Below are 60,948 nucleotides of genomic sequence, written 5' to 3' on the forward strand. Positions count from 1 at the left end.
CAGATGGTTTTACGTTATAATAACGTCACACATTTTTTTTGTACCGACGTAACTGACTAAGGTGACCGATCAACGGCTTTGGTAGTATTAGCTATATTTAGAGAAAAACAGAAAAAAAGGTGGAATAGCTCATTGTGATGTTTTGGGGCAAGCTATATCGGCAACAACAGGTTTTCATTTCTGGTACAAAAGGTCTTGAACGGCGGAATACACTGCTACTGACAAACCGCGCACTGATCGTGAAGAGACGCTAACGAAAGTAAACACGTGCAGTGTGTTACGAAATTCTTTGACACTGGAAGAAGTTTTGGAGTAAAAGAAATTTGTATCAGGTCAATTGATATTAATCATTTCTAATGGCATATTTATTTCCGATGAAATTGAAATATAAACTACAAGGCTTGGAAGTGGTATATGTAACTGGTTAAATAAATACTGACAATATTTTTAGTATTCTGACGACTATCTTAATTAAATGAATGTGAAACATAAACAAGAAAAAGTGGAAATTCCACAGGTCGCTCAAAACGACAAAAATAAATATGTTGCAGGCTCGGTTTGATTGAGCCTTTCATGGACGGCAAAGGAAATGCATGCTACCGTCCATGCCCTCTAGCCCCGGGTTGAGCAGAACTCAAAATCTACTCTTATTACCAGTACCAAAACATCTACGTTCGCCAATAATATGTTTCTGGATAATTATTAATTAATCCTTCTATTACAGATTTTATCCTGTAATTATTTTCTAATGGAATTGCTAAGTCATACGCCTAAAGAAAAATATCAGGGAATAAAGGATGTAAATGCAAATTACATTTTAATGGAAGGAAAATATATTCCATAATTATTGTGGTATCTCCATATTCCATTACGATCTACCGTCTTCTTTAATTTGTGACAGGATTCTGATCTGATAAGTAGCTAGAAAACATAATCTGTACATCAGCTAAATCTGAATAAATACATGACGCATTAGTGTATAAATACGATAATGTTCTGAGAAATGATTGGCAAGGCACTTCTTTTCCTCAAAGTAATCGCTATGAATGAAAGGCTTATCTCTTACGACAATTACCACACAGTTGTTTTTTTTCGTCAATATAAGTAAACTTTTCTTGTGTTTAGACCGTCATCGCGTGTTTAGACTGTCATTGCTTTTTCAGTTTTAAATTACTACATACATATAACTGTACTTATGAATAATATGAAAAAGTATGAATTTGTAATGCCAGCAAAAAAACATTATGCACATACACAGATAGTAATCTAGGAACTTAAATGTATCTAATATGAGCTATATTGGAAGCAACAAGTAGTGTAGCACATGGCATCTGGATGATTTCACGTGACTTTTTACTGATATGCGACTGGCTTATCGCATTTATGGAACACCGTTTTTGCAATATTGCTGGCACTCTTTATGATATATAGAGAAATTTTGTGACCTGAATTCCTCTTTCATTATTTCATATACTTTTTATTAGTTTATTCAAACTTTTAGCAACGATCAATATTGATACCTAGTTGTGCATAAAGGATTGTTTTTTTTAATTGTTCTTTAATTTCCTGGATTATGCTCATGCGTTGGTATGCTCTATAATTATGTCAACGAAGTCCAGGTGAAGGCATGAATCACATTAATTTTGTGATAGCTCTTGTAATGTATTTCAAGAGTCAAGGAATGTGACCAGTTGAGCTAAAAGTTATGTTATACATGAACGGGAAATATAGTTATTTTCGCTCAAAACAATAACTTTCAGAATTAAGAAACGCATATTTCATAGGTCTACTTGTAAATCATGTAGAATGGAGTAATATTTCCTACATCAAAGCGTATTGGTATAATAAAAAAAATTAAGCACGGTATTCACACATAACTTACTTTTAAGGCTGAGTGATCTGTATAACTTCTGGCCGCAGGAAATCTTTCGACTTGTCTATAGTTTGTAATACGGTTGCATTACTTTATTTCGTTGAATTTCGTTAAACCAGTTTCTAATGTCATTAGCAGCTTGGTATGTGTGTTGTAACTCTTTCCTTTAATTTATTGTCAGATCTTAATGTTATAGAAGCCAAATTTTGCTGCCATATTGATATCATATTAGCTTTTCAGGCAGACAAATCTAAACTGGGATTTGTAACCGAACATGGTTTAGAGAAAAGTCCGATACGACATGGTAACCAGTATTGACACACTGTTTCTAAGGAAAATGCCGGTTGATATGACAATTCGTCAATTTCATGTTTTTAACCTGTGCCCTTTATGTTTGATCGTAAATAGGAACTGTTCTTAGGGGGAAATTTTACTAGCTTTTGCTTTAGAGTTTCCTAAATGCTAAGGTCGCTTGGGATACTTTCCCGATTCAACAATATTTTTTCTTATTATTTCTCTTATAAATTTCTTATATCAACTATTCTAAATAGAGACTTATTATGACTGTAGCTATACGTGATAACACATTCATGCATCTAACAGTTGATATTCTCATATTTCTAGATATTTTTCTCATACAATGTACTTTGACGCATTTTATGTAGCCTAAGGCAGTAGTTGCTTTTCTTTTCCCATCAGTCGCTCTATAAAGATATTTTCTATGGATTTTATCTTCCTTTAAAAAAAACAAGGTTCTGGTACAGTAAAAACATCATTTTTATCGTTATTAACCCACACAGCGCATATTTGGCCCACCAGCTATGCAGTTCGTCAATTAGGGGGATGGTCGGACGGTGGGGACCCCATGAAATAAGAAAATAAGGGGTGGGGACATTTTATTTTCGCAAAATGGTGCAGAATTGCCCTTATATCATTCCTAATGACAAAATACGTTACAAAACTTCTTTTGAATGCCAAATTTCACTTCAGGAAATGTCACAATTTCCCAAGGTCATTTTATGATTTGATCGCAAATCACTGATCATTTAAATCATTTTTAAATCATGAGTTGTAACTACTACCAAAGTGCCCCTCACAGCACTGTTTTAGACATTGGTGGGCAAAATTGTGTAGAGCCTTCTACCCTCCATAAGCTAGCTGAATGGCTTCCATACACACCGTGCGAGGTTTTAAACCCACGTCAGTGAAAGGCAGGGCAAATTCTATTAAGCTTTATTTGTCAGTTGGATTTCTTAGAAAAGGTAAATGCTTAGAAACTATCCAGTTAAAAAGAACATTTATTTGCCTTCTATTTTACCATATGCAGCACGAACGAAAGTTTAATCATTTACTGATAATTGTCAAGGCGATGAACAAAAAATAATTATGCAAATATACTTCAGAAACACGTAATACTATGATTTTAAGAAAAGTAGTATTTTCTTCACTTTATTCAAATAAAAAAGGAACAGTCATTCACTATATAGAATCCAGATTTTTAAAAAAGAACTTTTCAGTTCATAGATGACAGATTTTGGCATTTACACGTTTTCCGTATAAACTGTCATTTCAAGGATGGATCATGACAAAATAAAACAGACACAGGAAATGATAGTATTCTACATTGTATAAGATACGGCGATATAAATTTCAGTCAACAACAAGACGTATCGGAAATATGAAATCTGGCGGAAATGTTCTGTGTTTGTGGTTCACTAAGATTAGAAGAATTTTGTAAGCGGAAGAATTATGTTAACTTTTAAGTTTTGAGTTAAATGGGATGATAATGTGCTTTTGGTTTGGAGAAAATGGATGGACTGGGGTAATGTACGGGACTGAAGTAGAACAAATGTTTAGATCACAGACACTGTAACTAATAAAATGATGTAATACATTTTTTGCTAGAGATTTGCCATATTGGACAGGTCCAAACATAAGACTTCGGTGTAGTTACTATACAGTGTTCCTACAACAAGAACAGCTTAAAGCATTCATGATCCTCCATGGTACTTCTGTTCCATGATTTTTCACACTATTTGATATCTGAAAAACATGGTCGTTAATGGAATGGGCTTGTTTGTATCTGGCTTGGTTTATAGTGCAAAAGATAAAAAATACACATTTTTGCAACATATGACCAATCCATCATATTTTCATACCTGTTTCGTTTGCACTGATAAACACTTTATAATCAGATACTTGTAAGATATCTTCGGTGGTATGTATAGAACGTGCATTTATTGTTTTTAAAATTAAATTATCTCGAGCGCAAGACATCTTATCTCGAGCGCAAGACATCTTATCTCGAGAATACAACATCTTATCTCGTGCGCTCGACATCTTATCTCGTGCGAACGACATCTTATCTCGAGCGCTCGACGTCTTATCTCGAGAGCTTGACATCGTATCTCGTGCGCATGACATCTTATCTCAAGCAGTCGACATCTTATCTCGTGCGCATGAATCTTATCTCCAGCGCTCGACATCTTATCTCGTGCGCACGACATCTTATCTCGAGCAGTCGCAATCTTATCTTGAGCGCACGAATATTATGTAGAGCACATGACATCTTATCTCGAGCTCTCGACATCTTATCCCGTGCACACGACAGATTATCTCGAGCGCACGACATCTGATCTCGAGCGCACGACATCTTATCTATATATATTAGGGCCCTTTGTGGGTATTTAAGTCATCAATAAAAACATACGGACAAGTAGATGATTAGGGTCCCGCCTAATCAGTTGTTATTTAAACTTCCAACAAGTACAATTTTATCACTTCATTTGAAAAAGCAGTGTATATAATTGGTAGGGTTAGTGAAACGGTTATAAGTTTTAACGAAAGAAAAACAAAAAGCAGTGACAGTCGTATGTTTTTACTGATAATCTGAATACACCCAATGGGCCTTAATATATATACATAAGATGTCGTGCGCTCGAGATAAGATGTTGTGCGCTCGGAAAAAGATGTCGATCGCACGAGATAAGATGTCGTGCGCATGACATAAGATGTCGAGCGTTCGAAATAAACTGTCGTTCGCACGAAATGATTTTATCTTAAAAAAAAAAATGCATGTCCTAAACATACCATCGTAGATATCGCCATAAAAGAATGTTTGCTACTGGTGATCAATCCATGACCTTGTTTTCGTTCGAGATAATAAGACGTTTGTAATTACAGAGATGTGGACATACGCTGTACCTGATTAGTGGAATATTTTGATACAGATTGATGCGGACATAATGTTGTGCCCGATTACTGGAAAAATACCGGACGACGATTCCCCGTGACATTTTCTAATGAAGCGTATTATACTTGAGTATTACACCACGGGGTGTACCAGTAATTGCTTTACCTCATTAACCAAAAATTCTTTCTGAAAATTTTATACTTGTTAACATTTATCAAACTCTGACCCAGTCCAGAAAAGAAACTCAAAACAATGAAACTAGAAGTAATGAATGTAATATATAAAATGTCAAATGTAGCTATGTTTAATTGCTGAGAGCGTTTGATGTCCTGAAAAGAACTACATGTCAATCGAAACAAAGACAACGTAAATGAGAAATTGTAGAATTGAAGAAAAAAATGTCAAAAGCATCTTTTAGACAATATAATAAAATAGGGTTATTATAACAGTAACTTGATCTGGGATGCAGTATTCGTCTCGAGTGGATTTTGCCAGATCGGATCTCACGAGGCGCGCAAGCGCCGAGTGTGATCCGACCTTGCAAAATCCACGAGAGCCGAATACAAAGTCCCAGATCTAGCTACTGTTATAATGACCCTTTTATTATATACCTTTACCATTTTGATTCTTGTTTTGTTCTTAAACGAAATCTTTAATGTTTATCGATATTAAATGGAACTTTGTGAAGTTTTTATGTGCGCTATTTATAAAAAAAGTGTCTGGTCATGCATATTAATGAAAATAGTCCGGCAGCTCACAATACGGAAGGTACAATACGGAATTTAAAAGGTACAATACGGAATTTGTGTCTGTCTGTTCATATTTAATTGTGAAATACAAGCCGAATTTTTAAAGAATTTATATAGGTATATAATAAAATGGAAGAATGGTTCAAATTATTATACTTAAACTCGAAGTTCTTACCTTATATTATATACCTATATAAATTCTGTAAAAAAATACAGCTTGTTTTTCACGAGGAAATACGAACAGGCTAAAAACAAATCCCGGATCGTACCTCAAAACTCCGGATTATACCCCTCCGTATTGTATGTTGCCGGACTATTTTCATTAATATGCATAACCCGCCCACAAAATCAACTCGAGCCGAATACAACATCCCAGATCGCGCTTCTGTTATAATAACCCTATTATATTGATCATATCATTTTAATACAGCAAAATACTTTGAAGACGTCTTTTTTTTCTTTTTTTTTTGTACGGATCGTTTTAATGTAGTTATGAGATTACTTGTATTTACAGGTGCATGCCAATATTTCTAATCCGTTTTATTGCTTTTTAAATGAATTATACAATGAACATGGATACAAATGAGTTATTATAACAGTCATTTGAGCTCGAATGCTGTATTCGGCTCGTGCGAGGCCAGCCAGTACCGACTGTGATCTTGTCAAATCGACGAGAGTCGAATATATAATTTCAAATTCAGAGATAATAATAATTTTGTCATATGTATATTAAACTTTTTCTTATCTTAAACACAGAAATAAATGAAAACTACAAAGAAACTAAGAACTATTTATATACCGGTTTATGATAATTTATGAAAGTCATCCAAGAACATTCATCATATGGAATCAGCTTTGCACCAAGTGCAATACGGATTTTACTTTCCGTTAGCTTATATTGATTTGTGAAATGTATGCGTATTTTGACAGAATATCCACAGGTGCATAATAAATATGTATCTTTAACGAAATCAACTGAACACATGTTATGTTATAATACTGTACAAATTGTAATTCATTCGGATAATAGAAACTATAATAAATGTCCTTTTTCATTGTTTTCGACATATTTTCTGTATCTTGCAGTCAGTTAGAATATTATGTGTTAGTCTATGTCCACTAAGGACATAATCTCTGTGGTAAAGACTTTTTCAATATCTGTACAAAAGTTTTGATACGCATCTGTATATTTTATTAAAGATCTAATAAGAAGATACTAGCAAGTCTCTACGTCAGAAGTTGTTACGTCAGATGTCTAATACAATATAGCTTGAAAATACATTTCTTTGATTATCAACTAGACCATACTTCCAAAGCAAAATGGGAATAGATCTACAGTTACACTCCATACTGCAATTTTATGTTAAACGTCTCCCGTATGTTTGTGGAAATGTGTTATCAATTTATCATGCATGCCAATTTTAATTATAATCATAGTTTAATTTTGTATGTGTGTTTATTAAATGTGTACCTATAAATAGTAACAATTTTGTGTTGAAAATGCTCCTGTTATTATATCATATTGCTTCATGCATTATCACATTATCGTATAAACCGGCCCCGGGGCCATTATCGATAATGGCCCTTACGTTAATGTGGAAAATTAACGTCCGTAACAGAAATGACGTAATGACGTTTCATAGAGGCAATACAGCGATTAGTTCAGTTTTAGTTTTATTATCAGGAGCGTAACGTCGTAAATTTTTCATGATATAACTTATTTTCAATCCCAGATTTTACTGTAAGCAACTTGCAAGGTACAACTATAAAGGCATTTGATTTTATACAGTTCATTTAATTTAATAGATATAAAATAGAAACTGAAAAGCTGAAAATTATTTTGCCAGTAGATGCTAGTACCCATTAAATGGCACAATAAACTATTCTTACTATATTACAAGTACACATGTAATAAACAGGTAAATACATGGGATGTTGTTGCCTTTGGCTATTATCACCTTACCAGAGCCATTATCACTGAGTCTCACAGACACAACTCTCCCATTTATTAGCATATATATGTGTTAATAAATGGGAGAGTTGTGTCTTTGTGTGAGACACAGCTCTCCCATTTATTAGCATATATGTACGTGTTAATAAATGGGAGAGCTGTGTCTGCGAGGCAAGATGATAATAGCCAAATGTAACGATCTCCCATGTATATACATTATGTATTCGATACCTAGTTGCTTTTATTAATATAATAAAAATGTATTTGTTTTCATTATACCATACATTTAATGTGTCTTTCAGTATAAAAATACGAACTTTAATTCAAGATTCATATCAACGAAGTTTTTATTGTCTCGGGCGTTTTTGGCTTACTTTATTTTCTTTATCTTTCATTGGTGACTTGTTACAGTCTTGACATATATCAATATCCATGATTAGTATTTTACATTTTTGAAGTGTAATTATATTCGCATAAACAATATTTTACAAAAAGTATCCCCCCTCCCCCCACAAAAAAACAAAACAAAAAAAAAAACAAACAAACAAAACATATACTAGACAGAACGCGTTTGGCACACAAACTGCTAATTTAAAATGAATTATATTGAAAAACTATTTCCAGTTATTTGAAATGTCATCAATATGACTGAGCCGCGCCAAGAGAAAACCAACATAGTGCGTTTGCGACCAGCATGGATCCAGACCAGCCTGCGCATCCGCGCAGTCTGGTCAGGATCCATGCTGTTCGCTTTCAAAGCCTATTGCAATTAGAGAAACCGTTAGCGAACAGCATGGATCCTGACCAGACTGCGCGGATGCGCAGGCTGGTCTGGAACCATGCTGGTCGCAAAGCCACTATGTTGGTTTTCTCATGGCGCGGCTCATATTTTATTACTTAGCTCCTTGTGTAAATCACAAGTCAGTAGTTTACGCTATTGACCAACAGGTTTTCTGGGCTAAAGTAAAAGGTAGAGGTAAAAGCCTTTGAACTGATTATTGATTCTTACTTATAAATCAGACGACAAGATAAACAAGTGAATGAAGTATTGCCATGCAATGCAAAGTCCCCTACTGGAAGGCAACTAATTTTTTCTCTACCGCAGTATTATATGATAATCTTATATCTGTCAATGATGTATCAACAATATTGAACTATATATACAATATGTCATAACACAACATTTTGATCAAAATTTGCATTAACAAAAATCTACCTTTGTTGATTGCTTATATCATATATAAATATAAAAAATATTTAATTTCAATTAACATTTTAATTTGAAATTGGTGGGTAAATATATGAGAAAAAATGTAAGAAATCATCATATTAAAGGGAAGTAATTTAGAAGAAAATACACCAACATTTATTTCACTTTGATCCATATGACACATGAGCTTATATTAAAATATTTTACAGACTGGACAGGAAAAGATCAATGTTGACTTTGACCTTCAAATGTGACCTTGACCTTTCAGCTAAGGGTCCGATTATCACATATGACACACTGACTATGGGGAACATTGGTGTGTATTGGTGTTAAAATACCTTCATGGATGACAGCGTTATGGACTAGAAAGAAAAAAACTGACCTTCGACCACCGTCTGTGACCTTGACCTTTGAGTTAGGAATGAGGGTCTGCGTAAGGCACATAGTCTCGATATGGAAAACATTTGTTCCAAGTAATGTTAAATCCCCTTCAGTGATGACAGAGTTTTTGACCTTAGAGGAAAAAAATCACTATTGACCATTGACGTCCAAGTGTGACCTTTACCTTTGAGCTAGGAGTCTGGGTGTTGCGGATGACATGTTGTCTTATTACGGGGTATATTTACGTCAAGTAATATTAAAAGACCTTTAAGGATTGTTGAGTTAGAGATCGGGCAGGAAAAAGTCCTTTTGGCCTTTGACCTCCAAGTGTGACCTTGACCTTTCAGCTAGGGTACGGAATTCAAGCACGACATGTCATTTTATTATGAGGTACATTTGTGCCAAGTAATATTTAAATCCTATTATGCATAACCAAGTTATGGACCTGATTGCAAAAAACGCTTTTGATCTCCAAGTGTGGCCTTGACCTTGGAACTTGGGTTCTGGATGTTCCGCAAGTCTTAGACACGTTGCCTGATTATGGAAAGCGTTTGTGCTTAGTAATATTAAAATCCCTAAAAGGCTTGATGAATGGCAGAGTTATGGACCGGACACGAAACAGACCCTGTTCATGCAAATGAATATTAACTTTGAGATAGGGTCTTAAAGTTGTGCATGACACATCGACTTACTATTGGCTACATGTGTGCCAAGTGATATTAAAGTCCCTTGATGGATTGTTAAGTTACAGACTGGACAGGGAAAAAAGCCCTGTTGACTTTTGACCTCCAAGTGTGACATTGAGCTTTGAGCTAGGAGCCCGGGTGTTGCGCATGACAAGTTGACTTATAATTGGGAACATTTATGCAAATTGATATTAAAATCCCTTGATAAAAGACAGAGTAATGGACAGGACTCGAAATTGCATAAAAGCTTAAAAAAGTACAGATACCTATTGTTCATAAAGCCACCTAAGTATGCAAATGAGGGATCGGAATGACGGACGGATGGGAAAACGCAATCCTATAGTGCCCTAAACTGGTTTTCAACCAGTAGGGGACGAATATTGGATTAGTCTGTTGTTTTTGTTTTATAAAAAGTACATATTCTACAAATAATTCAATTAGAAAAATCGAATTCCTCAATAAAGAGACTGTGTGAGGCAGCCAAACACTCATGTTTATAAATACAGACATTAATTAGAATAATCTGCGTTGGTACTGTAATCAAATCTGTTTAATTGTTTAACTGTATTAAGTTTCTGCAGATGTAAGGCAGTTTATCAAATCTGACTAAAATACATATCCTATTACGCTACGCATAGGATCTGAGAACGACCTATTCATTGCCTCGTTCTGACGACCCTTTCGCTAGCCAATCAGAGCCTAACTTACAACATCCTGCAAATCTACCTGTAACCTTGACTTTTGATATTTACAATTTTTATGTCATAATGTATCAGATAGCTGGTTAGCTCAGTCGGTAGGCCACTTGCTTTGTAAGCGAGGGGTCCCCGGTTCGAGCCCTGGAATGACTGCACATTTTTCTTACTCTTTGACATTCGAACAAGTCGTCTGATTGGATAAAATAAAAATAGCAATACTGGAAATCCAAAATATACAGAAGACGAATGTGAATGGGTCGTTCTCAGATCTTCGTTTAGAAGATCAAGTACTTTAGTCAGATTGGCAGTTTATCATAATTGATTTTATACTTGTTATTCAGAATACCTTTCTCTGTTAAGGTGAAAACTGATAACAACCGTTGATAGCTCACCAGTGACAAAGATAACACCACAACGCACATAGGCAGTATTATTTACCTATCAGGCGCATATACAGTTTGATCATTACTATATAGTTACGTTACTATATATAGTAACAAAAACTCGATTGAAAACAGTAATAAAGGCTGCCGTTTAGGGACTGATAGTGGGTCTCACGCGCTATAATCTTATTGGCCCTGGGTGAGTGGAACGTCTTCTTTGTCTGACGTCAACGTGTGATAGCAACGTCAATTGGCCGATAAGAGGATGCACATCAACGTCACAGACCATCCACCTATATTTATAGCTCACTCTGAACAAAGCTCAGGTGAGCTAGAAGAGGGTCAAAAGACAACGTTGCTGTGCCTTCTACCCTTAGTAATATATGCTAACAGCTTAAATATTTTGACATACTTTCTAATTCGCATATTTGATTATAAATAAGGATAATCTGCCAGCTGAGCAAAAAAAAGCAGAATTATTATTTCATGGTAACGAACTGGCTCATCCGTATAAAAATGATAATTGTAGGAAATTTAATTTGATCTTCACAGGTAGCACTTTAATTAAAAAATTTATAAAGTCTTTCATATTAGACCTTTATAACGGACACGGACAATGTAATCATACTATGTACTATGGTCAATATCTGGGGAATTTCTCAAAACACAAAAATTGTAACCACAGGGATTCGGTTTTTTAAGATATTAATATAACAAAGGTTTTCGCGTAATTATAATTATCAAGGCACAACATATCTTTATAATTCTCCGCAGTGCTGTCCTTTGCTGCGAATGAATCTTGCCCTCAAGGAGAACACAGACGAATACTTTATATCTGCATATACATAAGGTGAAAAAATACCATGTTCAGTTTAATTAAACGTCACATACCTGTAATTTTATTTATTGTCTGCCATTTGATAAAATACCATTTTTTTACTTTTGAGAGTTATTTTGACAGTCTATCGGCAAGCAACGCAATTTATACAGCAAATTTCAGAGAATACATTTTGAACTAAATTCATTGGACGGTAACTGTTTTTGTATAGGAGAAACAATTCTGAACTCAACTCAAATAGACCATTGCTAGGTCTTTTCACCCAAATAAGTATAGTTTATGGCAGAATATTATCTATTTATTTAGATACAGCGACTTTGATCCAAACAGCTGTAATGCAATTGCAAGCTGATGTTTTTATAACTATGTTATTGCTCATGCTTGGTGATAATATGTCGTTCCAAACTCTTGACCGAAAACCTGTGTTTCTATTTTCAGTAACAAACAAACAGCTACCCCATATATATCCAAGCCGTTCTATATTGGAAAGCTACCTATAAATAACGTTTTGTCGTAACATCTCGTTGTTACTTACTGTAATTGAGCTCAATCAATTTAAGCGAATAAGGATCTCTATAATATGTACTCACACCGACTGTGTCCGTTTTGCTCTTTGCTCTCGTGTCAAAGTTGGCCACCTTCTAAATTTTTCTAGTAACTTCCCCTATAATCATTAAACCTAATATTTTGTAATAGTGTTGGTTTAATGTTTAAGTAAACCTTCTCAATGCCTTCTTACAACAATCACTATAATAAAAAAGCAACATTTCTTAAAGACTGATCTTGTTAAAGGGTAGATATCTCATATGCTCCAACTCTTAACGCCTGTACCACTGACAATGGCTTCATTTCGTGAAATTAAGCATATTCTTTATTTTGTAATAAAGTAAGCCTCTCAAATAAATAGGTACTATTTCTGTGAAATACTAATATTTTACTAACCGGAGCGGAATATATTGCAAAACTTAATTTTCGTTTTGAACAGGCGGTATATCACTACCCTCGATAGCGCTAACGTAAAACAGGTAATCTTTGAAAATCGATCTTCATAAATGTAAGTTATAGCCATTTGTGATTAGAACTATATTGCGCGTTTAACTGAAATAAGGTTCCAAACTGTTAAAGAAAGAAGTCTTTTTGCTACTTAGAGCCTCCTCGGAAGTATCATTAGAGATTTCCTCCACTTACTTTACTAGCCAACAAAAGTATGTGAATCAAGTGTTCACAGGCCGTATAGCTGATACTGTTTCTAAGTATCTATTTTCCTCCATCCCTCTGACTCTTACACCCTGACTACCAAAACATGAGACAACAAATAAATAAGTTTTATGTTCTTCTAATTTTTAAGTATCTCCCAAACACCCAGATCCTTAAACCATCCAATTACACTCCTACATCGATTGTCAGTTATCTTTGTAATTTCAATTCATATTCCTTGCTTTTTAAAATTCCATGTGTATCTTTTAATTGTTTAAGAACACCCGTTCCTTTCCCAAACAAATTCAATTACGTCAAAGATCAGTGTTTTTGCAAGCATGTACAGCATGCAACTTTACAGATTTGAACTTTACCTCTACACAATTTAAAAGACAATGCGCTGTAATTATAATTATACATATTCTCGATACACACTAAGTACAATAAGTTACCATTTTCCAATAATATGTTTGAGAAAACCCCTCAAATCTGACCGCTGTACAGAGTAAGTTTACATTTACATTTCCATGTCCGTGTCCGTGATAAAGGTCTAATACCCGACTTGGGATCATATTCCCAAATTGGACGCCCCACAACAGAGCCACCGTTATGTGATTGAGGGTGCTGTGACTTTGTCCCTATCAATGAAAAGGTCATACCACTTAGAGTGATCTTATTTTCATACCTATATACATTTGTAAAATACTGACAAAAGTGATAAAATGAATTTGTCACAAATATACAATCACTGTCATTAGAATATAACATAACGGCAAGATATTGTGTTAGAGTGATTCTTCTATCTGGGATTAGTTTTGTAAGCGGATTTGCTTCAATAACGCGGTTTGAAGCAACATCTACGAGGGTGCTTCAAAAAGTTCTGTTACCGGGCCAAAAACATGTAAACGAGAAAATCTTCATAATTATGTAAATCCTATAAAAAAAACCTCAACAATTCTTGCAGAAACTTCAATGTGCTCGATTTTTCTATCTGACAAGGGATCTGTACAACTGGGCTGCAAGAATTAAACAAAATTGTATACAAAACTGTTTTAAATTGGTGCTTTTCTAAGGCTTTGCTATCACTTGGCGTTTTTTGTTTGTTTTTTTTTTTCGTTTTTTCTTCTCCATTGCATGTTGTCAGATCGTCTTTGGGGTTCAAAAATGTACACTCAAGTTTCATCCCCTGTTAGTTTAACTAGTTTTCTACCGTCGCAATGTTTAATTTGTTTAAGCAGGTGTCATGAACATTGTAATCTAGCCATTTTCTGATCAGCGGTCAATAAATGTGGGATCCACCAAGCTCAGAACTTTCTAAGACGTAAATGCTTTGTCAGAATAGTGCGCTGTTCCATCTGAAATTCCCAGCCTACTAGCTATCTCCTCTACAGAATACCATCCCCCACCCCATCTTCTGCGACAGGATTTTGACATCAAATGTCAACGACATCTTTGGTCGACCTTTACGGAAAGCATATTAAAGGTCATGAAAACGAGACAAATTTCTTTACCCACCGCCTAACCGTTAGAGCGACCATTATTAAGTTTATTATTATTATTATTTATTATTATTCAGTTCATTAAACATTTGTTTTGCTGAAATTTTATTTTAAGCCTAGCGCCCCCTTTAATATAAGCGCGTATAGGTATAGCACAGTACTATGGCGTTTTGAAACGTAAACAAACAAACATAAGTTCAAGTCCATAAACAACGTTTCCGATGCAGTCACTAATTTCTCGTAAGCTGAGCGGTAACTCGCTCCGTTTCGTACATTTTCACAGTGAGTTCCATTCCCTGTTCCGTATGGTTTTTACATTTAAAACTTTTTGACAAGTTGGATAATTTAGTTCTAACATTTTTACGTATTGAAATATGTCATTATTAACAAATACACTTCGCTTTAGATATGATGTAATACTTTTGAAGCTCTCCTGCAATATTTCAAAGCACAAAGGGGTAGTTCTTTAAATTTTATAAAAAAAATCTTATAATTCACTTTAAATAGCAGTGTAAACTGCCCGGTGCTAAAATTATTAATTTAAGGATACTGTCGATTTTATACAAAAATAAAAAACAAAAAAAAAATAAATAAGAAACCGGAGAAAAAGAAACTTACAAAGTATGTAATGCGAAATAATTTAACAAATATTGGATGTATGCAAGTAGCCTGGCTACTAACTAGATAATCTTTAATTTCTTATCATTTTTCTTATATATTCGGACTCGTATGTTTTGAGAAGACAAGTGACATAATTATACAAAATTTTGAAAACCTCAGGAGTTATCTCCTATGAACAAAACATAGGCCTGAACACAGACTAAGATGCAAGATTCGAACCGTCCAAAGTATCACTAGAAAATGATAACATTACCATGCCTTTATCCCCTGCGGCAACAAGCAAACGACTGACGAAAATGCTACCGATTGCTTTCTTTTTTTACATACTGCTAAAAATAAAAGCGCCAAAATACTATGCGATACGTATATTTCAGTTTTAACTGCCTTACCTATGTTAACACACAGAAAATAGCCAGTGGACATGGCTATCACTACATCAAACGCATATAACTTTTTAATTTTGTCTCCAATTTCCACTAGCTCTTCGAGTTTGTGTAGCTATTTAATACTTCTTTACATCATGTAGAAATTATACATGAAAATCATGTACTTAAGTATGGAAGCTGATCAGAAACGAAACTTCCTGAAGCACCCTCGTATTTGCCAATAAACGTTAAGGCAAAACATTGCTCAGATCATGAGATATGTATTCAGTGTCTGTCGAAAGTTGATTACAAATTGTTTGTCGTTTAATATTCCTCCAAGTCTTCAAAGTAATTTACAAAAGGTTAAGCGGATCACGCTCTGGTGAGCTGTATTGAATGCTTATTTCGGGGTCATCAAAATATATGTCGAGTTCATTATCTGCGCTGTTATTAGCTCAGGGTGGGTGAAATAACTATTCGCTCACTCTCTGTCGTAGGTCGTCCACTAAACACGGATGCATGCTTAATATTTTAGCTCGAGGGTTCGTTGTTTTAGGTAAGAAGTTTTATATAATGTTTCTATGCCAATATCTAAGCTCAAGGGTTTGATGACAAGGTGCTTAATTTGTGAATCTTAGTAGAGGGCACTATACAATCCTACATGCCAAATATCCGAGCATTTAGACATAGAGAGTTTTGAATAAAGGTTTTGTTATATTAGGCTGTGTAAGAATGTAACCCCCAGAGGGAGTTCTGACTGCAGCGGCACGAGTTAAAAGACACGGTAGAAACCGCTACACAATGCTACTTGTCAAGTATCTAAATCTTCAGGGCTTGAGAGTTTAGACAAGAATACCTCTTTATTCATTTAACGGTGACGGAGTCATTGACCAAGTGAGGTGATTAAGTGGACAACCAGGCATTCCAAATATTCAAGCTAAGGGTATTATGGCTGTAGGCAAGAAGATGTAAGCGTTTTCTACAAAATTTAATGTCCATTCTCTAGCGTTTCGACAAGAATTATGAAGTCTCTTTAAGGTTGTGCAAAGTGAACCTCGTGTAGGGGCTAATTTTGATCCCAGCGGCATCATTCGAACAAACTTGGTGAAAGACCGTTATACAATGCTGCAGACCAAATATCACCGCTTTGGGCTCTGTAGATTTGGGAGAAAACTTTACAATTTTCCCTTTTTCTTGTCATGACAACCAGACTTCTGCTAATGTAATTATTGAGTAAGTTTGGTAGAAAACCACACAAGAAACATTCCCGTGAAGTTAGAATGAAATTGGCCTAGTGATTTTAAGAGTAAGAGATGTCGTTTGAAGCAATTGTTGACGGACGGTTGGACATCCAACAATTCTAAAATATCACAATGAACACCGTGTTCAGGAAAAAGATGTGGACTACACAATGTACATATGTAATAATACTGATGAGTCTAAAATGGGAGTATTGTCACAGAATTGTGTAGAATCCGTAGTTGTTGAGAGTACACAAGGTACAGATGTTCAAGTTAAAAAATGGGCAAAACTTAAAACAGAATTGGACATAAAAATCCAACCATGCGCATGTCAATATCATGCACGGGATTTATATCACGTTTCATTTCAATTGAACGGAAACTGAGGAGTAGAGTACACAAAGGATAGATGTATAAACAAGAAAGTGGCGAATGGACTGAATTGCAATCAAGTCAGCGTTGCGATGGACATTCAGTTAGCATCAACTGTTGATACAGCCAAGTTTTAAGCAGTTGACTTACATACAGCGAGTTTAACTTAAAGTCTCTAATGATTACTTTCATAGGCTGAATATTGCTGAATAAGGTCCATATTACCGTACAAATCAATAAGTTGAAAAATGGGCATAATTTTGGAACCTATGCATTACATGTAGATATAACAGAACAAGTGTGTGAAGTTTCAAACCATTTCCATCAGTGTTTACTGAGATACCATCTTGCATATAAAACCTTAACCAAATATTTCTAAGCAGAAAAAGGGGCATAATTTTGTAAAAAAGCAAAATAAAGTTAGGGAACCTGTGCAATGTAAGTAAGTTTATCACAGTTAATAACTATTTGAAGTTTCGATCCATTCCCACCAGTGGTTACTGAGATACCTGCTTACATTAAAAAAACTTAACCAAATCGGGACGCCGACGTAGACGCTGACGCCGACGTCAACACAGGGGTGAGTCCAATAGCTCTACCTTTTCTGTGAAAAGTCGAGAAAAAAACACGTTATAGTCACAAATATTTATTAATACTATACATAACAATTAACAATATCAAGAACTAAACAAATCTAGTATTATAATGCTGGTAAATAATGTGGTATTATATGAATTTACTTGACGTAAATAACGTTCAGTTTCTGTAAATATCTAAATGTTCCATTTTTCGATAAGTTCCTGTGCTATCTCGTCGGCGGTAGTTTGTGGCGATTGCATCTTGTATCTGTAGTTACTCGGGTACCTCACCACTCCATTGGGAGTTTTGGCAGTGACATAAACTCCTCCCACGCTGAAGTCGGTAAGGCTGATATCAGACTGGTCGAATTCGATCTGAAAAAAAAGAACAGTTTCAATTTGCATTACTAAGCATTGGTTTGTCGATTTTCACTTTGTTGCCTGTTTCAGTGAATTACCGAAATAGAGAAATATATCTGTTATTCACACTTTTCAATGGTGAAAAAAAAAACGTTATAAAATGGGTAACCTTAGTCGAATCATGAAATAAATAGAATTCTGTTTTGTTTTACATGTAAGATCAAAATATCTTTCACTCATAAACACCATACCGTTGACAGACTTCCGTAAGCGTGATTGATATAAGCTCATTGTTTTGTATTATAATGGTATTAAAGAATATTTCACATGCGGCTCGTATACCAAATGATATATCCGTACTTGAACTACAGATATATAACGTTTTATTGCGCTTTGTCAGTTTCAAATACGAAAAATCAATGTTCAAAGGTCAGCGGATTTAAAGAACGTTTCAGTGAAAGTACGATACGCAGCTTGAAGAAAAAAAATTCTGGAACTGGGGTCCGCTTTCCGGAGACTAAATGGTTTAAAGAATGCGTTAGTCTGACTGACCTTGGAGACGATAGGCGTTGTTCCTTGTAGAGGGTTTCCGTTGGCATTGAAGAGGGCTTGCATGTTGGTCATCACCTCAGACATTGCTGCTTGGTCAAGTAACATCTGATCGCCACACACTGAAAAGCGTTACATACATGTATACATTTGATGTAAGCTGTGATACCATTTAAGCAATATCCCAAGTCACATAACTTCACATGTTACGTCCTGAAATTATGTTTTGAGTTGGAAAAAAATTAAAACTTTATCTATTAACAATAGATGCACGGGGGAGGAAGTGTCACACGAAGGATGGAGTTCTTCTGATAACCTGTCATGTTTTCTTCTGATAACTGTTACGGAGTTCGTCTGATTTCTGAATGACGTGCCAAGGAATCGTAGAAAAAAATGGTAATTATTTATCTTTAAATAGAGAGAATAGGGGGTAAAACTAAAGTTTGATGATCAAGGTTGCCTGATGTCTTGTGCTATGCGTCAGAAAAAAACTGTTTAGTCTAATAATCAGTCCAACTACTTTTAAAAGAAGACATTTTGAGTAAAATATCGAAATCGTTTGCTCATTCATACATATTATTCTTCTTATTCACGTTCTTAATCCGCAGCACATGCAATAGAATAATTTTAGTGCAAAGTTGCAAACATATACCACTTTCTAACAATTTTATGCCCGATTTTTCAAATGTTACGGAATTCCGGTGATAACTCTGAAGATGTCACAGAGTACTTATGATAATTTTTGTTACTGCTAGGGTGTTTCTTGAGCTATGTTAAGATACTTTTTAGGTAATTTTATGATTTAAAAAGGGTGTTAACGATGTTCTAACGTAATATATTTATCCAAGGCACAGTATTGTGGTGATATAATGTACGGTATGAGTCTTTTGTAAAGTTTAAAACTATATGCAGTATAATGACATATATAGTAAAATACGAATAGATAATAAATGCAGTAAATTGTATTTTTTCGTTCTATCAATGGATGTGCTAATGTTCGTGAACAACGATTTATTGGTTTCCGTTTTGATTGATCACTGAATTGAAATCAAATCCGTTATCTTTAATTTAGGGTACATCTATTTGCTGCATTTGCAGAGGCTGTCTGTTTCTGAACTGGTTGATCGGATTAATGATAAAAAATAATGCTATATAGTATGATTTACCATGATAATTATAACTTTACCATCATAATTTTTTAAATCCTTCATATAGTTGACACTGAAAAAGTACAGTCACAATGCGACACTACACAACACAGAGAGCGAGCTACCGCTTCATGTGTTATCAGTTGACATGAGTCATATAATGCTATAGCATATTTACCACTGATTTGAGGCAGATAACCGACATGTTCGTAATGTGACTGGCGTTAATACTGCAGTATTGTCATTACATCTTACAGAATGCATATATTTTTCGATGCGCTGAATACTGCGTACCAAATAGGGGGTTGTCATCCTCATACGTGCATATACTATTTGTCATATAGAATATCATAATTAGTGAATAATGTGAATTTTAAAGTGCTATCAAAATGCTATAAGATGAATAGAATGGCATTTTAGAGTTTTGCTGGAAATATTATAAAGTAAGAGGATTCTGCACTTTCTTACAATAGTATCCACAATGTAATTTCCAAGCCAATTAATTAAGAAATAATAAATATGTCCCTATATTTTATCAGTTAATAAAATATGGACAGGAGTTCGGATGCGTAATAATTAAATCACGAGTGCGTAGCACGAGTGATTTAATATTCGCATCCGAACGACTGCCCATATTTTATTAACTGATAAAATTATTGGAACATATTTATTATTTCGATTCTAACCACGCAAATTCTGCGCATTTTACAGCACTACATTTTAGCTCAATATGTCATTCGGCTGGCCATATGCTATTACAAAAACCTCCCACGAATGGAAAGCGTTGCATAAACACGCTTTCTCAGTAAGGGGGTGCATTAGACATAAGCTAAGGACATAAAAATTGGTAACTTTTAAAACTTTAATGAACAATAAAACCTAAAACTATGATCATTTAACTACCTAAATCTAATGGGGTTTGAACATAGCTGAACTCGTTATTTCATATCAACTAGTTACAAAATGCCACCAATATATGTTTTATAACGCATGGAAATGTCCGTTATCATGTGCAAATATCCTCTTGTAACTTCACTGTAGCATAGGAAATTCACATTAAGGATGTATATCTGGACATGAGCCGTAGTTGGGTCATGTGGCTTGTCAGAAAAGTAAGAATAATGACAAAAAAAATATTTTCAAGGCTTTAGAAATTAACTTAACTCTCTACTTGTTTAATATGTAGTTTGACTTATCCAAATTCTCGTGAATATGTGTTTTTTATTTCCTAGTTAAACCTGTATATAAACTTCAATCAGAAGAAAATGTCATATAATATGATAGATTAATTATTTCCCCTATAGAAAAAGTATATATTGAATGGTATCATAGTATAATTTGAAGTGTAGCTGCTATTTCTGTAAAACAGTTAAATGGTAACGAACATTTTCACATGAAAACATATTTTACACCTAAGAAAATGAAAATATATACACAAACTTGTTTTACACTAATACATTTCCTGTTGCAAAAACGATGAAAGCAAACTATCTAAATACATTTTACTCAATTGATCGATGTCTCGAACATGGCCGTATGTAATAATCTGGATATGATTGAAATGTAAAATCAAAGTTTTGAACATTTAACCGATAAACGACGTAAGAACTATTCAAATGTCAATTAAACAACTCTGAACTTATTACTAATGAACATTCAAAACAAAAACTACATGTCCGCAGTATCTTCTGAAGATATAAATCTCATCCAAGAGAGCTCAGTGAATTTAAAATGTTCGTTACTGATATATTTTCAATGTAAACTTTCATGTCATATTGATTAAAAAACTTTATTTGCTACTCAGTTGTAACAGATAGGTATACCATAATGTATTCAAGCGGGTAGATACAGAATTTAACCATATATATTGTACTGGTGTGGAAATATTCATTTTTTTTGGTAACGAACGTTTCAAATGAAACATATGTCTTCATCGCTGAAAAAACAGTGCTTCAACACGCGTTATGTCGTTTAAATCAATTGACAGCATGCGTTTTGATTTTCCAATTGTCTGAGGAGCGGACACTTTACACAGAATATCCTTTCTTTCGACCCATATGATATCAGGCCTGTGTGGCCACTGGAAAGACTTCTTCTTCTGCTCCAGAAATGATATTTCAAAAGTGTTGTCTTCAGGGTCTGTATTGATCACTTGACCAATGTACCACTTATCAAGGTATATGGCGGCAACGAAGTCCGTCTTCTTAATTTCTGTTTTATTTTCAGGAATTTCAGGACTTGGAAGTGGCGTCTGAATCTCACTCTGCTGGTTATGTTTTTCTTCAGTGCTTTCAGCCATGGCAGAATGTTTCAATACTGAGTTTGCTGCCAGACCAATTGTTTCATTTCTCCATGAATCACATGCAGAACTTGAAGAGGCAATACAAGTTTCACAGTAGCAACTTGTTTCACGCACAGCTACAATGGAATTACCCTTGCCTTTGGCTGCATGTAGCTTCATTGTACCACTGATGGGTTTCAGTTTCTGTTCTGCTAACGTGACAGCTTTCTCTTGGCAGCTTTCACTGGAAACGAAAATAAACTTAACAATTTTCATTGTGCAGTGAATCGACTGTGTCCAACAGTAAAAGTCGGTTGGGTCTTGAATGGCGACCTTGCCTGTTTTTACTGCATCATCAGCCATGCGCTTAACCGTCCACCGAGTCCATCGCACGGCCCCTTGCCGTGACCGGCTTCCCAATAGTTCCAAGTTGCAGCAATTCCGTAAGTGTCGACATGGTTTGCTACGGCATGGAAAATTACTTTATTCCGATTTTGGGAAGTAGGTCCATCTGTCCAATAGTGAATGTTATATCCGGATTCAGACCCTTGACCTCTTGAATAAGTTTGTCAATAATCGTAAGTACTGTTGATGCATTATGACCCATCTCGTCGGATATAACAACAATGCTTTTGTGAAGTATTTCATTTGAGTCTTCCAATTTGTAATAAATTACAATAGGATGAAGGGTGACGCTTGTCTGATTCCAGTAAGCTGACTGGATTTCTTGAACTGATTTACATGAATAATTTTCACTGAAGTCCATATGCACTATACAGTGATTTGCTGGTAAGTTCTCTTTCAGGCGTTTCATTCCGTTATATTGTTTCTGAATTCTCTTTACATGACCTTCAAACTCATTTGTCTGTGTCTTGATATGCTCCAGAAACTCAGCCTTAGTCATTTCAGAGTCAACAATTTTCATAACTGACTTTGTCTGGTCTTTTACGTCAATCTGTACACGTTTCCACTGTCCGATGACAATTTTCTCAGATGTTACTTTGTTTTCAATTTCCTGTACTATTTCACTTTTACGTTCTAGCATCTTCTCTCCATTAACAGGTGTGTCGACATTCTCCCGTTTAACTGCTTTTAGGGTCAGGGACATGTTCTGGTGCTTAGTGCATAGACACGTATCTCTCGTGATAAGCGAGGTAAGAACTATGTGCTGCGGGCGGATTCTGCAAAAAGATGCCAACGACAATTTTATACCTGCATTTTCACTGATGAATTTGTCGTATAATGTTGTCAGGTAATCAGTTAACACTCTTTTTTGTGTTTTATGACCACTTTTTGGCTTAACATAATCTGATTTTCCGGGCATATTCCGACTGTTATCATCCCTCTCAAAGAAAGCTATCACTTTTTCTCTGTGCTTAGCTACTTCTCTTGAACGGCTGAGGCGCTTTATACTCAATCCCTTTGTGTTGACCTTTGCCATTGTGTTTCTACTCATACCAGTTTTTGCACCAAACTTTCTGAGAAATTTGTATTTCTTTACAATGTCTCCGACTACTAGATTTTGGAGTGTTTTGTTATGGGTGCTTTACGTGCAGATGACTTTATCTCGTCGCAGACTGCGTTTGCAAACACTAGCTCTTTCTGTACAACAGAGCTCTGTTTTGGAGTGAGTTTAATGTCATGGATAAGCTTCGCCGCTTTTGATCTTGGAGTACTTGGACTGTGACACGCTTTTCTCTTCTCCCTTTGAATTGCCCGCATAGTGCTTCTGTACTTGCGTTTCAAATTATCAAACTTCTCTTTCATTGCTTTGACCTCTTTCTTAGCTTTATCCAGCTCCTTCGATATTCGCATTCTTGGTCCATTTGCTCTTTGGGGAAAGTTAATTCTGACTACCATTCTATTTTGACTTGCAGAAGCAGCACTTTCGTAGCCACTGGTATTAGATGGCTCGGCTTGATCCTCCGCCTGATTTAGGTTGTTTTGTAATAAAGCCACTGCGTTTTCTTTCCTCTTCTGACGATAACGTTTCAAATAGGCTCTATTCTTCTTATTACGCTCTTCTCTTTTTTTCTTTGAAAGCTGACCATTTGGGACATATGTGCTTCTTCTTCTTTCCCTTTCCTTAGCGAGGTACTGTTCATTACTTTTCTCCTTCAACCTCTGCCTGTAGGCTTTTTGTATTTCTGCCCTTGACTTTGCCATATCTGCAAAGCAAATGTAAAAATAAGTGATTGAAACAATTTGAAATGTTCGTTACCTTGACTTGAAATGTTCGTTACCATATTTTAGAGACAGGTTACCTACCATTGTTAATATGATATACAAGCATTGAAATACAATTAAAGTTGGCAAGTATTTGTGCACGAAAAATGAATAATAAAGAGCCATACAGTTTTTTAAATCTTAACAAATTATGTAAATGAAGTTTGGATGGTTTCAACGAGCACATTATTCAGAAATCACGTAATTATAAAGCGTTTGTTCGATATCATAGTTTTAACAAATGACATTAATTGAAGGTTTCACGTCTACTTATGACAGTTTTGAACAAAACTGTTTTATTTTAACAGCAGATTGTCGCATAACTAAACATTATTTTATAAACAAAAGAGTATAGTCAAAGTGACGTGTTCGTTACCGTTCGGTAACGAACAAGTCTTATCCTTTGTGGCCATAGACAACTGTATGCATACATATGAAAAGTTAAACATGTATGCTATATGAATTATTAATGTTTTACACATTTTATAAAATAATCACCAAACAGTTCAAAAGAATACGGAAGATGATATATGCATTCAAAAACATGCCACTTTACCTTCAATTCTTGGACGAAATATTTCCTCTTCAAACTAGTATGACCTCGCCAAAGTCCACCATATTTGTTAGTGACATAAACAGTGTAATTTACGTCATACAATTAGATGACGTCAGAGCAATATTGACAGAGCTAGCATGCGCTAAATTTAGTTTTGAATTTTCGGTATCGAATATGTCAGTAACGGAGTCTTACCATTCATAGGAAATCTATGTGTATTTCAAAAGCAAACCTTTCTGAAAAATATTGTATTGCCCTATTTACACCTAAGTGTTGTACCCAACAGATAAATCTCCATACGAAACCAACTTAATTGTTTATAATGTTTTTATAAGGGATCACGAACATGTCTTTTACAAGTCGAATCGTCAACATATTCGGTTTCTAACATCTATAGTGCCTGCATAGGGTAGTAAACATCGTTAAACATGCATTCAAAGCACAAAACATTGTTGTTAGCCTTTTAAAATATGTTTTACTGATTAAAATCTGTAGTATTCGAAACTTTATTTTCATCTTTTTGTTTGGTAACGAATATGTTTTTCAAAATGATGAGTTTTCTAGTCATAGAAAAACGAACCGTGGTGTCATTAAAAACGCCCATGCAGATAAAGGTTGTGTGATAATATATTTTACTAGGGTAACTATTTTAAAATAAAGAAAAAAGTAGAGCATACACCTGTGTTTTTAAATATGAATAATAAAGAGAAATTTTAGACTCTTAACTGGCGACAGTAACGTACATGTCAAAATTGCTCTTTTAGAACATTTTTCTTCGTGGTATAGACATTTATGCAGAAATTTGAATTATAGCAGCGTAGACAGTATAAGGCTGTATATATTGGCATTATCCAGATCTACCCAAAGGTTGTATAAGCAAAACAAGTCAGCAGCGACCCAGATGCACCTGCTTACTGAGAATGCGTGTAAACGGAATTTTCCGATATTCATTAAATTTTAATTAAAGTATTAAGTTGTGAAAATGCTATTTTCAATAATATCTAAGGTCATATATAGAAATCAGATGTAAATACTTTATTTAAACCTTATATATATGCAGTTTCTTAAAATAGTACACGTCACTACATGATGGCACTGAAACATACACGCCAGAACATTGCGGCATATAAACACGTAAACACTTGAGTCTGGAAGATTGGAACATGAATTATAATTTTATTTTAGTAATGTCAAAGTAGAATCTAGTTGACATTCATGGTGCTTACAGCGCAGAAATTGTAAACTACGTACATGACCAGATATATGCACTGATGTTGAGGTTGAAACTTACCGGGCTGAAACATTTTCTTACGGTAAAAATATAAACAAATTCATCAGTTAGAAATTGTTTGTTTCAGAAAATTTGATGTACATTTTATTACAACTGCTTAGCACTGAAAACGTCGAGTATTTAGTCGGCATATAACGGAAGCAGAATAGAATCTCACAGTCATGTTACAATCGTAGGGTAGAATGGAACAGCTATATTTTATCGTAGATTCATGTATAGGCGATTTCGCTATATGTTTATATAGCAACTGCTGCGGATCGTGTTAGAAATGAAAATAAGAGTATATTTCTGTAACTGTTTAACACTGTACATCATTTATGTGCAATTTGTATTTAAAAAATTAACCATAGTTAGCCAGATCATCATTATTAGCGTACACAGTCCCTTTAAAAGTAACATCTAGTCAGAATAACAAATATAACACTAAAAACTTATCATTGGAACTCAAAAACACACATACCGTACATTATATAACCACAATACTGTGCCTTGGATACATATATTACGTTAGAACATCGTTAACACCCTTTTTAAATAATAAAATTAGCTAAAAAGTATCTTAACATAGCTCAAGAAACACCCTGGCAGTAATAAAAGTTATCATAAGAACTCTGCGACATCTTCAGAGTTATCACCAGAATTCCGTAACATTTGAAAAATCGGGCATAAAATTGTTAGAAAGTGGTATATGTTGCAACTTTGCACTAAAATTATTCTATTGCATGTGCTGCGGATGAAGAACGTGAATAAGAATAATATGTATGAATGAGCAAACGATTTCGATATTTTACTCAAAATGTCTTCTTTTCAAAGTAGTGGGGCTGATTATTAGACTAAACAGTTTTTTTCTGACGCATAGCACAACCTTGATCATCAAACTTTAGTTTTACACCCCATTCTCTCTATTTAAAGATAAATAATTACCATTTTTTCCTACGATTCCTTGGCACGTCATTCAGAAATCAGACGAACTCCGTAACAGTTATCAGAAGAAAACATGACAGGTTATCAGAAGAACTCCATCCTTCGTGTGACACTTCCTCCCCCGTGAGATGTATATCTCAAACATTTGTCGTGGAGTAAAATAATTGTTTCGAATTCAGAACGCGAAAGAAATATATCACCATGGCGCATCTGAACGGATTCTAACACGATTTCAAAGATATTTATCTAAATCCACGACGACATCGAACACAAATATTTGTTTTGTACGGCTCTCTTTTTCCAACGCGCCACTAAATTACATTTGGCGCTATGACGTAATTGTGACATACAAACAGCGATTGTGTTGCATAAGTTTCTGTCTAACAGGAAAATAAATCGGGTCGTGTTAAAACCTATTCTCATGGCGCGATGAGGTGCATAGAACTATACATTAAAATTGAGTTTCGTTTGGACATTTATAAAGTAACTCGATATGAAGGCATGAACATTTTGGATATGTTTATAACATTCTCCAGACAATCCGACAAAAAAAAACACTACATCTATAGCCGTATATTCGATCCTGGAAGGAAAGTTGTCAGTTTTTCCTTAAGACAAATAAATGTTAACTCTGGTAAGGCTGAACATGTTTTTCACTAGACTAGACTTTTCACTATAAAACAAATGAATTTTCTTACCTCCACCTATCAAAGCTGTTTGGTCCCCAAGGAAAGGCGTGCATTCACTACACTGCTCCATACACTGTCTGGTTTCTGGGTCAAGTTCCTCCACTCGTTTGGCCATGTAACGATGCCTAATCGTCTTGAGTTTGCGTGCCGTCATGGCCTGTGGTCCAACGTCACGACGACGACGGCCAAACACACCTAAAATAATCACATGTACGCTTATTACAGTAGCACAAAATAGCCCACATGCTGATATCAATACTCAGCAAGTTTAATGGAGAAAAACGTTTTTCAGAAATCTAATGTGTTGGAATGAAATCTATGAATTTTTCGTAAGGTGGATCAATTGCGAATGTCACATTATTCTACAGGAAATGCTCATTTGACATACTTATTTTGGTCGACGTAAGGTGGAGAAAACTTTCGAATAACACCAAGCGCGTTATTGTTTTAAGGTACTTCCGCAAATTGAAATTAGAAATTCATGTGAAAAATCAGAATCCTTGAAACAGCTTTCGAAATGCAAGGACACAAAAAATATACGATAAAACTTGAAAAGATATCTGTAGGTAAACTTGCGAGCATGAAAGCTACGTTGAACCCTTTATCCACAGTGCTTTGGAAGAAAATGAGTGAATATTTTTGGTGCAAAATTTTAGTATCGTATGCATCCTAAATTGCTATAAAGTATTTATTTTCAAATCAAAGAAATGCCAAAATAGTGCATACGAGCGCTATTTTCTCAAGAAAATGTTGTTAAAAATTCTAATGCGCAAAACACGTGCACAGTTTTTCTAAAATATTTCGCCGCCATGTTCATTTCAAGAAATAAAATATATGATTGCTCTTTTACCTCAGATTTCCTTACTGAAATATATATGCCTCCTTATCAATGGTTAGATATATCCATTTAGTATAGTTTTGCACTGCCCGATCTCCTTAATCTGTTACCGATCCTTAAATTTAAAGAATAAACGCAATGTGTAATGATAGTTTTTCGCTTTACACACCTCTCTTGGACACGAAAGGCGTTTCACTTAAAATTTGTAAGCATCCACTGACAAAATATTGATGAAAGATCGGGACTTTTTCTAAAAACAAGTTCAATTTCGATCATTTTCAAAAACTGGAAATATTGCAAATTGTGTTGAATTTATAAATAAAACGAAAATCCCCCAAATAAGCCATTTTAGAACTTTTTCGGGAACTATACGTTTCAGTCGAACAACGCATTTCAAGATGACACAAAACTGATTTCTCTTTGTAAACAATGTCAAAGTTCACCTGAGGAACATTGCTGGAAAAGTAAAAGTGCTTACTTGTTTCAGTTTTACGTCCTGTAGAAAACAATCAACTTTCAACTTTAAATGCATATATGTTCTATAATTATTCCAATATAAAAAACCGTCCGATCTTTTCCGTGAGAAATAAAACGAAGCATTTAACTATTTGTTTACACTTCAACCATGTGAATATAAAGGCATGTACTATCACGAGACTCCCGTGCATTTTGAACCTCGTGGTGAATAAACTGAATTTACTTTAAAGTATGGTGTCTCCGCTGTGCCAGTTTTTTTGTTAATTTCAGAGAACATACAATAAAGAAGTGTTTATGAGATTATGCATATGTACGAATATTTACTAGTTTACTTTATATTAACGACGATAGAAAACAAGTGTGCACTCGGCAAACAGCAAGTCTATTATTTTCAGGTGTATATATACTGAACACTGATCCCAATGTTCGTAATTTTCAGATAAAGAAGTCGTTATCCTTGGTTTTTGTAGACAGTCTTAGTACTGGACCGCTGCTTCCGCTGTCATCATCGCAGTGACTACTAATGTAAAGTCAGTGTCCATTTCTATGCCGGAATTTCAACATATATTTATTGTAGGGATAATACACGCTTTTTGTGTGTGTATTAACGTCTGCAGAAGCCCGCGGGATTGTTTGTGACCGAGACCGAAGGTCGCTATTCTTGTATAAAAATATATTTCACGACGATTTATGTATTGTTTTCATATATGATGACTTGATGATTCCGGTACATTTTTACTAACCATTCCAGTTGTTCTTGGAAACGGTAAACATGTTTTAAATATCCGTATCCAGGGCCCGGAAATAAACATCACTATCAAAAGCACATCCTGAAGGTTTTTAAGCGATTTTTTATCTCTCATTATTACAATATAAAATTACCAATAATTTTTCATATCAGTTCACAATTTGGTGGACTCGATCACAACTTCAAGAATAATAACTTTACATTCGAGTTATATTGGAGTACGGATGAGTACGAACGTAGTGTCATGTTTCCAAGCTGTTTATATAATTTCTTCGAGAAATTAGATAAAAACATACTGACTGATACTTATCAAAATCATAAATATAATACCTAAAAACAAAGAATCGTACAGGTAAACACGCAATTCTTTAAAATTTTGGATCGCTGCAAATCTTGTTCACATTAAGTCTGAGACTTCTCTTACAATTTTAGGCAGTTTGGTACACCATACATAGAAAAAATCATTGTCCGCACATTGCACTACTTTTATGTATGCTGAAAATAGCAATATGTACAGATTTATTTTCGTTTTAATACATGAGGTGGTCCGATGTGAAAACAAATTTTGTACTAAGTTTAGTTCTATTCGGTAAGACAATTCTATGCACTAATTGATACTTTGATCTAACTTTTGCCATTCATGAATTTCTAATAAAGTATTTTGAAAGGATTTATAAATCTAACCAAAAATTTGGAAAAATACAGGTAAATATTTTCTTTGTTTATTTCCAAATTTTAGTTTTACTTTTTATACAGCTTCTTTTACTTCAGATCTTGCAAACTGAGCTGTTTTTGTACTCTGGAACAGCTGCATTTGAAAGTTTTTTTTCACTATATTTTCACACCTCAAAGGTCACTCTAAATTCAAGATGGCGGAAGTACCTCAAAAATGTTCAACAGTTAACATATCTTCTAATGCAACATTTTATATACTGTTCGTCAAAAGTTCATTCCATGTGTAAAGCCCTGCTCCGCGGCTATTCAAATTCTATTGTGTGTATGCAACCCATGATTACAATAGGTAACATTCAACGGCCACGCGCCACATTTTAACACGCAAAACCACATATTTATATAGAACTTTATATCAAATAGACTATTTTGACAGGCGTCACTGTTCATAGTCAGGATTTTCATGCTTTTTCAGTGACAGTTTAAGGTTAATAGGTAGGACTGGAGCAGGTCTTTAAGTGGTTTTCGAAGAACAGGTAGATCTGTTAGTATACAATTGTACGGATACTCAGGCGAGGATGTGAGGATGTATGGTTTTGCTTTATCGAAGTGTATACTATTACTAGAGCAACGGTATAAAACTGCTTCAAAACCTGAGGGATAAGTTTTGCAAGTAAAATGTTGGTAATATATTAAACAAAATATCCGAACATATTTTAAATCCATTCCATGTTTTAACTCAAAAAATGCACAAAGACGTGTAGTAGTTTTTTGTAATCGATGGAATTGGGATGGGGAAATGACATACTTATTGACTTTTATAATCGCAAGCTCTCATTCTGGATAAAATGAACATTTTTATGTTCGTGGCATTTAGGTTTTGTTATCAGTACCATTCGTTATGTTTATAAACAATGCAGGTGTGTCCTTTTATTTCTCTTTAGAAATTTTTAAGATCGTAAATTGAGAAAAAAGTCTTGATTCAACAAATGCGCGTTTTTGTATGATAAAGGCAAAAAGTGTTGTGTTAGAAATTTTGTTCAGCAAATGAACTGGCTAACCTTTACTTTAATAATACAAGAGCTCGTAGAACACGAAATGCCGTATAGTAATCTATTGTCGTTTTCCTGTGTTGAAATGAAGGCAAAATTGTGAAAATGTCAATACATAATTGGTTATACAGTAAGAGAGCATCGAGTGCTTGACGCTTCTGAAGTTCATTTGAATGGTCAACGATATCGTTTGTTGTATTGTCTAGTATAGAATATATTGCACACAAAATACGAAATACTTTGTACAATTCTAGATGTTAAAAATAAAAAATTTACCCTTCGTAAAACCTGTAACGTACTAGAACATAAATGGAAACTTGTAATTAAGTACTTACTTGACAATCCGCTCTTAAAGGTATTGCCAAAATCACTTAATCCGGAGCCAAGTGTTGTGCCAAAACTGCTCAGTCCACTGCCCATCGAACTGCCCAAACTACTAAATGTATGCTTTATGCTATTGAACCCGCTGGAGAAGGCGTTGCCGATACCTGAAACATTGTTTTTATGCGATTAGCTTGTTCACAATGCCACAAGGTGCTTTCAGAATTTCAATAGTAAAGCTACACCCAAGATGCCTCCTAATAATTAGGACAAGTGAATATTTGGAAGCAGCTCGTTAGCAACGTGTTAAGGTAATCTAAAAACACTAGCATACGCACACATGAAAAGATGTAAAATAGGCTTAAACTACATGTACACATTAATGAAAATCTTGTACAAGAGTGCTAAGACGGCCCCCATATATGACTTCTATTTAAGCCATGCTTTACACGAAGAAAATTTTGAGTAAGTTTTCCTTAGGAAGTTATATGTACAAACTGACCTATCGAGACCCTCACCCAATCGCCCATTTTCATGATAACAGATGTATTATCTAGCAATAACAATTTTGCTTCTCTAGATGGTAAGTCTTTGAAAACATCTACCATTTTGGATTTTGGAATGGAATACTTATTTCAAAATGTAGCTTTTAAAAGTATTTGCCTATCTTGTGAATAAATCTTTTATACTTATTCTGGGCGTAACACTATACGTGTTAAGATAAAAGTCTTAATTCTATATCAACTGGCTGTCCCTATGTAAATTTGCCACTGCTAAACCGAGCATGTGAAGATATTTGAGACATCCTTACTAAGTAGGATCTAGACAGAACGTACTGATGTGAGTCGGGATTAAAGTTCGATGTATGGAACAGGTTTTTATATAAATTAAATTCTTTATCATAGCTATTTTACATACCACCGAAAAAATTCTTCATGTCATCAAAGCCCTTCCAATTCACAAAGCTATTTGCGGCACCTCCAAACCAGTCACCGATGTCTCCGAAGAAACCTCCAATGTCCTGCCAGCCCTGCCAGTCGACGAAACTATTGCCAGCTCCCTTGAACCAGCCACCCATCTCGCCAAGTCCACCCTGTAATAATTCATGAACGAGTGTTACTGAGAAAGAGCAGTATATAATGATTCGAATAAATAAATAATCAAACACTGCCCGATCTTAATATAATTCCGTCAAACTTTGGCAGTGACGAACACAAAAAGTATACCAGGTATGGAATATGAACACAGTTGTTGATAATATTTACTCAAGAAATTCTGAATTCGCAAGTGGATTAAGATGTACAAGTTTAACTACCGAACTGTGGCGTTAAAAGTGAATTCGAGATTATGGAAAACAAATCAAAATCTAATTGTAGTCTTACCATGATCCAGTCTCCAAAATCGCTGTAAAAATAAAATAAAAATTTAATTGGCAGTTTCTTTACAAGTGAATGTGAAATTAGAATGAATAATAATAAATAATGTCCAGATTCAACATTCTGTTCAATATTTAGTCAAAGTCATTTAATAGAACGGTTTACGATCTCGCCCACTCTGACACCCACATACGAACCAACGTTAACTTTAAGGAGTGCGCTCGGAATTTAGGTTTAACCATAAGCGGTTCTATGTACATCAAAACAACTACTTTGTTGTACTTTGAAAATCAGACAAATTACATTATTAAAAGGCATGCGCGTCATAAACTGAAACAGTGTACGATAACGTACCCTTGACAATGGCTACTGGCGCACGTTTTACAGGATTCTTGCGCTACCGTGATCTGACCTCTGCAACGGTCCATGCTCTGATTCTGTTGCGCAATGAGGGGCTGCAGTAGCTGGTACTCTGCATCTAAATGAGCCATGATGGATCCGTAGATTGCAGACTGGAACCCTGTAATCAAACATTGAAAATATTGAAAAATTATTAGTAACGGAATCAGATTCAGAATCTTTAACTATAAAATACATAATTGCGTAAAACGGATATAAAGATATAATTGCCAGAAACGTGTTATAATGATAACCCGATATTATCTGAAGGGCCTCTTCGTACGGCTATTCTGGTTGAACTAAACATGATATGATAAGAGAGCAACGTGTGTTTTCTCATGGCCTCATACAACCTCCACCTAGTTGTTAGAACTAAACTACATTGGTTATATGTGACGTAAAAATATTTGCCCATTTCAGTCGCCATGAGTCCCGACAATTGCGTGCCACGAATATTGAAAAAAAGTGATCGCGTATTTTGAACCATACCAAAGTCACTTTTTCCCAAAATTATTTATTGCAGATTACTTCCACATAATTCAAGTGTGTCTAAAGTTGTTGTTCGAACTAGACTAGTATTACCCCGTACATGAGCACGGTTTTAACTCTACATATGGGGATACAGTACAAGAATCTCGTTATCCGGGTTGTATTGGGTCATTGTCAAATATTTCAAACATCCTATTCTTGTTTGTAACCATTTTCGTTTATCTTTTAAATTACTGTAGGGTTTGACTCATACGCAAAACCGTAGTTATTTTTTTAATCTGGTGCCAGTGATTTATATTTACCCTCTAAGGCTTCCGTATCTAATTCATTTGCATCAACAAATGAAGACATCACAAGGATAGCACATACAAAGTATGACAGCATCTGAAAATATAAAAATACATATTTAGAATTGGCAAACATTTAAGACTAGCTACAGAATAACTGTTCTTTACATTTACATTTCTATGATGGTAATTATACACGATTTGCATGAATAATAATTGTTATAAAAACTGATTATCCCCACCAGGGTTTCTTTTTTTTTCAATTCATTGCGTGATGTGAGAAATTCCAAGAGGTGGACCACATTCATTTTATTGAGATCAACACTAAAAGACCCAGTACAACATAGTGACCTTTTTCCTCCCACATGAACTTCGTGAAAATCATTCCGATAGTACTGTTATAATAAAGCTATACTAAAGATGACAGGCGGAAAATTAAGGCCCTCCTGAATTAGCGTGTAACCAGTATTTCATCTGCAAATGTCAGTCAATTAATTAGATAGTTTTATTAACCTACAAGGTGACTGTAAGGCAGTTTCTGTACATTGTCAGGGGCAATAATCTAAAAGGTTGCTGATTAAATGGAGTATAGCCAGTCATAACATTTAAGAAAAGGTTATTATTCTAGCGTATAACTTTTGAGCTATGGCTCACATGAAACTATTTCAAGGGCATAACTCTGTGAAATAGCGCTAAGATCCAAGAAAAAACAAGTGTGCGGCAAATTATAATATTAACTCATGCAAGGTTTAACGTGAAATTTATCATACTTTGACTTTTAGCCTTTAGGTGAGAAAGTGCCTTTCTGCTATTTCTCTGGGGCCATGTAAACTAACATCAGTGAGCCAGCCAACATTCAGTGCCAGGTACATGATTAAGATATAGCAGTCCCTTTTATATTAACTTTTCATGCAGCGCACACAGGGGCGAAATCATCTATTTCTACTATACAGGAGCCTACCAAACATAAGGAGAAACAAAAAATAAGTTTGAGTATATCATAAAACTAGCCTAGACTTTCAATCAGACATATGTTATTTACGTAGTTTAGCCGCGCAATAAAATGTGCTTTTCCTAAAACCAGCGGCCATCTTGGTATAGGGGGCCGGACCACAGAAATTAAAGTGAGAGGACGCAAGCATTCTGAAATGACTCAGCATGTTAACCAATTTGTATCCACTAAATTTCTTAGCGTATGTGCTGCTGTGAAACAAGGTGAAAGAATGAGATTTATGTTAATTTCCATGGGCAAAATACTTATTAATTAGTTGCTGGCTAGATGAAATCAGAGTCTGCAAATTATATATGCTAATTTTAAAACTGCATCAAGGTTTAAAGAGACAGATTCAAATTACCTATAATCACGTAAGCGTGGCACAACGGCAAAAATGTGCCATTTTTGCAAAACCTGAATAGAGCAGCGCACAGTAAAGACTCTGCAAGGTTACCTTTTATATCAAATAACTTTTGATATATTCCTGCAGAAATCAACTTGTCGAATGACAGGGGAGTTCGGTGGACGGGGAAAAAACCAATAAACAAGTACAGGTCAAGTTTAGGCAAAAATACCTTAGTCACCAATGCCGTCCTATACATTTACATTGAAATATAGCATCATCTAAAGGATAAATACCAAAGCGCCAAGAATGCTCACTTTTATATTATGAATATTCAGTTTAAAAAAGATGACCAGTACCACGTATATCAACATACTATTGCTAAATGTATTACAAATGATTTTTCCTATCAAATACAAAAAAAAAAAAATAGGATGAGAGTCAAAACCGATATTGCAAATGGACCTTATTGCACGATTGCAACGTGCTGCCCATGGAAATGTCAACGTCTACAAAAACGTGTTTTGTCAGTTTTCTTATACCTTTGGTGAAAGGAAAAACACATTAAATTTCAAATCTGTGCTGTAATAAATTGCCACGACTTAGTGAAACTCAGTGAATTGAAGCATTAACAATGCTTCAACAGGGTGATAACGTTATTTACGTGAGCAGAACGTTTGGGTGCCAAGGTAAAGTCATAATTCTTTTACACCTGCAATTTTGGCAAACTGGTCAAGCTGCTGTACGCCATAGATCCAGCAGACCTAGAGTGACAACCGCTACACAAAAATGGAATCAAATTCCTAGTGACGTCATTCTACTGTTACGTTAGGCCTATGCGTTGCCATAACAGTGCTTGAATAAATAGCAAAGGTAGTCACACACGATATTTAAACGAAATAATGTTTGTGGAAGAGGCAGCTTTTTTTATCATCTGACAAGAAAGATTTACAACTACCTTTTTTGACCCCTGTTGGCTTTGAATAGCTATTAATCCCCATAATTGTCAAAATTTTGAAAATAATCGAAACATCAAATTTGCCATAAACTGCACTAAATTTTGGTACCAAACATGACATACTTTTAGACAAAAATCTACTTCAGACAACATAATCTGCTTCAGTTAACGAAAACTCGAGTGCTCACTTTCTTTTGCGTTTGAGTATATATATATATATATTTATTTATTTTGTTGGGTTTAACCACAGGAGCCTGAAATTCTATCCAAAAGCCACAAAAAAGTCTGTATACATATGAAAAAAAGACCCCGCTTCTATGTAATAAAAACACCAGGAATGAAACGCATTCACATCCCACCCACCACGAGAAAACAAGAAAATTAAGTAAGCAGTGCTAGTGTTCTCGGGTGGCGTAATTATCTAAAGGCAACTAAAATATATGCGGGCCTGTGCTTACTGGTCGCTTCACCGTATTAACTAACACGAAATCAACGATTTCAACAACATTTCGTTCATCGTCCAAACCATTGCGTGACGTAACACCTTCATGTATATTTCTGGCTTTTGGATAGAATTTCAGGCTCCTGTGGTTTAACGTCGCACCGACACAATGTTAGGTCATATGGTGACTTTCTAGCCTTTGATGGTGGAGGAAGACCCAGGTGCCCCTCCGTGCATAATTTCATCATGAGCGGGCACCTGGGTAAACTAACGACCTCACGTAAGCCAGCTCACATTCAGTGCCCCGAGTACATGATTTGTATAGCGCCCTTTTCATGATTAACTTTTCATGCAGCCACACAGGGCGCGAAATTCATCCTATCCTACTAGTACAGACAGAGCGATCTGACCAGAGGGACAGAGTGAGATACAGCCCACAGAACAGATAATGTTTTAGATACAGAGGCCTGTCCGACAAACTTAGCCTAGCACTTTGCGAATAGACAGTCTGGTTCTTTAACGTACCCGGTGTATAGCACCGATACACGCGAAGCCGTCTTTCCTGGGAAGAACCAGTACAGGCCTCTTTGTTAGGTGGGAGACACTGAAGACCATTCAGAAATTTCAAGTGCCAAGACCGGGACTCTAACCCCGCACCTCTGGATTGACTCAAGCGCATTACCACTAGACCACCTGTCCACCTTAAACACATTGTCTTAGCCTTATGTATGTCGCTGACAATTTGAAACAAGGTAATTGTATATCAAGGTTTTAATGCAAATTATGTATAATTACTCATCATGGAAATGCAAAGGAATACAGTTATTCAAGTTTGATGTATTTGGCTTATGCTGTGATTAATATCTTTATAAGATTTTAGATAGTGGCCTAAATTTTAAAACCATGCATCTAAGTGTTTGAATGGACACAGACTTTCATATAACCATGATAAAAAACATCACGTAAAAGCTGTGGCACATAAACGCCAAAAATAAATTGGTGGATCACAACCTTTTTGCAAAACCAGTCAGACACGTCACAGCAGTTCCGTTGCCTGATAGAATTACCTTGTTTATAACATAACATATATTATTCTCTTGCAGAAAATCAACTTTTTGAATACAGGGAGTATTGGTGTACGTAATAAAACCAACAAACAAGGTACAGGTCAATTTAGGAAAAAATACCATTAATGCAACCAAGTGCCTGTGGCCTCTACATTTATAAATTGAAATAAGAGCCATCACTATAAGTGACAAATGCCCCCAAAGCATGCCCAAGAATGCTACAGTTATCTGCGCAAATATATATAAAAATTTAAAGAATAATGACCTTGACCCCCGAGAGACCCGTATCATGCACATAGCATATTCTCAGGCTAAAATAGTTATTTGCACAAAATGACATTTTAATCCATATATAAAATACAAAAAAAACTAGTGACTGCATGCAGAAAACCGATATTTCAAATTGTGACCTTGACCTTGACCCAAGAGATCCGGGTCATTGACGAGACACATCCCTGGGATTAAAAAACTTATTTCAAAATCCCCCCATGTGCACGAGTAATCGTACATTTTGTGACTTTGACCCGAGAGATCCGGGTCATAAGAGCGAAACATTTTCTTAATGTGGTTAACATTTACGTCAAATTATTTTCAAATTCCCATATGAATGATGAAGTTAAAGCCCGAACAAGAATTTACACGGACGTACGCACACACGGACGGTGCGATTTTGATATGCCCACTTTTGGGGGCATAAAGAATATATAATTTGTTATAAGTAATTTGTAAATTTACTTATTTTCTATAAACACAAGCATATTTTAGTCCCATCTCTATTGTGCAGTATTCTTGAATTGAATCGCCTTATCGAGACATATAATAATCCTTGGAAAAAGTATATTTGGTGCAGAGATAGTGCAGACAGGGCTATCAAATCGGAATAGCTGGTCCTTGGCGGTGTTACAGTCCGTTTGGTTAACAATATGGCGTTATATTTATGAGTTGTAATACACATTAACAAAAAATAAATGTAGTCTAGAAAAAAAAAACATAATTCGTAAAATCCTTGTATATTATAATGTATTTTTTTAGTTTAAAAACATGTACATTGCCTGTAGCTTTTCTTTATTTTTTAAATTAATAGATGCGTCAATTTAAGTATTTTCGACCTATGCGTACACGTGCTCTTGTTAAACAGTTAAAGATCATTTTCAAACCTAAATTAAGTACATATTTTCCCAATTATATATATTTCACAACCGTCTTCATTTGTAATTATTAATACTAGAAAGAATTTGAGCCGCACCATGAGAAAACCAACCGTGTATATGCGACCAGCATGGATCCGGACCAGTTCCTCTTTGAAAGAGGCTGGTCTGGATCCATGCTGGTCGCAAATGCACTAGGTTTTCTTATGGTGCGGCTCAATTTTGTTTACTAGAAGTGCAGCTGCTGCAAAACTAATGGCCTACATGTAGAAACCCCGGTGTTACAGATTTTTTAAAATAAAATAAGTTTTAAGCAGAACAAAACAACAGACAGAAATTGAAAATTCTTACCTTGATTTTGTTCCGTTCGTCTGTCAAGGGTATCAGTTGGGACTGGATATGGCGCACACACCGCGTGTTCTTCCTTATATAGTCGCTGTTTACAATTTCCCGCCAAACACTGGAGTAGTCCGTGCTATGCGTGCAGTTTATAGCGTTCCATACTTATTTGTTAAGACTAAGAAATTATTATGCAGTAAATTGTGTGTACATTGTTTATGTAAGCTACGGTACATTTGTTGTGTATTTATTGTCCCATAAGAATTTCCTTTATTGTCATTTTTTTTTCATTTTGAAATATAGCCAGTTGTATTGGTCGTTAATCAGGTAAGCCTTACAGTAGGTGTTATCAACAATACTGGAGTAGACTAATTAATTACGACGCGTGCATGCATCACACATCTTGCAATGCGTTCATTAAAGATACTCGCCCACAGTTTTGGTGAAATTTTTTAACATGTTCATTATAACCATATTTGACATAGGCTGTGAATAGGGCACTGACAAATGATAAAGTGGGTAAAAATAAAAGTTAGATATTGGTAAAAATGCTAGAAGAATGTAATTGTGTGCATTATTTCAAAAGCGTTGCAACGGTTTACTACCTTCTGCACAATATTTCAGTTGTTTAATAATATCTTGTAAAAATCTTATGTCAATAAGCTTGTAACAGTATTCACTTTTGGAGTAGTCACATTTTGTGGATTTTTGAGAGAATTATTTTTCGCTTAAAATGTGTCGATTAATTCCTTGTAGAATACGCCTTAATATGATCTTGTTTGCAATTAATTATCTATTCACGAAAAAAAAGTTAAAAGTATTGCAGCCAGTAGACAGTCTTGATAAGATCTAAACATATAATAATATTATATAAAAATATTTCTTTTATAGGACTTATACCACGTTTTACTCAACGGTAAGAACTTGTGGCCCGACCCATTTGCTAATTTTCTTGGCTGTACATGTACATTTTTTGTTTGTTATTATAAATGTAAATATTAATAAGCAATAAAATATATGATTAAACTCAACGGCTCTGAATCGAAGAAATCGACGCCATGTTTTCTCGCACTTTTGATTTTTTTTTTTTGCACACGACACGAACAGCTTCGCCACAGTGCAGTTCGCGCCAAATTTTAGTGACGGGTTTTGTTTCGACACCGTCGACAGGTTATCACTTATAATTATCTGTTGTCGTGCATTATGTCGAATCTTCTCCGTAAGTAGACATATAATAAGAATAATGTCGTCTGATTCCTACAGTGCTCGTTCTTGTTTTCATGTTAATATGTAGCTTTTATACCAATGTAATTGTCTTGACGACCTTTATGGCTCAATAGCAAGTAAACGTAAATTGAAAAATAATTGTGACGTCATTAGGGAAAATTTCGCGTAATGTTTTCTTTTCTATGTCCCATGTTTTAATGGATCAGTATCATTTATCCTGCGTTATTACATTCATGGCTAAAACGCACGTTCATAGAGCTAAAGTAAAACATGACCATAAAACACGTTAAAGAGATACAGCTTTAATATTATATCTTCTAATAACATAGTAAACTTTTAATAAATGTTCTATTTCTTCAAATTTTCCAAATATCCGAAGTAATAAAGTGAATCGGAAGAAAAAATAAATGGGCATAAATTTCAATATAGACATAACCTAAATATTCGCAGGGAAAACAAAACGTTTTTCATCTTTTTCGCCCACATAAAACTAGTAAATGAATTTTAGATAATATAGATCTGGATGCGATACCATAATGAAAACCAAATGGGTATAGGAGCTGGAAATAAAAACACAGCTGGTCTTAATGGTAACAAATCTGTTGTATATGACAGCAAATGGTGTTATCACGAAATTTCGAAACGTTTGCGTATTGTCCGTATCCTGGATAAGGAGTTTCTGGACCAACAATTTTAGTTATTTGCCTCTTGTGAGAAAACACTACTGGATGCACATACCATTAAACATGGTTTAAAACCCTGTTAAATATCCATTAAAATAGGAAAAACCGTTAATTAACCCCATTATTTTTTGCATCACTTTATTTAACAGGTTTCACAATATTAATGGGTTACATGTTAAAATACCATTAAAGCACCCAGTTTTGACCATGAATCATGCCATTAAAAGTTTAGTTTGGTGGCTAAAATAGTTAATGGCTTTGAAAAAATAGTGAAATTCGGTATATTTTGAATTTAACAGGATTATTCATGGCCCTTGAATTTGATATTATGCCAATTAAATGTTCAGGTTGCGTACGATTTCATTTAAGAGTAAACTTAATGGCCCTTAACATCAATGTAATGCCTAATCCTACATTCTATAAAATGTGATTCGTTTATGTTCTCTTTTTGGTTTTTGGCTTGCTCTCCTATTGAATGCTTATAATTCCAGTCTCATATTGTTCTAAAATGGACTTTAATCACAATAAATACATACTACGCACACCTCTTCTATAATGTATCATGATGTTATATTTAGTTGAATTAAAGTCATTTCCCCTTGATGCAGTAACGCCATTTTTTCAAATGTTTGCCAAATTGTGTTCCAATAAAAAATCGGATTTATTTCAATGAAAGTTGGATGAAAACATGTAAATTTATTTGATAACATCAATCTACAATATTTTGGTAAGGGTAAATACATATTGATGCATGCAACTTTTTCTGTTCTTTGTTTTTCTTGTCCAAATAATCAGCATTTGTATAAGAAAATGGGTGGGGTAAGGAATTTACATTATAAAATGTGTTCAGACTAGTTTAGATTTTCAAATTTTCCAATCCTTGAGTAGAAACTAAAGTTTATAGAGAAGTGAACAGTACACATAATTGTGAAGATTTACAGTCTGATTTAAATTCATTTGGGGCATGGGCAGATCAAACACTTCTTCGTTTAAATGAATCAAAGAGTGGGGTACGCTTGATTGGAGATGGGAGAAGCTACTTGTGATGCAATCCCTCAAACATTTGCTCTTAGCTGTTTAAGTGCATGCACGTGAGCACAAAGAACTGAAGTAGAGCTTAATTGTGATTGCCCATTGTGCGCTGATATTGTCATCAACAGTTGCTTTTTGAATACCTGATGCCTAATGTCAGTACCAATAAAAACTTTGTCAGAATCTTTGTCAATATTAAAACGTTGACTAGTTAAAACTACCCACATGGTCACTTGATCTATTAAACCGGTAACTGTAAACCCTTCTCAGTACAACTCAATACAATGCAATGTCCATTTATTTTCTCATTTCATATGAACATATGACAGAATAAGGATACAATATAACAAATGTTTGAACGAGGCTGTTTACATGTGTTTACATTACAAAATAATATGGGAAAAAAGAAGAAACAAATATTCTTCTAGCATTTTACAAAACAGTACATATGTATAGATACTATTACATGTGTAGTAATACGTAGTTTAAATCAATACGGCAAATATTAATATGAAGTTGATTATCTTAAGATGTCTAATTCTGATTTCTCATGGCCCTTAATTTGATATACAATTAAAATATTATGAACCCATTAAAATTGAATCTGACATATTTAATGAGACCATTAATCATGTTTTTAATAATTAACGGCCATTAACAGAGTATTAAAAATATTAATGGCCCCATTAGTTCTTACTAATTAATGTGGAATTAAGGGGTACTTTTTTAATGGCACATTAATTTCATGCCAATTAAAAATTTTCATGGAGTTTTAAGGAGCCTGTTAACTTATTCTAATGGTTTATTTTAAGCAGCTTTTCATGGGCATCAAAGTCATTTTTAATGTATGGCATTAAAACTATGGTCATGAAAATCAAATTAAATAGTAAGAAGTAACGGGTGAATTTATATGGTGACCTGTTAAAACTCTGTTAAAAACGTTTGAAAAAATTAAGGCCAATTTATGACCCTTTAAATGGCATGTGCATCCAGTAGTGAAAGGTGCATATGCGTCTATTTCGTTCTTATTGATAATGGAATTGATCGTATTTTAGAATTCAAGTAAAAATAATGCAAAACGTTGAAACATTAGCGAAATATTAGTCTAAGAATAAAATGTCCATAGCGTCTATCCCCGGCCGCGTCATACCAAAGACGTAAAAATGATACTGGCAGCTTCCTCGCTTGGCGCTCAGCATTAAGGGGATAGTGCTAGGACTGGCCAGCCCGGTGTCAGTATAATGTGACTGGGTGGGGTATCATGCCACGTGTCTATGGCGTGATATTCCAGTGAGGCAGCACTATAAAGTTGGGCATTGTGCTCACTGCTATAAGTAGACACCGTCGTTTATATGACTGAAAAATTGTTGAAAAAGACGTTAAACCCGAACACACACAACACACACACATTTATCTATAGATGAAAGTAAGTCCGGATGGCCATAATTAAATTTCTGAGTAAAACTTAAAATATCTCTATGAAACCTGTTAAAATAATTGGTAGGCCTAACAGTTCTAAAGGAGCTAGCGTGTAAGTTATCTGGTCTTGTTGCACAATGGTGGACAGGTTACTGAACACTAATGTTTTTGTTAGGGTGGCATCAGAAGTCTAAATTTGGCTGGTAGTTATTTAACTTTCATTTTGTGTGTATTTTTGAAATTTTGGTACAACAAAAATCAGAAAGAATATTGTATTTGGTCAAGTACCAAGTCACCGCAGTGTGATTTTGATGTGATTTTTCTCTGAGAAAATATGATAGGAAAACCGTATTTTAGAAGACACTTGACCCCTACTTTTCTTTTCATTTTATATCGGTTTTAGGTTAACTCAAAATGAGGTAAGGATTTGTACACATATACTTATCAAGCTTTTTGTGGCAGCTCTGTGAAAATTCCTGATCTTATATCGAATATACAGAGAATTTTATTGAGGCACATACAACCTATTATTACATACTCGTTTCTATTCCCCGTTAAGTTACACCGGTACCGGAAACGTCAATATTTTTCCATACACTGACGCCTGAATTTCATATCGGGTGCGTGACGTAATTAAGTGTGTGTTGTTGCACTATTTTTTTCTATTAGTTCAGTATTGTCAATCTTATTCAGGCTATTGCACATATTTATGATATTTACATTATATTTATACGTGTAGATGCGTATGTAATAAAAAGGTTATTATCTTTGCATCGGGAAATATGCACTCGTTCTTCAGCGGAAGAATATTGCGCTCCTAAAGTCGCGCAATATTTCCGCTGAAGAACTCGTGCATATTTCCCGATACAAAGCTAATAACCTATAAGTATTGCATGTTTCTTGAAAATAAAGTTGAAAACATATTTGATGAGAACTTTTCCTTATAGGAATAAGACTAGTAATTCGGTCGGAAGAAATTCAATTTAAATAGGTCATAATGTTTCTGTTTTTGCGCATTTTGTTTTCAAGTAGAACGGGTACTTCCATTACTTTTTATAATTATACTAGAATGCAGTTTAAATGAAATGAGATTGTTCTTATATTTTTTATACAGATGAGGGCAAGTTTTGCAGATCGAAACCGATAGAACCGATTTCGTGTGTGAACAAGACCAAGTATGCGTTATTTTATGGACCACCACTGAATGGCATTTTCTAGGACTTGTTCAACCTCCTATTTGCTTTCTAGTTGTTTGACAATTTGTGACAGAACTTTCATGAAAAGTAGGTGTAGGAAAGAATGATGTTCTCTAAAAATTTATAAATCAGAAATCTAAGTGTTCGTTTGTGAAACATCAGGGAAAGATAAAAAATTCACAGAATCTGTAAGCTAGAACAGCTAGTCTCTCTAAGCATCAAGACAATATTCACATTTGAGCCGCGCCATGAGAAAACCAACATAGTGGCTTTGCGACCAGCATGGATCCAGACCAGCCTGCGCATCCGCGCAGTCTGGTCAGGATCCATGCTGTTCGCTAACAGTTTCTGTAATTGCAATAGGCTTTCAAAGCGAACAGCATGGATCCTTACCAGACTGCGCGGTTTTCTCATGGCGTGGCTCATTTAGAATACCTGTTAGATAAAGCTTTCAGGCAAATATCTTAAGAAGAGCAATTTCATGTTTTCTTCCAGAAGAAAAGGGAAATTCCATTTTGCAGTGACTCGAGGCATGAATAGCCGCATAATTAAGTAGTCCATTACCTCGATATCGATCTTTCATCGTGGCATTTTTTCCCTTGTCAATTTAAACTAGTAGATTGCTGATGTTTTGCATCAAAGTCGCCGAAAACAAGACAATTTTGAATGAAAGAATAGTTTTCTCCTCTTAACCATCTACTTCTAATTTCATAATGAAGAAGCGTCAGTTTTCTGGCTTTAATAAAACTATTTGATAAGGAAACTGGCCAAAATAAGGACCATCTAAGATTTAAATCTAACAGATTTATCGTTCATGACTGGTACTATGAACACTACAGTTTGTACTGTTTGTACTAGGCGCACATCAAATGCAGCCAACATATATTCTTATAAATGTACTTCTTTAACAACAAAAATAAAGCATTGCAGTCATAAGAAATAAAAGGGAATATGTTTCTTTTTAACTATTTAATAAAACGTATTCTCTTTCACGATTGCCTAAATAAGCATAGCGTCCAAATATTTTTAGATATTTCGTCAGTAGACATGTTATACTGACTTGATATATCATAAAAGTTTTTTTCCAATCGCTTAAATGGTTCAAAGTAATGAAAATAATGTCTGTAGATATAATCGTTTGATATATGAAATAACGAAGGATATGAAATAGCATCATGCAATCTTCTGCCAGCCTCGTTCTGAAACCCATACTGTTCCATTCACCAAATTCATGTGTGTGTTCGGGTTTAGCGTCATTTTCAACAATTTTTCAGTCATATAAACGACGGTGTCTACTTGTAGCATTCTCGCATACCAGAGGTCTACCGTGGTAATCTCCGGATGAACATCGTCTCGGGATTTTGACGAACATCTGATGGATGAGAATGACTTGTAGCAGTGAGCACAATGTCCAACCCATGATCGAACCCACGACCTCCCGCACTCAAAGCGGACGCTGTACCACTAGGCTACCGAGGGGGTTTCACCAAATTCGTAACAGAGTTTTTCGTTAATATTCAGGCCATTATTTGCATTGATCCAGAAAATATCTTGTAGGTAGCAGAAACGTCTTAAAGTAAATATAATTGAGCCGCACCATGAGAAAAACGACATAGTGCATTTGCGACCAGCATGGATCCAGACCAGCCTGCGCATCAGCGCAGTCTGGTCAGGATCCATGCTGTTCGTTTTTAAAGCCTATTGTAATTAGAGAAACCGTTCGCGAACAGCATGGATCCTGACCAAACTGCGCGGATACGCAGGCTGGTCTGGATCCATGCTGGTCGCAAATGCACTATGTAAGTTTTCTCATGGTGCGGCTCAATTATATCTTAGATAATCATGAGTTCCGTAGTCTGATGCATATTGTGAATGGTCGTGTCTGGTATTCAAAGAGAAATCACAGAAAAATCTTGTTTCGAAAAGCACGGATGGAACAGTAATTCATTCTTGGAACAAAAGCTTTGCACAACTGTAGTCTTTAAATACAGGACTTTAATATTAATTTACATATTTCTAACGTAAAATGTATAATCATTATTATACTTTGCGATACAATCGTCTAAGGTGCTGCAAAGTGTTACGTCTTTCCAGTTTAGAGATTATCCTATCAGGGGCAAATTTCTGAAGTTACCAACTCCATCAGGCGATTAATAAGTGCCCCTAGAACGCAAATATGGCAACTTATTACATGATAGTTTAAGTGTTACTGTAACAGTGAAATACGTCTTCTTTTTTTCACATGGATTAATATTCAAGACGGAAGTGCACTCGGTAGCGGATGACAAACGAGATAAATAGAGAACGAAAATTCTAATCAAAACAGGTAAATGCGTACTTTTTTACAGGAAAACTTCTTGACAGGAACAAAGTGACTTCATGATGACAAGCCTGATAATAAGAGTTACTGTACGTAGTTAAAAATGTTTGTTTTGTTTTAGTTGTTTAAACCATTTAAAGCACATGAAATAAATAATTATTGAAGATTCGTTTGTTTTAACGTACGTCTGAAATAACTGCGGACACCAGACTTTTCATCATGTTTTCTTACGTCAAGAGTGAAAATTCTGCATCTGGTGCTCAAACGGTGAACAATATTTCAATTTTCACTGAAACGAACAATCATCCTCATATTATATGAGCCGCGCCATGAGAAAACTAACATAGTGGGTTTGCGACCAGCATGGACCAAGACCAGCCTGCGCATCCGCGCAGTCTGGTCAGGATCCATGCTGTTCGCTTTCAAAGTCTATTGCAATTAGAGAAACTGTTAGCGAACAGCATGGATCCTGACCAGTCTGCGCGGATGAGCAGGCTGGTCTGGATCCATGCTGGTCGGAAACCCACTAAGTTGGTTTTCTCATGGCGCGGCTCAATTACTTTTTGTACTATTTGTATGATTTTTAAGGTAGTGGACCAGTTATAACACTCATCAATTCCCGTGAGATTACAAGTTCGGCATTCGTCGGACATAAATGTAGCTTAATTAACACACACATGACTTTCCGTTTACAACAAAGACAAACTCTAACAAGGTGTTACTTCCCCTTATCGGTACAGTAGACACTGCCGTCACGTATAAATTGGGCAGAATTTCAGGCGAGTTACATTTTTCTTTTTTTTTTTAATTTTATTGACTGTACAAAGTTTTTATCTCAGTAGTTAAATATTATCTATTTTGCTTGAATGTAAAGAGAGAGAGAGAAAAAACACAAGAAATAATGCAGTACTTAATACTAAAATTATTTCTTTTTTTGGTTTTGTGACGCGCACCTGCTAAAAATGTAAACAATGAAATTATTTGCCTGTATTTTGAGTACAGAATTTGACGAATCGCATACTGCAAAATATAGATACACTGAAAATTTTCATTATGTTCTTTACGGTTGTGACATAAATGTCAATATGCCTGCAGACTACGGCAAGTATTGCCAAGCGTGTCGCCATTTTAGGATCACATGGTCTTACTGTCTTTATGTGATTTGCTATCAGAATACATAATTTACCATTTTTCATTACGAGTCAGCACAGAGAAATCTCCAGTAACTATTTTTCATCAAAGAATGAAAGACAGCAATCAGTGGCAAAAGTCAGAATGGGCAACATCAAGCCTGCATCAAAACTATATCTTCTTTTATTAGATGTTGAAATAACTCAATCATTCTATCAAAATGCACATTGAGTAGACAGCATAGTGAGCAATGACTGCCTAAGAATACGGAAATGCATATGAGCCGTGCCATGAGAAAACCAACATAGTGGGTTTGCGACCTGCATGGATCCATACCAGGCTGCGCATCCGCGCAGTCTGGTCAGGATCCATGCTGTTCGCTAACGGTTTCTTTAATTGCAATAGACTTTGAAAGCGAACAGTATGGATCCTGACCAGACTGCGCGGATTCGCAGGCTGGTCTGGACCCATGCTGGTCGCAAACCCACTATGTTGGTTTTCTCATGGCACGGCTCATATTAAATGAATATTCCTAGAAATAGTGGCATCGTTCTTTTATAACATATCGATTGACCAAATGCGAGAGTTTCGTGTACCCGTTGGTTGCACAACAGAAAGGTCAGCCTCTGAAGAAGGAATGTATCTACTCTCTGTAAGCTGTTTACCATTATTATCAATATATTTATTCCAGTTTGATAAAAATCTATCAATCATGATTTGTTGTGCATTTCCACGTTCTGTGAAGTCGTTTGTGGGATCAGGTGCTTCGTTTTCATCAGCTTGAATATCATACCCCTGAATTGTATTAAATAAAAGTACTAAATTTATATAATAATGAAAACGGATATGAGAAGAACGGTCGTGACCACAGTTGGCTTGGATTCTACTACCAATCTCAGGGTTGAGTGGTCGACACCTTAACCACCATACCCCCGCTTCCCTCTGATATGTTGATATCAGAACAGTTTTTTTACACAGGAATTTGACTAGAGTGTGATCAATATATAGAGGATATTTGAGCCGCGCCAAGAGAAAACCAACATAGTGGGTTTGCGACCAGCATGGATCCAGACCAGCCTGCGCATCCGCGTAGTCTGGTCAGGATCCATACTGTTCGCTTTCAAAGTCTATTGCAATTAAAGAAACCGTTAGCGAACGGCCACTATGTTGGTTTTCTCATGGCGCGGCTCATTTGTTTGTTTCTGAGTAAGATTCAAATACATTTCACCGAGTGAACACTATATGCAATATTTTCACGAGTGGCGCATGCAAACTATGGTGTTCACGAGTGCAATATATTTGAACTTACATGTAAAAGAAATTTTCTTTTTATTTCATGTTCTGACTAAATATAACTATATTGTAGTTTCTTACCAGTACAAAATATATTTGATACTTTTCACTGTTAAGATACCAGATATATTTCACTTTAATATTTGAATAATTCACTGAAAAGCATGTAATAAAAGCTCATTGCTGAAATAGCATTTTGTTCTAAAATAGATCAGTAGTAAACTAAAACAAATTAATTGTATGACATTAAAGACATTATTACCGTCTCGAAAAGTTTAATCAAATGTCATGAAGTAATTGTTGATATTTTATGAGAACATCTGTACGTGAATGCTAGTACACTCCTTGAAAACGAAATGCCACTACAAAATTTATGTCTTATACGAAAACGAAATAGTTTTCATTATCAATATAGCTATTTACGACCATAAAAGGTTTCAAATGTACGTTTTAATATGATATCAGAGATTCTTAATAAAATTAAAGTAAATCAAAGCAAAAGCAATAATAAAATTTTGTTAGTAAATATCAAAACAATATTACTTTTATTGCCTTTTATATTGAAAACAATTCCACATATTACAACCTGATAAGAGCTTAAGGTAACTCAAGCATTTTAAGGCAGCACTTATTTCTTTTTTGGATTTAGTTAGTTTATACTAATTTATTTTAGCTCGATTTGATGAAAGCTTCAAGCTTATTTTAACCACATTCGAGTCCGCTTCCTGGAAAAACCAGTACTGGTATCATATGAGATGTCGTTTTCGTGACCCCCATGCAGTGAGGCTCTAATCCACGACCCCGGGGTTGAGCGACCGGCACATTAATCACTAGTCCACCGCGGATTTATTTCACGAATGTAAAAATTTAATTGGCATAGGGACATAGAAATGACATCTTGTTTTGATACAAATGCATTTGCGCATGCGCAATTATGACGAATAATGTAGTACGTAAGACTTACGATTGTCTCCCTTGTTGAAGGTTTCATTTCAAAACTACTTTGGCCAACAGGTGTTCTTTTTCTATTCGAAACAATATTTTCGCTCTTTGAATCAGCAGCCGATGCCAAACAACAGGTATTTGAGACGTCGTTTGTCGGCAATGTGTCTACACAATTTTCATTTGTCTGACGATGTCCTTTATTCTGAGATTTTCGCCGGATACAATGTGTGATAACGGCGATAGTGAGGAGTACAAGTAGTACACACGTAATAAACACCGGAAGTCGTAGTGCTACAACATAAATGAAATAGTTCCTGTTTACGTTAACTTACATATACAGTATTATAAATATCCATGTAGATTAAATATTTAAGGGAAATGTTAGTTTGAATTGATAAATATTAATCTAGGCTATCGCCGAGTTATTTTAAAAATTCAGTTACCGTACTTTACTTTTCATAAAATATACGTCTGGAAGCATTGAGAATGTATGTTATTTTTCACCTACGATTTAGAAAACAAATGTGCAAAACAATGTAATTGAACCGAGTCGCAGAGCAACACCCTACGGATATTGCCTTCAGTTAACACAACAGTTTTTGTGCATGTAGCAAAGTTATTGCTATGAAGCATTTGGTTTCACTCTTACCCTGTTAAATTTCTATAATGACCTTGTCCATCTTTCAACTGGGCAGTGCCATTAACAGTTAGAATGGGTGCTTACCAAAAAGATACTAACTGAAAGGCGAACAGTGCCGATCTTGATCAGACTACACAGATAGGCAGGCTAATTATGATCTACTCCGGTCGCAAAGGCAGAATTAATTGTGTCCAGCATGATAATGATTAATGTCCTTTAGTTTATGATTAGATAAATACCAAACAAAAAAGGCGATTAGTTCTTAGAAAGAATTCAATTCAACAAAATACATGTTCCGTAATGTAAAACGACGACCAGAACGCTATTTCTGCAGTAAATAAAGTCTTATGTAAGGATTTAAATAGACATGAGAAAGGTTTGTGACAAGAGTTGGTTAACATCGCCCTTTTTATGTGGACACTTTTAAACAGAATCAAACTAATAGAATGTGAAGTCAACACTTTCTGTTTTACGGAAAATGAGATAAAAAGTTCCGTTCCCTAGTAATTACGATAAGTTTGTATCTCAAGGACGCCGTTTCTTTCCATTTCGTGCTGAACGTTAATCAATAGAGGAGGATGGCGTACTGTTGATTGTGTTTTTATGATATTTGCTCGCACTCTGACTAACAAAAAAGCCAATATTTATTTTGCCACAGAGAATAATTGTAAGGCGTTAAATTGGGCAAATTGATAAATTGAAATTAAGGTTCTAGGCAATGATGATCTTTGAAATTTAACGCTTCACATTCAGTTACTGTAATAGCTAAATTTTCTCGTATATTTAAGCAACCACTGTGTGACATAAGTTCACACAGCAATGTAAAGCAATGTTGCGAGAAGTAATGTGAAGACATATGTATCAGTTAGTGCAGACATTTCCATCCTATTCTTTAAATGTTTGTTGTATCAAGTTTACAAGAAAATTGGGTAATTGAAATTGTGTCCTTAAATTATATTTGCTGTATGTCTCGATTTTTAGAAGAACGATGTGTTACATGAAATTTCAAAAAATAAATTAACAACATAAAATATATTATTAAAATATGTGTATTTCGCGAAACAAGGGCCATTTTTGTTACAATGTCAATTAAATCCTGGAATAAAAACCAAAGAAAAGGCAATACTTTCAGACAGTTCAATTTAATAAACACAGCACAAGGTTTTTAAAAAAAAACTTATACACGCCTACTTTTTATATATTCGAAATAAATTCAGAGAGTGCTATAGCTGCATATAACCAAGCGTAGCAGAGTTTTGTCCTTAGAAGCCGTCATGTGCAAATTAATGCAAGACAATTTACAAGAAATGTTCAGTTTATAAGGAAAATTATTCGGAGATATGAACAGCCAATTCGAAAAAGTAACTACATTTGTAATATCTCATTGTAATCTTAATGTCGAAAATTATTTCTGTATATCTAGTGATCGGTCAATAGAAGTTGAGGATCTGGTGAAACGGAGGCGATCTATACTTTGCGCAAAGATTTTTCGGCAATCGATTAACGATTTTCTCAGCAACAGATTGTACTTCGATGTCTCTAAAAGGGACATAATTTTGTATATTGTCTTATTAAAGTTACTCCCCATCAGCCCCATTTGTTTTGCAAGGGCAACTCAACAACATTCACTATTGCTTAAAAGTATAATAAACTATTTTGTGTATTTTTACCACTCGAACATTATTACATCTGCATCAAAAACGTGCAACAGTTCTTTGAATATGGTTTTAATGTCTTTAACTGTCTTCAAGTGTAGCCCCTTTATAGGTCACTATTTCAGAATACAAAGGACATGGCAAGTAGATGACACATGTTTGGCAGAAAGTCAAACACATTAATTTTCATATGTGTACAAAAACACTTTGGTTATGGTAGGTTTCGAGAAAAAATCTGCCATGTAATCGTTAACTCTTGTACTATGAAGTAACTGTCAATTAAAAGATTTGTCCCCCTTGTACTAAGACATGAAATGCGTTTTTTTTCAGTCAGCAAAAGCTATCAATCAAACGTTTTAAAGCATAAAGTTGCAATCATTGTCCCGAATGTAGAAAATAAAGTTTTTACCTGAAAGTGTTTTGTCTAGTTGTGCGTATGTTTCACAGCACGTACTTTCATCAAACAGACAGTGAAGTAAGTTTATCGAGGAGCACTTTCCTTCTTTGTCGCCGTATTCACATCCTATAGATAAACGCTGGTGTTAAATTAAATGGTGAAACAATCCATATTTTCAAGTAAGCCATTATATATCGTGATTTTATGAGAGTATGATTAAATGCGAAAATATGAAAACTAGTTGCTAAAGCCAAAAGAGGAATAGAACCGCCTTAAAATAAATTGTTACAGTACATTAACCCAAAAGCAAGTCATTTATTATTGAAAACTGATTTAGCCTTTACCCTGCTAAATTATCTATAATGAACTGGTCCATCATTCAATCTGGGTACTACTACTTATCATTCAAAAGTGTGTTCACTGAAAATTGACTGACCGAATAGCGAACAGTGCAGACCATGATCAGACTGTACGGATGTGCAGACCGATATTGGTCTGCACGGGTCGCAAAGGATCCGCTCACACTTATTGGGTACGCGCAAATTTCCAAAATTTGTTAATACTTGTGCAGTGCAAAATAAGGATTCATGTAAAATATTATTTTCTGGATAAATGATTATATTCATGTGTATTTCAAAGCTGGTAACGAGTCATTTTAAATAAATTGATAAGAATGTAATCCAAAATAAAACCCAGGCCACGACTGTTTGAATTGAATGAAAATTTATTTCACGTTGATACCTGGTTTTGATCTGTAATGTAGGCTGCAGGATTTGCAACACATTAAAGCCGTCTGTTCATCGTAACAAAGGAAAGGTTTGGCAAGAACTGAACCTTTGCAAGTGGTTTGTTCGTTTGATATAATTCCAGGCTGGTCTCCAAAGGGGCATCCCTCGAAATAATCTATAAAAAAGTAATAAATTGTCATAGTCTGTCCGCATTCATATGCAACAATGTTTAACATATAAAATGCAAAACGGCTGAGAAAGCTTTAGAACTTAGCTTTTAAATTAGATCTGTAAAATTAATCATGACGACATGATCTACACAAATTGCTCTCTACATTTAAAATCAAAATTGCTCGGTTTAAAAGGGTTAAATATTTTTGCTGGAAAGGGTACAATGTACGAGGTTACCATTATCACCACTTATTACTAAACAGATATGTCCTGAGTTGGAAATTAAGTGTTTTTGAAATTTATACACTCAATTCCAAAAGAAAGTGTGCACTTAGTTTTCTGTTATTTTTTCTCGGTTATTTTCATGGTAACAAAATTTAAATCAGTTCGTAAACAAATTGGTGTGCATTTTAGATTTTGAGTTATACCTGAGAGTTAGTGTATGAAAAAAATGAAACAAAAACGTCGGGAATTTTTTGAAATATTTAAACTTAAAAAGTGCACACTTTCTTTTGGAACTGAGTATATATCTATTTTCCATTAAATATAGCTTAGCCGTTATATACATTCAACATATTTTTTGAGCTCACTGTTTGATTAATTTCCAGCATTATGTATAGTTTCAAGCAATTAATTTTAACTTCCATTATTCAATTACTGTCCCTCACTTTGTATTGTTTCAATCGCATTTATTTTTATATGTAATTTTAGCGTCCATTATTCAAGTTTTCATACTTCATGAGCAATGTTTAGCTCATTATTCGATTATAATCCAACACTATAATTATGTAGCTTACAAAGAGCAACTGTTATGTCCATAATTCGGTTACCATCCGCCATTATGTTAATTTTCAAGCATTTTATACCTATGAGCAATTTCATGTGCTGCAATCGTAGCGACGTGGGACACTTCCCGGTCTTCAACAATCGATACACTGCTGTCATAACACATGCTGTTCTTGTACGCAAGTCCTGCAAAGCAAATATTTAACATTGCAATATCTGAAAATCGCTGATCTCGTAATAATCTATCAAATACTATATTTCATACATTTATAACTTTAATCTTCACAGAGTTTGGCGGACAGTATTTTAAGACGTTATTGTGTGAAACAAATAAAATGCCTAAACGGTTCTAAGGTTAAATTTTTTGTTATAACTGCAAGCTTGTTTACGATAGGTAATGTGAAAAGTTAAAATACACCTGCAACGGCATCTGAATTGTCTTTTGTCAAGTCCAATCTGAAATAATAATTTCCAAAGTACTGTGTTATCTGATATAAGCAGTGTTATCTTTTCCCGGTATTTAGCGTCTGTTCTCAAGCCTCTCTGAGTCGTGTTTATTTTCCAGTTTATCTAGCCCAGTGTTCAGACAATTTTACTAAAACTTCGAGGTTAAATTTCAGCTGTGACTGACCATCAATACTAAAAAGTCACTCGGAAATAGTTATTAACTTAAAATCTAGTTTTAATCTTTCAGTTTAGATATAAATGACAAATAAAGTTAAATTATTAAACTCAGCTGAGACTGAACACGGGGCCAGGTAACTGTCCCATATGATTCTCTTGGACAACTTGTGCATGAAATAACTTGAACGCTTGTCTTATCCTTGCATGATAATAAAAGGCGAATATGAGGGTCTGAAAACCTCGTTTTGCTGTATCTCTACGACTCCTGGTCAGGACCAGCAGATATAAAACTTTTCTTCCATGCCTCCTATTTTTATTTCGATGTAAATGAGATTTGAAGCTATTTTTTTTTTAAATGTTTAGTCCTTTTTTTGTACCATATAACCTGTACTATGTTGGTGCTACAGGTAAAGTCCAAATTTGCTGGCAACTGCCCTTGTAAGAAGTTACATTTGGTAAATTATCTGTACAACCTGACCAGAATACCACTACTACTCTATTTAGTTGGTATTTTATCACCTACAGCATGTAGTGTAGTATTATATTTGATTATATACAAGTTATAGACGAAAATAAATATTAAGAATGTCGCATTTTGCCTCAACAGAAACTACGTATATTCTGTTTAGAGTAAAGACTAAATTGCACTACTTTACACAATTTAATTTAACCAACATATATTACTTTGTTAATAGCATGACATGATCAAACTTCTTCAAGCGTTTAGATAAAGCAATCCATTTCTGAAAGCTGGCCAAAGCTGCCGATGCGCCCAATTTGTTACTCCCACCTTCAGCGAAATGCATAGGTAATGATACATCCTATGCAAAGAATATAGGTAGGTAAGACATTATTGAACAAAAACCAAAATGACTGTCCACATATTTATTACACTTTGCTTTTTCCCAACCGTAAGCTTTTGCATTTTTAGAGCTTATTAAGTCTCAATGCGTTTACGCCGCGGGTATTTTAGCGGTATAACATTCTAAGTAGGAAATTTAAACTAAAATTGTTCGCGTCAAATTCAATAAAAATCAAATATAGTGTAAAGTGCGATTTTGTTTCGTAGACAGAGAATATAGGATAGGAATAGGAAATTCGAAACCACTTAGTCTAATAGATTTTCATACTTTTGTAATATATATATTGAGAATTTTTAGTCATATTCGATCATTATATGCGTCTAAGACTTAAAATTAGTAATTATGAAAGTGTAAACGACCTGCAGATTTTTTTTTATGAAAGATGAACAGATTTGTTTCAATCTTTTCACTTTTTTTGTATGGCTAAATGAGTTAAAATCATGCAACTTCAAATTTAAGGACCTAAATGGATTTAAAGATAGGTATCAGAATTCTGAGACACGTTTCCCCCAGACAAGGAATACTTTTTAAAATGCAGTATTTTAAAAAAAATAAAAATGGGGGGATAGGGGGCGGAGCGTGATACAGGGGTGGTTGGGGGCACCACAAGCTGTTAGCAGTGGTCAGAAATGGATGATACGCAAGACATTATATTCCCTTTAAAGACCCATATGTTTTCTGTCATAAGAGATATAATCAGTTATTTTTTTTAAATTTGTTTAGAGGTTTTAGCACATGCATAGGCTTATGTACTGTCTAACTTATGATAAAATAGATATAAACCTTTATAGAAAGATTTTAGCAAATACAATTTAGCGTTTTATGTCACCTCTAAAGACTTTAAAATTGAGTTTAACTTAATTTGTCATTATACATTCACCTAGTTTACAGGCAATTCTGTCAATAGTTAGACTATGGATAATTTCAGATTAGTTTGATTCTTGTTGACTTTGTCAATACTGAAATTACTGCATTATATTTTTCAGCAGTTAAATATAACGTGACATATATATTGGCATTCTTGATAAAATGACCGTACTACAATCGGTCAGCTGTCTGAAAAGTTATGTTGGAATGCACATTTAGCTGCCAATTTGCCTATAATTGGCACATAGGATGATTGAATTATCAGGAATAATAAATAATTCATGTATCGATAAATTGTATGAGAAGACTTTTTATCGCCACTTGAATGACAGCTACCTATCATTGGTTTAGATTTCTTACTACGTTTCAGTTTTCATGTTTTGCATTGAACACTTTACTGTACACATGGAAATAAACTTTGTTTCACTATGTTTGATACTTCCCTGGTTAAGAACGGACGTTGCTAAATAAGCTTTTAATTAGCTTAACACATTCTGGCCATAGCTTTTTGGTAGTTATCTTTTCCATCCTTTGAAGACATAACACATTCTATCAGACACAATACAACAGACATGTTTTATTAGAATGTTTTCACACGAACGCGAATCCCGATGCTTTAAATAATGAAAAAAGGCAGTTGACTTTCGAATAAACTCTGCGAAAGGTAACAACAAGCTTCTGTTTAAGAAAACAAACCATACATCTGTTGGTTTATACCTTTATGATGATAATACCTGCCAAGTTAACTCGAACGTTGACGTTCCCTCTTCGTACGCTCTCGAAACGTGCATCTATCTACAAGGAGACGTTATCAATAATATAAGTAAACGATAAATGAAATATATTTATAATTGCAAAACCAAAACATAATCTAAACTTGGCCGTTTTTTCACGAATTTTATCTTTAACTACATAAATTTTAAACTTAATCTACATCATAATTTCGGGACATTTTAACAGACAGCAACGTCACAAATTATAAATCAATAATATTTAAGATATATGTTGTATTTCACATTATTACGAAACGTACAACGAACAACTTTACTTTTTTTATAAGTTTAAAGATCTACAAATGAAAATGTTTTCAAAGTTCGACAGTCTGGTAGATTAAACACTTAAAGTACGTTTACGTGATATTACAAGCATTCGAAGACAAAAGAAATTAATTAGTAAATTGCCCATCACATTTTTGTTTAAATCCATAATTGTGGCTTGTTTCATTTAATACTGTTATCATATTTCAGATTTTGAATTTCTTAACCCTTATCATGCTAAACACGATTGATTCTGCCTTTGCAACCAGTGTAGACCATGATCAGCTTGCACATCCGTGCAGTCTGATCATGATCTGCACTGTTCGCCATTCAGTCAGTATTTTTTTGGTAAGCACCCCTTTTAAAAGCTAATGGTACTGTCCAAATTAAAGATGGACTAGTTCATTATAGAAATTTAGCAGGGTAAGGGTTAACATATTTCAGATTTTGAATGTGTCAAAATTAGATACAAGAGTATACCTCTCTAAATATTCGTCCCATTTAACGATAAATCAATGTATCTTCAGTTGTTATTTCTTTTGTATAGTTTGTATTTTCTGCTTGCTGTTGCATACTAAAAAAATATACATCTCAGTCAATAACAAACCAACACGAAAAAGTTAAAATAAACTCACAACAAAATAAGTGACTCGCTCATTTTAGAACGGGGGACAACTTGTGCTGACTACCCGAAACGAAAGAACACAAAAGCCAACAAACGGAAAAAGTCTGAATATATCCAAAGTTTTACATCAAAACATCCGGCTGATTGTTTAAAATTGTGTTTTTTTTTTCATAATTGAATGCCTTACGTTCAAACTTCATTCGTCCCGGTTACATATTTAGAAGTTGTAAGTTATTTGCGAACATTATGTAAGAAGCGGAAAGGAGTCTAGCAACGCGGGTATTTAAAGTGTTAACAACTTAAAAATACATAATGTGGGCTATTTTAAACCAAAATAATACGCACTCCTTTGGGATTGTTAAGACCAAGTCTGTATAATTGCAATCCAAATGCCATTTTTTTTTATATTACAGTCTGTGCTTAAACTGCACAAATTGTCTTGCGTTGCAAAGTGCAACAGTTACCAACTTATTATCGAAGTTTTTGCTTGATATTTAAACATCTTAAACGACATAATTATAACAGAATAAAAGTTCCAATGCAGTTTATGAACCTAGTTAGAATCAGCTTTGATGTTTGTTTTATGCATAGCTATCGCGTTATATCTATCTAGTATACATTAAGCAACAGTAAATTTTACATACAATTTATACAAAGAATAGTCTACCACCGCCAAAACGTCAATTTGCATCATTTGTTCTCTTTCATCGTCTCGTCTTGTTCGTATATCACTAATTGGTCGTCTAATTACTCGTCTATTGCCGTCATATTCAATCGCTTGTCCTAAGTGTTGCAGCAGAAAACAAAGAAGAACCATTCTGTTAGATTCCATGGTATACTCTAGTGTACACCACGTTAACTTAGTTGAAAAACAAAACAAACATCTCTGTTTCTCTGATCTTTAAACCAAGTGCAAATTTTATTTAAATGAAAAATTAAGTCCAAATATATACACAAAACACTAACTATTGATAATACTGAAAAATAAAATGACCAAATAAAAATGAAGCACTGTTTATGTTTGCGGAAAGAAATGTCCTATAAATATATATCAATATGAAAGTAACAAAGTATGTTCAAGGTGATATAGTCGTTTGTTTTCTACATTATTTATTAATATGTACATTTATGTGATAATTATTATGCACAATATTGTCTGTGACGCTATATAGAGACGTTGACGTTCATACGTTAACGCCTTCGATTTAGATTTCAAAACAGCACCTACCATTTCAATATAAGAAACATCAAAATGTATCTGAATTTATTTTGATTCTTGTTATTGTTACCTGAAGTTATAATGCCTTCTTTAATGTCAAACAATTCCATCCTAAATGCCGTACTGAACCAAGTCTGTTTATTCGTAATTTTATTTTTGATGTTTTTGACATTTAGAAGATATATAATGCTATACCTTTATGGAAAAGTCTTTTAAATATTGAAACAGATAATTAAAACTAAAACTTATTGAAGAGCTTATGACTATGAACTAATATAAAT

At 34.7% G+C, this 60,948-nt stretch overlaps 2 protein-coding genes and 1 long non-coding RNA gene across 3 annotated transcripts; all 3 read right to left on the reverse strand.

Annotated features, from left to right (window-relative positions):
- Positions 1 to 17,887: 17,887 nt before the first annotated feature.
- On the reverse strand, positions 17,888 to 39,964 carry LOC123538508 (uncharacterized). The gene is made up of 9 exons (XM_045322662.2): positions 39,822 to 39,964; positions 34,534 to 34,615; positions 33,698 to 33,863; positions 33,350 to 33,371; positions 32,886 to 33,060; positions 31,982 to 32,134; positions 27,869 to 28,054; positions 18,748 to 18,866; positions 17,888 to 18,210 (listed from the first exon to the last, which is right to left on the reverse strand). The coding sequence occupies exons 2-9, from the start codon at positions 34,613 to 34,615 to the stop codon at positions 18,031 to 18,033; spliced, it is 1,083 nt and encodes a 360-aa protein (XP_045178597.2). The 5' UTR covers positions 39,822 to 39,964; the 3' UTR covers positions 17,888 to 18,030.
- Positions 39,965 to 49,322: 9,358 nt separating this feature from the next.
- Positions 49,323 to 56,930, reverse strand: LOC123539218 (uncharacterized). The gene is made up of 6 exons (XM_045323750.2): positions 56,741 to 56,930; positions 55,513 to 55,618; positions 54,489 to 54,650; positions 53,760 to 53,873; positions 51,075 to 51,346; positions 49,323 to 49,612 (listed from the first exon to the last, which is right to left on the reverse strand). The coding sequence occupies exons 2-6, from the start codon at positions 55,589 to 55,591 to the stop codon at positions 49,373 to 49,375; spliced, it is 867 nt and encodes a 288-aa protein (XP_045179685.2). The 5' UTR covers positions 55,592 to 55,618; positions 56,741 to 56,930; the 3' UTR covers positions 49,323 to 49,372.
- A 1,580-nt stretch (positions 56,931 to 58,510) lies between these two features.
- On the reverse strand, positions 58,511 to 60,225 carry LOC123538329 (uncharacterized). The gene is made up of 3 exons (XR_008368425.1): positions 60,093 to 60,225; positions 59,304 to 59,397; positions 58,511 to 58,581 (listed from the first exon to the last, which is right to left on the reverse strand). It is a non-coding gene; the product is annotated as an uncharacterized LOC123538329 (long non-coding RNA).
- Positions 60,226 to 60,948: the final 723 nt, after the last annotated feature.

Source organism: Mercenaria mercenaria, chromosome 18 (assembly GCF_021730395.1).
Source record: "Mercenaria mercenaria strain notata chromosome 18, MADL_Memer_1, whole genome shotgun sequence".
Lineage (NCBI taxonomy): Eukaryota > Metazoa > Mollusca > Bivalvia > Venerida > Veneridae > Mercenaria > Mercenaria mercenaria.

What these genes read in the sequence shown, in the direction of transcription:
- LOC123538508 (XM_045322662.2), bottom strand. Translation starts at nt 34,615, where the DNA reads ATGCTGTCATACTTTGTATGTGCTATCCTTGTGATGTCTTCATTTGTT. An exon ending in GCCAGTAGCCATTGTCAAGG is followed by an intron (nt 33,372 to 33,697) that starts GTACGTTATCGT and finishes TTATTTTTACAG; the next exon opens with CGATTTTGGAGACTGGATCA. An exon ending in CATGAAGAATTTTTTCGGTG is followed by an intron (nt 32,135 to 32,885) that starts GTATGTAAAATA and finishes ACAATGTTTCAG; the next exon opens with GTATCGGCAACGCCTTCTCC.
- LOC123539218 (XM_045323750.2), bottom strand. Translation starts at nt 55,591, where the DNA reads ATGACAGCAGTGTATCGATTGTTGAAGACCGGGAAGTGTCCCACGTCG. An exon ending in GCACATGAAATTGCTCATAG is followed by an intron (nt 54,651 to 55,512) that starts GTATAAAATGCT and finishes ACTTTTTTATAG; the next exon opens with ATTATTTCGAGGGATGCCCC. An exon ending in ACTAGACAAAACACTTTCAG is followed by an intron (nt 51,347 to 53,759) that starts GTAAAAACTTTA and finishes TTTATGTTGTAG; the next exon opens with CACTACGACTTCCGGTGTTT.